Raw genomic sequence first — 72,089 nt, 5'->3', positions numbered from 1 at the left:
ACGGACGGACGGACGGACGGACGGACGGACGGACGGACGGACGGACGGACGGACGGACGCACGGACGGACGGACGGTGTCGTAGTATCTTATTCGGATACTACGACACCGTTCTGTAACAATATCCAATCCAGAGAATGATCATCGTTATTGGAAACGTACAACAGCGTTATCCTGCCTGAAACAAGTATTTCTTCTGTGTCCAACCAGTTTCCGCTACTGTAAACTCAGTGAGAGATAAAACGCTCATGCCTTTTCCTGTACAATGTCACATTTTCGCAGTAAGAGGCGCCGTAGTCTTATAAGGTATCAGCGAAGTGTCCTTTTTTAGTTATCTAATTCATAAATTTATATTTAGGATCTACAATTAACGTTAACGCAGCTCGGCTCTCGTGATTACGTAAAATGAAAACGGCGATGCCAGGCACTTGCTCGTTGGCCGCTCAATAATAGGGTCTGCATATGGACGCCATGTTCCTTTCCGCACATATTCACGCCTTGCAATAGATGTAGTACACAACATAGAAAATTACCTTCTTAGAGTTTAGACAGACTGCATCACCAGCAGGTTCTACGGTGTTTCCGAGCTTCTCACCTTTGTTTACTTTGTAGAAATTTTACTGCTTATGAACCTTCGAAAAATGAGACAAATAGGGATAACCATAGCCTGGTATAAGTAGTAGTTTTTTTGGAATTATTGCGCCTTCTGCTAGCTATTCTCCTAAAAGTTGCCTCCGCACGGAAAAACGATGCGATGAGGCAACCATTTTTTAATTGTGGAAGGAGTGGAGAAATATTATATACGAAAAAATTATTTCAACCACTTAAAACGCCGTTACTGCCCTCTTGCAACTCTGTTGCATACGATGGACCGGAGGTTATTATAATAACGGCGTATCTCTCTCGGATAATTAATAAAAGCAAAAAGCTTCAGCTCTGATGCGTTCACTGGTCGTTCTTAAGCAGCATTTGGAAGCATGTAGTATGTAATGAGGGACTCGAACGTTTAATACTAAGATCGAAAAGTTTTTCTGCAATAAAAAAACAGTAGCCTGGCGCGGCAGCGACCGAGTATGCAGCGCGGTACACCCCTCATAAAAATGGAGACACAACGACTGACAAGTATAGGCAGGAACCGGAAAGTGTATCCGGTCTATTGCAGAACGGAGTGATAACTACAGTAAGGGTGTCATCGGACGGTGTGTAGACAGTGGATTCTACGAATTTATAGAAGGAAAGATAAAAAAATGACGTTATTTCATTACTGTAGAGAGCGACTGGAGACCCGAAGACTATATTGAATTAACAAAAAAATCACAAAAGGTAAGTGGTGTGAGAGCTTTTTTACCTTTGGTATAGATTCCGAAATATGCCAGCCGTAAATGGACTTATGGCTCGAACGTGCAAATAATTAAGTTGGAAGATAATGCATCATTTCAGATTTTGCAACACGACAGGTGCGAAATGGTGTGATTTGGCAGAGGACTACACGTTTATCTCGTTACATATCATGCTCCGTTATACGCCTACAAAGACTACAGCGACATCCCAGTGCATTGCGTGCTTCTTGCGAATATTACACGATAGCGTAAGTAGCTCGTTCTGCTAAAAACGCAGTCTCGTCGTCGCTCAAAATAAAGCCAGAAATGGCGAGTGATTCCTCAAATGTGGGTTAGAATATAGAGGCATTCCATTCCAAGAAAGCTAACCGGAATTGGGGTTCGAATCCTTTCCCTCTGCGCGTCACGCGGGCGCGCAACGCATAGGGCACGAAAGGTAGTTGGAACTAGCTGATTAGAGGCCCACCTAGTGAACGCGCTGTGGTAGGTGCGACTTGGTAACGTGTGTTTGGCGTGTCTACTGATGTTACAGTAGTAATAAAATCATAAAACCAAACAGAACCTTGCTAATCAGGCGTCATGAATTGCGCGGAATGAGAAGGAGTTGTTATTGTACATCATTCGATAGAATATGTTACTCGCCTCATGCGATCCTAAAAGTTGACACAGAACGACTGACAATCATAGCAACGAAACAAAAATTGCATCTAGAATGCTGTAAAACGGCGCTTTAAATACAATGAAGTTCCCACTGGACGCCTCTTACATAATCTCTTCTGCGAATTCGCTCAGAAAAGGTAAAAAATAAAATGAATTTCACTAACGGCGTACGACGCTCGTAGACTCATAGAGCGCATGGAATGACGGAAAAAAATTAAAAGGTGCGTGCTAATGAGAGCTTGGTGTAAGGCGAACGAAAATACACTGTAGAAAGTTTGATTATTTCCCCATGGCAGTAGATAGTCTTGAGGTGAGAAAAGGACTTCTAACTCATGTGTGCAAAAGGTGGAAGATAACGGAACTCTATTGATTCTGGAACCCGCCAAATATTAAAGACTATAACTTTTTTAGTGGACTACACGTTTCTCTCGTTCCATAGCATGGTCCGTTATCTGTCTACACAGATTGCGACGCAATCCCGATTAATTTCGTGCACTTCCATTTATTGGATCCTCATTTGATGAGAGCGAACATAAACTAGGACATGAAATTTACAACAGATAACAGGCCATTAGAATGCTGCACTACCGGTTACCAAACAAGCTGATGAAAATTTTCTTAACGTGCAGTGCATGCTGATGGAATCTCAGCTTTGTCGATATTCCATACTATCATCGAGCGGCTGCGAAAAACCGGACGGGACAATTTATAGGACAAAACAACGTGTCAAAAACAACCCTCCTCAAGGTAAAAGGTCTTGAATAGGTCAAGAATAAAAAATGGATTGTTCTCTACAGCGTAGTGTCATGCCCTTCTTTTTCTCCACAATTAGCGAGAATATGCAGGTTCCTACGCTTTCAGCAGAGGGCGCCGACGCATTTTAAGAACTCTAGCTGCACTTGGAACACGTTTTACTTGCCTCTATTCCACCTATTTTCTGTGTACACGAAAGAAAAAAAAAACTAGGGATTTGCTGTAATAAAGCACAGGCTCGTCCAACCTGTGCGTCACATAACAATACAGCTACTCTGCTCTTATTAGCGGTTACTTGCTCCTTTAGATAGGGTAGCGCGGCCCTTCATGGCTAAATACAGCTTCCAGCCCATTGCCTCAATCATTCGAAGGGTAAATATCTGTACACACCCACACGCACTTCCTGAAGTTACCAAAGGTTGGCGCATATTTCGAAATCTGTTCAATAGCTAATGGCGTCCGCTCCTTCATGAGGCTGATGGCCAGCGCACCTTAAGCGTGCTATAGAGTTCAGTAAAGCAGTGATAAAGCTTGTTGAACGGTGCAGAAAAACCTTTTCCCCTGGATATTTTCTGTCTCGCGGACGAGAACAGTGGTAAAAGTTCAGTCCCTCTCCAGGCTGTCCACTCACCCGTAGCAGTGGAGCGAAAGAGCCCCATCACTCGACGGGTACGAGACAGGGTGCAGCAGTCGGCAGGCGTCCCGGTAGCTGTTTCAGCTGCTGAACATGTTGGAGGTCGGCATGCATCCGTCATCGCCCGAAGAAACGCCGGAAGTGGCTGTGCCTTCTTGCGTTCCGCTTTGGAAAGAGTGCATCGACAGCGAGCAGCAGACGGGACACTGACCGCGAAGGTAGTTCCGCTCATCCTCCAGCTGAAAGGAAGAAGGGAAGGCAGAAGCTTAGTAAACCGCTGGGAGGCTTTTGTCTTATCAGCCTCCACGGCAAGTTGTTTCTGCACGGAAGGGTGCATAGCGAATGCTAGGCACGAAGCCATCCGATCATTTTGAGATATGAGTTTTCGCGCCGTCTATAATAATGAAGCAAGAAGGAACCGGACAAGAGAATATCGCTCAACGTCACGCACTGCTTAGAGCAGCAGTGCATTTTGATCTGCGCGCCAAAGAGCACTGTCCGTCTCTGGGCGAAGAAAGGAAATACACAAGAATCCTCGTCCTCCTAAGGGACACAAATCGTCACCTGCTTAGAGTAGCTGACTTCGCTTTTCCCGCTGTGTTAAGGGCTAAATTTGACTCGCACTCGTAGCTAAGGAAGGGAGTCGATCTTAACTCCGGTGGATGGAGGTTATTTTTCGAGAACACGCTTAGCCGCACCGCCTGTGGAGTGCTACCAAGAGAAGAGGAGCACTTCGAAGGCCCTGCAACTGAAAAATGGGGCTCACCTTAGAGCGGGCTCCTCGTAGTATAAGGGAAAAGGAACAGGGCAGCAACGCAGGACTCGCAGTGCCAAGAACGTGGCTCTGGGCCCGGGAATGCACGCGCTGCGTCGCGCGTGGAAGTTTTCTTCTTCCGAAAAATTTGATTGGCTTCGCAAGAATGAAACACCAGAATGAAATATAAATGAGTGTTTGCTGCCGACTATAGCACCCATGCAAACAAAATAAAAATGGGCGCGATTAAGTGTGTAAAAAGCAAACGAGAAACAAAATAGCCAGCACTTATCAGAAAGCCTGCACGCTGCATGAAGTGGGATGACGAACGGTGAAGAGGACAAGGAAGCGTGAAAGGAGAGGAAAAAAAAAGTAGAAGACACGACACTCCTTAACTGAATGTGCTCTTTGACAGTGAAATGCAGAATATCCAGAATGACAATGCATAGCAAAAAACAGCGGGAAACTAGGATGGCTAGAGTATGTCTTAAAACGCTTAATTCTCACTGGTTAAGTTCTTAGTAAAACTGCGTCTTCAAATTTCTTATCAAAAATATGTGTATTTTAGCAACAGCCAACTATAAACACTTTAATTACAATAAAGCACGCAAAAAAATATTTAAAATTTACTTCTAGATTACGTCGAACATCCTTAGCAAAAATTTCAACATTGCAAAAGTTAAGGTTTTGGTATAGAAATACTGAAGGTCCATTCTTCCGAAACGTAGCAACACCTTTTTTTTATAATGTCTCCATCGCTCGCATCGAGCAGTTAACACTGGCATAGAAAAATAAAGGGGAACGCTTTTGAGGCGAGCAAAAACGTTCATAGCAGAAGAATGCAAGCCTACACGGGAGAAACCTGCGGATATATTGATTTTTATAGTGATATGTTGTAACACAGGAAAAAAAACTGCAATCATATATTCTTCACCGTTCAAAAATGTCTTCGATCACAATTGCCGGGTGTGTTTCAGTTAGCTGGGTTATGAGTCAACTTGTTTGGCCTGTTTTATAACCTGTGGCACCACTGAAGCTACTAATTTGCCAAAGCAATCTTGATATCTTAAGAAAATATTAATGTAACATAATAGTGAAACTGTTCGCTAAAACACCCGATTTTTGCAACTTAAAAATAAGATTAACATAAAAAAAAATTGGCAGATACAGCGAAATTTTTCTTCTTTGTTCTCCTCCAAATATTACGTCACCTTGGGGAAACGATTTTCGGAGAAGTCACCTAAGTAATGTTTCTGAATAACATCTGATACCGACCGCCAAAGGCAAGCACAATTGTCTCTGATCGAAGGTCTGGCTGCACCGATTCAGCGACTTAGTTTAACGCTGAATTTTGTGCTTAGCGCGAGGTTTGTCTGCATCGATAATGCAACTGTCGTAAATGGAATGGTGCTCCGTGGGGATGGCTCTGTGATTAGGGCGCTGCACTGCTCTGGCCGCGAAGGCCGCATTTCGATGGAAGCGAAACACAAGGCGCCCGTGTAGTGTGTGATGTCTCTGCCAATTAAGAACCCCAGGGGATCGAATTTAATGCTGAGCCCTCCAATACGCTGTCCCCCATAGCTCAGAGCTCATACGTTAAACCCTATATACAGTAGCGTAAATGAAAGAGCGATGCAAATACCCGCGAGTTGTTGTTCTTGGCACTGAAGGAAGATTGTTTTTCTTCCGAACTGTAATTAGGCGTCATCTTGCTATTTGTTACAGGAGATACGGCCGATCAAAAGCTTGGAATTATTGTGGTCTGGCTGGCCAGCAGACAGCATCACCCGCATTGTAGGATGTGAACTGACTTTCTCCGAAGTGTTATTGGCATTTAAATTCACGGAGGTATTGCTCCAATAACAGCGCATGCCCATATGTATTCTCCGCTTCAGTGGAATCGCAGGCATCGAACCTTTCGCCACTTGGATGGAACGTGCGACTACAGTTGCTTTCGCAGTTAACATAATGAAGGCTATTTGAAAAGAAACGAGGGGAACGTCAGGCACAAAACAAGCGTTCTGTTTTCGGGATTTATTATGTGGAAGAATTTGTAGTATCGGACCGCTGAATAACCGCAAAAACACATATTCATGATAGTCGACAGCTCCGACCATGAATGGAAGTTTTCCAATATCCCTAAAGAGAACAGGATATAACACCTGTACCTTACCGGTTCTCGCCTACGGGGAAGAAACGTGGTGGCTAACGTAAAAGGTTCAGCTTAAGCTAAGGACAACGCAGCGAGCTTTTATGCGTAGCATATTGCAATCACTCATTTCAGCCCTTGGGCGCGGCCGGGCAGCCACCAAACCACGTAAAAGAAAGGAAAAAAGAAAAAAAAAGAAAAGAAAAGAAAAAGAAAAAGAAAAGAGAAAAAAAAGTTGGCTGAGCATGTTGCCACCGCCCCGTTTCAAAGGGGGCGCTCCTATCCATCCATCCATCCATCCATCCATACCTCACGGAGGAAAAGCTGCTGAGAAAATCGAGTGCCGCCAAGCAGTACCTCGCGCAAAAAGACTGCGCAATATGCAACGCATTCTTGGCTTAACCAAGCTAAGCCTGGGCCTTTTTTGAAAGAAGAGTGATCGATGTAACCTTAAGAGACCGCAAGAGGGCAGAGTAGGTGAGGGGGCAAACGCGGATTAATGTTACCCTGGTCGTAATAAAGAGGCAGAAATGGGCTTTGGCAGGGTACGCAATGTGAAGGCAAGATAACCGCTGGTCCCCAATGTGCACCGTTGTGACCTAACTGGACATCGAAGGCGTGACATCCTAGCGATTTCCGAATGCATTCCGTCGTCCTGCACCAGCCTCGGCACTAATATTCGCACAGTTTGAGGTTATATGGCTCGTCATACATAACAGAATAAATGTAGTCAAATGCTATAGCGCCTGGCTCCACGCCATGAAGTTTTAATAATGAAGTGAATGACGCTCTAACCGTTATCCAGGCACGTTTTCCTTCGTCACCAGCGTTTCTGGCAGGCGATTTTCCCTTCCAAACGTAACCTTAATCACCCAACCAATGTCTATTTCGATCTTCTAAGCGCAAGATAGTGCATATTAAGATTCTCCTCAGCCTTCCCTCTGCCGTAGTAAGTGACTACACCGACGAGAGTACCATGTAACCATGGCAACGTTCCCAACTCAACTTTAACGATTCGCGTCGACAGGATTGAGACTGGAGCGTGTGATTTTAAGCATGAAATGCTTTTAGCTCCCGTTGTCGGCAGTGTGGTGACGTCACGCCGAGACCGAGAGCCAACATCCGGGCAGTGTATTCCACTCATCCGGGCACTGAAACGAGAGCATCCGGGCATCGTACGAGATTTAACGAGACTTGCCCTCCTACAGGACCGGCATACAAGCGCCGGTAGCTCACGCCGAACGGGCGGTGGCGTTCCTCCCTTCCTGTACGGTGCGGTTCGGGTGTTCACCGAGATGACAGAGAATTATTGCGCCATTTCCTTTCCTCAAAAAGCGTTGCGTTCAAAGGGCAAGTCATCGCGCCGAACGGTTGGTGCCTCCCTTCCTTTACGTTGTGGTTCTGGTGTCCACCGAGATGACAGAGAATTACTGCGCCATTTCCTTTCCTCAAAAAGCCTTGCGTTCAAAGGCCAAGGCATCGCGCCGAACGGGTGATGGCGTTCCTCCTTTCCTTGTACGGTGCGGTTCGGGTGTCCACCGAGATGACAGAGAATTACTGCTTAATTTCTTTTCCTCAAAACGGTCGCGTTCAAAAGGCAAGGCGTCGCGCCCAACGGGTGGTGGCGTTCCGTGGACTGCCTGGCAGCGCTACAACACACTGTCGCGTTCCACTCATAAGGGCGAAGGTTAAGCGTCATTAATTAGCAGTTAATTAGTATTTAGTAATTGATCAGCAATTAGTCACTAATTAGTAATTTGTCATTACTTCATCACGAATTATGTGTGACGTAATCCAGTGGTGACGTCACCAGTGTCACATAGGCAAAGTGGTGCGGAAAACGCTTTCGCCTCTACGCACTTTAGATAGTTTCGAACGCGCTGCATATACATTCTTGTCAGGCCTGCGTGTCGTGTCCGCGTACGCTTCGTGTTATGCCCGTAAACATTTCATGCTTACTCTATTCTCGGTTACAGGAGATCGAGTGTAAAACGTGGTCAACGCCAACACCAATGAGCACAACGAACGCCGACGGCCTATGGCTCCAGCGCCGCGTTTCGGGCACAACGTGGGATGCCCAGGTCATCAGGGCATCCCACGGAACGAGAGCGCACATGCCTCAGCCCCAGCGTTTCTACCCCGGGCACCCAGTACGGATGCCGTGGAACCTCCTACCCGACTACTAACTTACACCGACATACTTCAGCACTTAAGATTATCCCGTCGGGTCTATCCTGGGCCGGCTAAGACACTAAATAAAGGGGAGGAACACCACTTCCAAAACCTACAGACCAACACTTACAACAACCCACGAAGACTACACGCAATAGACCCGAAGTCATTTCACTCATGATACAAATTCTGCGGGGAGAAGGCGGACCTGTACCATATGATATGGTATGGGCCTGCCAACGAAATCAGGCGATCGCTGTATGATAACCAGCCAACGCAGGGGGGTGGTAGTGGTGAAAACTTTTTTTTAAAACCCCGTCCCTGACACCATCCAAATAGTAAAAAATTATACGCGATGAAACAATACAAACTTTGAAGGCCACAAACAGCTAATTAACACTTTTTCTTCATGCAGTATTGCCAGGTTTTAAAAGCCATCTCACAGGATCCTTACCTTAACGGCTCGTTAGAAAAAGTCGGTGGCAATGGGACGTTATTCCACAGCATGGCAAGAGTGTGTCAGAAATACCACATATGAAAACACGAAGCTATCAAAGATAAAGCTGGCGATAAGGTTTGAAAGCCAATCGAGGAATTCAAGCTAGCACAACAAGAAAGAAAGCAAACAAACAAGGAAATCTGGTTGGGTGCGCAGTAAGTTCGCTGTGCTTAAGCACATCCTCTTATATTTTCCATGCCTGGCCGTTGCCGCCAAGGAGTGGTCCGACATACGCACTTTTCATCAAGGTTGCGAGCGCCGCTTCTCGGCGATCGGAAAAAGTAGACGTGCGGCGATAAATGAGGCGCTCGCCACGACTAGGCGCTCGCATCGCGCAATATCTATAAACCCTTCTTCATTGCCTGCATGGAGGAAAGATCGCCTTGTTCATCGCAGCGCGCCTAGTTTCGCCACTGGCCGTGACGAGGCGCTCGCACCGCAGACAACCTTAAAGCCGCTCAATGAAGAAAGATTACTGAGGGCTTGGAGGAAGGAAAACTCTAAATGTTCCTTCCTCCATGACTGAGGTGCTTTAAGACAACTTCACCTAAGACAACCCGCTCGCGAAAGAGATTGAAGTGCGCGCAAACCTGCAGAATGCCCCTATTGGCGCGTAGTAAAATCCTCTCCTGACCTCCTCAAACGACGCCCGCAAGGAGCGCTGGTAGCCTCGATTTTGCTTGAGCGGCCGCTTTTGAGCCGATGCCCAGACGTGGAAAATCAGGAGGCTGCGGTTTAAGAGTACGACCGTGCGGTGGCGGTTATGATTTTAAACAAGTTTTGTGCTCAGTACGGTACGGAAGCGAGGAATATATGTGCAACCGGGGATGGGCGCAATCCACCCACGCTCATCCGCGCCTGGTTTCGCGTGGATGCGGAAAGACATGCGCATAAATGAAACACGATCGGTGATTACGGCACACGTTTGCCGCTGTGTGCTGCATTTTTAGACTCTACTAACGGCTACAAGGTCGCAAGAGAACCTTTACTATCGCCGGAGTCCCACGCGCGCGCGTCATGAACCGTGTGACAACGAGCCAGGCGCGTCATGAACTGTTTTTATATGGGCCGATCACGTGTTTGAAATACTGCGAAGTAGGAGCCACACACGGATCCGGCGTTGCTCAAGTGTGTGCGTATGTCAGCAATGCAATTCAAAATGTGAATGAAATAAGAAAAGTAGAAAAGGAAGGAGATTATTAACCTGCTGCTGCTCATAGTTGCGCGAAAGAACAGAGTTCCCCTTTCACTCTGCTGGCGATCACGCAACAGCACGTTACCATTGTTTTAAGAGGGCCACAATGAATTTTAGGAATCAAATCAAATCAGTTTACTTAAACATCCTACGATCCTTAGGGGCACGTACAAAAAGCCCTAAATAAGCTTGACGAGGTCCATGCCCCCTATAAGGCATACAGTGGAGCGCATCTGATACATCAGAACAGAAATACACCAGCAGAAACGCAGCTGCTCATGAACAGAAAACTATGTAAAAAAACAAAAGCGTGATGCAAATAACAATGACAAATTTTAGGTTATGAAACATGACAGATATGATGAACGAAAAATGCAAAGCTACTGGGAAACAAACCTGTATGAGTACATATAACATAGACAAAGAAACTAACAATATTACTGTATGTAGTTGTGCAAAAATATATTACGCAAATCCCTGAAAGATTTGTCAGTAACGTCTATTCCATCTTCTCCGGAAAATTTGTTAAGGAGAGATGGCAAGCAAAACTTCAGCATCTGTTTTCCGTAATTGGTGCGGCAAACGTCAACTTTCCATCTCTCCGGTTTTCGCGTACAATGCACAGGAACATTCACTGAGAGCCTGGCTAGTTCAGCTAATGAATTATTGTGTTTGATTTTTTCTGATTTGTAATAGCGGATCAGTCTATAGGGGTATAGGCACTGTATGCGTGTGGTGTTAAACGTATTGAACAATTCGGCTGTGTGTGAGTAAGGAGGCACTTTTCCAATTATGCGGATTGCACTTTTATGTATATGTGAAAGTTTATTAATATTTCCGTGTGTAGTAGTTGCCCATACAAGCGCGCCATAATTCATGACTGAGGAAAACAGGGAATTGTAAAGCAATATATTAATGGAAGTTGGAAACAGTGAACAGTGGCGGCGTAAATAGCCAGTCGTGCACGATAGTTTGTTTACAAGGTAGGTGACGTGGTCGTCCCATGACATATTCTCAGAGAAAATTACTCCCAAAGTTTTAAATTGCGAAACTATTTCGATTTGGCTGTTATTGATCATAAGGGATGGAGGATGAAAAAACTTACGACGTGGATGGAAGATAACTGCTTTGGTCTTATCAACGTTAATTTTTAATTGGTTTGCAGCTGCCCATGTGTTTATGAGCGCCAATGTCCTGTTTGCTCTTTCGGCTAAAGTGAGGCTTGATTGTCCGGAGAGAAACACACTTGTGTCGTCGGCGTATATAATATAGTCAGCAGACGTATCAATGTTAACAATATCATTGACGTAAATTAAAAATAGCAATGGCCCTAAAATGCTCACCTGAGGAACACCTGAAATTACTGATTTCACGGCTGAGCAATGCCTGTTTATATCAACGAACTGTGTACGGTGTTGTAAATATGAAGATAACAAAGAGAGGGCTTTGCCGCGAAAGCCATAGGGGTCCAATTTTTGAAGGAGGGTTCGGTGGTTGATAAGATCAAAGGCTTTCGTGAAGTCTAAAAAAATTGGAGGCTTATCAAGGTTAAGCCCAGTGGATGCGAAGCATGTCCTTAGCGTTTGGAGGCATCTTGACCGCATACACGCCCGGCGCAAAGACGCTGGCGCGGTTGCGGGCACAGAGACTGACGCGACGGCGGGCGCGCACCGCCTCATCCCTGGCGTGACGTCACATATCACGTGATGCAGCGATGGTGGCGCCGCCGCCGCGTCGCGTGCGACGGCGCGAACCGAAGCGTGGAGGCCTCCGCCGGGCGACGTCCGACGGCGCGATATGAGGCCCCATCTGCAGCCGGTGTGACGTCATCACGTGACGTCACATCATGTGATCTCACTTCAAGGTCAATGGTGGCCACCGCCGGGAGGCGACCGACGGCTCGATATGAGGCCCCATCTGCAGCCGGCGTGACGTCATCACGTGACGTCATGTCACGTGACCTACTTGAAGGTCACTTGAAGGTCAATGGTGGCCACCGCCGGGCGTCGCGCGAAGGCCCGAAACCTACGTTAATATGCTTCGCATAAAAAATGCGCCGCCGCGGTGGCTCAGTGGCTATGGTGCTCGGCTGCTGGCCCGAAAGACGTGGGTTCGATCCCGGCCGCGGCGGTTGAATTTCTTTGGAGGAGAAATTCGAGGCCCGTGTACTGAGCGATGTGAGTGCACGTTAAAGAACCCCAGGTGGTCGAAATTTCCGGAGCCCTCCACTACGGCGTCTCTCATAGCCCCAGTCGCTTTGGGACGTTAAACCCCATAAACCAAACCAAACCAAACCATAAAAAATGCCAAACACCACGTTTTTATTTTGAAAATTTTGTAATATCAGCTCCTTTTGAGCAAGCAGAGCTAACTCGGTTGACTTGTTCTTTTGAAAACCATACTGTGACGGAGTTATGATGTTATGCTTATCGGAGAAAGCTTTTAAGCGTTGAAGAATGATTTTTTCGAAACCTTTGGAAAAGACGGGACGAATAAAAATGAGACCATAATTTGATAAATTATCTCTGTAGCCTTTTTTAGGGATTACGATACTGAAAAGTCATATTGTAACGTAACGTTACAAAGAAGTCTCCTGCGCCGAGGAACACCGGCAACCAGTCAGGTCAGCACGAGACGGAGCAGAGTCACTTCGTCTTTTCCCCAATGGCCCGTTGCGTTCTTCCTCATCTTCTAAGGAAGGCATGTAAAGAACCCCACTTCGTAAAGTGTATGACTGCAAGCCACGACGAAAAACAGGCGGTACCCAACCACCGCGGCCTTCTAGGTACTCGATGAGCGGCGCCAGCTCCTGGTCCTTGCGTTGAAGGTCAGCCATATGGGATTGAGTAATGGCCCCAATGAAGGGAAAATCGTCGGCGTTTTCCACTGCAGCGGAGTCTAAGGGCGCGCGTGATAAGCAATCTGCGTCTTGGTGTTTAAGTCCCGACTTATAAACAACGGTAACGTCATACTCTTGAAGACGAAGGCTCCATCGAGCCAAGCGTCCAGACGGGTCTTTGAGGCTGGCCAGCCAGCACAGCGAATGATGGTCGCTGACAATACGGAAGGGTCGTCCATACAGGTATGGGCGAAACTTGCTTATGGCCCAGATTACCGCAAGACACTCGTTCTCCGTCGTTGAATAGTTCGCCTCCGATCGGGATAGTGTTTGACTCGCGTAAGCTATAACTCGTTCTACGCCATCTTGCCACTGGATAAGTACAGCCCCAAGGCCAACGTTGCTGGCATCAGTGTGGACGTCAGTCGCTGCGTTTTCATCGAAATGGGCGAGTATGGGGGGCCTGTGGAGGCGGCTTCGGAGCTCCTGGAAAGCTTGTTCTTGATCGCCTCCCCACAGGAAGGGTATGTCTTCTCTGGTTAGGGCTGTCAATGGTTCAGCTATCTTGGAGAAATCTTGGACGAAGCGGCGGTAGTAAGAGCAAAGGCCCAGAAATCGCCGAAGTGCCTTTTTATCGCTTGGACGTTTAAAACTTGACACTGCGGTAGTCTTGTCGGGATCAGGGAGAACGCCCTGTGCACTGACAACATGGCCGAGAAAGCGAAGTTCTTTGAAAGCGAAATGGCATTTCTCCGGCTTGATCGTTAATTGTGCGCCTTTGAGTGCTTGAAGCACAATGCGCAACCGGTCCAGCTGTTGCTCGAAAGTAGGCGAGAAAACGACGACATCATCTAAGTACACTAAGCACGACTGCCACTTCAGACCTGATAAAACCGTGTCCATCATACGTTGGAACGTGGCCGGCGCAGAGCAAAGACCAAACGGAAGCACCTTAAACTCGTATAGGCCGTCGGGCGTCACAAATGCAGTCTTTTCTCGGTCTCTCTGCTCCACCTCGATTTGCCAGTATCCGCTTTTGAGGTCTAATGAGGAGAAGTACCTGGCATCGCGTAGACGGTCGAGGGCACCATCAATCCTGGGGAGCGGATAGACGTCCTTTTTGGTCACGTTGTTTAGTTTCCGGTAATCGACACAGAATCTCAGGGTGCCATCTTTCTTCTTGACGAGGACTACTGGCGACGCCCATGGGCTCGTCGAAGGCTGGATTACGTCGTCCGCAAGCATCTCATCCACTTGCGTTTGAATGGCTTCACGTTCCTTAGGAGACACCCGGTACGGGCGTTGGCATACCGGTAACGTGGCCTCATCGGTTATGATGCGGTGCTTGGCGACAGGAGTACGACCGACCTTGGAGCCAGTGGCGAAGCAGTCTGCGAAATCAGTCAGAAGAGCCGAAAGAAGATTCCTTTGATCGGGCGTCAAGTCCGGGCTAATTTTAACGGTTTGAAGGAGACGGCAAGATGTAGCCTCCTCTTGAGGGTTGGCCCCGGCGGTGCATAAACGAGGCGAGGCAGTTACGTCGTGAAGAAAGGCAACAGCCGTTTCCTTGGCGAGGTGCCGCATCTCCTTAGCAAAATTCGTCAGGAGGATAGTAGCACAACCGCTATGGAGTTGAACGAGTCCTCGAGCAACGGCTATCTCCTTCTCGAGAAGTAGCGGGAGGTGCCCATCCGCGATGCCCTCGTAGTCGTGAAACAAGTCATGACGCACAAGAACAAGCACACTAGACCGTGCTGGAACCCTCACGTTATCGTCGACAATACGCAGAACGTTGAGTTCCGGATCCTCGATTTCAATGCGCTCCACGGCCCGTTTCGTCGAGAACGTCACACGCGCTTCTTTCAGGTCAATAACAGCGCCGTTAGTCTGCAGGAAGTCTAGGCCAAGGATCAAGTCTTTCGAACACTCGCGAAGTACGACGAATTCTCCGACATACACAAAACCCCGGATGCCGACACGCGCTGTGCACTTGCCTACAGGGGTAATCAAGTGACTCCCCGGCGTGTGAATTTTCGGGCCGGACCAGTGCGTCAAAACTTTCTTCAATTCGCGGGCGAGGCCGTGGCTCATTACCGAGTAATCAGCACCGGTGTCTAGTAACGCCGTTACATCGGCTCCATCAATCTTTACGCGCAAATCGGAGGTAGTGTGTCGGATGCTGTCACCACCTGTCCCAAGCGGAATGTCGTCGTATCGGTCGAAGGTAGCCCGTCGGATGCTGTTGCTACCTGACCCCAGCGAAATCTCGTCGAGTCGGCGTGACGAGGACGGAGGATCTTCCCATTTCGCGACATCAGCGACCCTGCCTCCGAAGGCCGCTGACATTAGTTTTCCCGGCAAGGGCTGGAAGAGCGTCGGCGTCGGGGATAGCTCGGACTTGAAGAACGGTAGCTTGTCGGGGACGTAGACCGACGCTCTTGGTAGCCGGACGTAACAGGATGCTGTTGCGCAGCAAGGTGGCTTGCGATTTCAGTAGGCCGCTCGCCATTTTGAGGGCAGGGGTCGTCCGGTGCGAAACCCCACAGGTCGACGCGGCGGTACGGGCACGCCCGGTAGAGGTGACCTGTTTCACCGCAATGGAAGAAGAGGGGCCGACGGTCGCGGGCCCGCCATGCTTGACTCTTACGGGGTCGCTGATAGGTTGGCGGAGGGGTGTAGCGAGGAGGACCCTGCGGCTCCATTGCTGGAGCAGCGGTGTTGATACTGTGGTCCTGCGTAGGAGCCCTACGTAGCACGGACGCGTAGGTGGGTCTCGCGTCGAGCTGGTAGGAAACGTCAGGAACTCGCTCAGCTGCCATACGCACTTCGTCCCGGACGACTTCAGCTAGTGATGGAAAGGACGGTGTGTTGCAAGGCATCCGGAGTGCTTGCAGTTCTTCTCGCACGACAGAACGGACGAGGTTGCGTAGTGCATCCATATCGCTACCGCCCGGCATAGGTAGTGCGTCGGACCCAATGATGTTCACGTCGCGATTGTATTGACGAGCCCGGTGTTGCAGCGTCGTCTCCATGGTGGTAGCCTCACTGAGGAACTCCGCAACAGTGCGCGGTGGGCTGCGCACTAGTCCTGCGAAAAGTTCTTGCTTCACGCCCCGCATCAGGTGGCGCAGCTTCTTGTCTGTGGCATCTGTGTCTGGCATCTGTGGGTCTGCGCGCTTGAAAAGACGCGTCATGTCCTCATAAAACATGCGCACGCTCTCGTTTTGGCGCTGGTTGCGCGAGTGCAGCGCAGCTTCTGCTCGCTCCCGGCGGTCGGCGCTTGGAAAAGTGCCCTTCAAGTCACGACAGAAGGCTTCCCAGGATGGAAAGGAAGCCTCATGGTTTTCAAACCATGTCCGCGCCGACTCTTCAAGAGCAAAGTAGACGTTGTGGAGCTTACGCTCATCGGTCCACCCGTTATAACGTGCCACACGCTCGAAGGCCTCAAGCCAGTCCTCGGCGTACTCGAACACGTCTCCATGAAAAGACGGTGGTGTTCGCGGCTGATGGCAGAGGATGTTTGCGGGAAGCCTACCCTCAGATGTCATTGCCGCAGGTGTTACAGGGGCCCGAGGCTGCGTCGTCCTGGTAGCGGCCGGAAGGGGTCCAAATTCCGGGGGCTCTCCACGTAGGCGGCGGCCGAGGCGCTGATGTACCGGAGTAAGCTCCGTAGTGAGAGGTAGATTATACGCTGGAAGCGTACCCAGCACCTCCACCAGATTTGTAACGTAACGTTACAAAGAAGTCTCCTGCGCCGAGGAACACCGGCCGCCAGTCAGGTCAGCACGAGACGGAGCAGAGTCACTTCGTCTTTTCCCCAATCGCCCGTTGCGTTCATCCTCATCTTCTGAGGAACGCATGTGTCATTATAGCTCTTTGATAATGCCAATTGTCAAAAATATTTGCGCTGGGATTTTAGTCACTTCTGCGTAGCGTATCAGCTTTAGGGACCATTATTTCCACTAATTTTCTTCGTGGTTTGCAAACGCACTCTCGTTGGTGTGAACAGTTTCTTCAGTTCTTGCGAACAGCACGCCGTGCATGCGACATTTTTGTTACAATCCCTCGGGACCTGCTTCGGCTAACCAAGGAGTCTGAAGAACATTATTGTGATGTTCGGAGTACGCGCGGAGGCATCGTCGTGTACCTCCGTCGTCCTGTCCATTGTCGCAATCCGCGCAGCTTGCCAAAAACATGAAGTATGTGCCAGTGAACACAATCAGACTTGTCCTTTCAAAAAAAAACATTGAGGACGTTACCGCTTTCACTGAAGATGCGTCGCCACCATTCTTTGGCCGACATCACGTGGACTTGGACTGAGCATGCAACGCGGCGAACAGGGAAGCACTGTTCTGACAGGGTAACAGAGTGAGTTCAAAGCGAATGAAAATGTGGCCGGAGGCGGCCACAAGTCACGTGTAAAGGTGACACAAGTAAGTGCGCTGGGATAACCTGGCGCAGGATGGAGAGAGCTAGAGAACTCAGTGGACGTCATCCGACTGTCGATTAATAATAATTCAACGGCTCTCAATGACGTCTCTCTCGAATGAAGCGGTGGATCTTAAGAGCCTCCGAAAAAAATTTCAGAGGAGCCTTCGTGCACGCCGCTTCCAGGCACTTCCAGGCTCCCTCCAGGACACGCTGCAGTAAACTCTGTTTTGACTGAGTGTCGTATCGTTACCAGGTTGCGAATAGCGTAATCCACGATGGTGACGATGCTTCCGACGGAAGCAGACCGATCGCGATAAGCGGCAAATGCAAAATTAATGAGTGAGCAGCATCTTGCAGAAACTATCTTCATGAAATTTACCACTTTCACATATGAAAGTAATTGTCATGCTCTTTCCGGCTGTGAAAATTCATTACGCCCCCTTAGAAACACAAATAAAAATTCTTGAACATTTTCTGTTTAGTAAAAAATCAACTGATAACAGTTACCTAAAAGCTCCGGCTACTTAGTTTGATATGCTTTAACTATTAAAAAGAGGGTTGTGAAAGCCACATGTTAATAAGATGGACGCATACATCGCTATTCATTTTGTATATTTTATAGTGGCATTGAAGGCGAAGAGTGCAACTGGGCGGTGAAAATTACCTCAGACAAACATCCTCATTTTATTAAATTCGGTGCAACTGAAAAGAAAAAACAGTTCTTAAGGGACATGGTGATGATGATGATACGACATGGTGAAAAACGTGATACCATGTTTCTTAACGCCGCCTACTTTCAAATGGGTAATAAAATATTTGATCTTGAGCTGCAACAATCCCAAAAATATGAATTGCAACCCAACTTAAAACTGACAAGATAGGTCTTCCCTAAGAACCCCAGGTGGTCGAAATTTCCGGAGCCCTTCACTACGGCGTCTCTCATAGCCTGAGTCGCTTTGGGACGTTAAACCCCACAAAAACCAAACCAAACCAACCTGAGAAAAAAATCTTCGGAGTGAGTCTTCGTAAACCAGTAAGCAGGCGCTTATTTTGGCGCTATGAAGCACAACCGAAAAAGCGCCCTAGATAAATGCAATCCTTTCACTATTGTGATTATCATTGTCTGAACTTATGAAAAGTTTAACGTAATTTGCTCATCGTGTTCTTACTGGAAAATTATTTTCGTAGCAGACTACATGTGGGGCAAAACGCGACATCTTGGCGTTCTCTACGGTATGAAGTAAAAATAATGGTTGGTTGGTTTATGGGGTTTAACGTCCCAAAGGAGACTAAGGCTATGAGAGACGCCGTAGTGAAGGGCTCCGGAAATTTCGACCACCTGGGGTTCTTTAACGTGCACTGACATTGCACAGTACACGGGCCTCTAGAATTTCTCCCCCAAAGAAATTCAACCGCCGCGGCCGGGATCGAACCCGCGTCTTTCGGGTCAGCAGCCGAGCACCATAACCACGAAACCACCGCGACGGCAAGTAAAAATAATCAATGTACTGCTTGCTCCAAAGCTCTTCCTTTCTTTTCTAGCTGCTCAGGATCGTCCGAGCGTGTAAGATGAGAACACCTCTTGGTGGTAGGCTCCAAGAAGGCCCGGAGAAAACCCCGGAGATCATCAAGTAGCCCCTCGTTCGTAGATTGCTGGAAGCATTTTTTTATGAAAAGAATGGACCCTTCTTTAATCAGTGACATCTCGGTATCTCTTTTTAATAGTGAAAGGAGTTTGATTAGTTATATTAGATATGGGTTTTACCCAAAGCAAAGATAAGGTGCTTGCTGGCCACGTAAAAGTTTTGAGTTTTTTTTTTTTTTTTCATAATTCAACTTTTGGCGCATGTGAAGAAAGTTGTCTTCATTGCTTGTTTCAAAGAAATAAAACAAGTTGCAACAGCGTCTGTCCTATTTATTGTCTATCTGTGTGCACGTCTTCCTGTAGCGCTGTGAAACTTTTCATTTATTAAGAAAAGTAACGAGCTGCTAAAAATAACAAGCCCTTTTCCAAACTACACCACCAGCGGCTACCGACCGCCTATGCGCGGCAATATGCGCGAGTGTTCTCGGAATTGCCGATACCCTGACTTCGATTAGTTCAGTCTCGGCTTATAAAGAAGTCATTGAGAAATGGGTCACATGCGACTGCGCCCTTCTCGCTTCACTTAATAACGCTACAAGAGCCAGAAACGGCGATTATGCCCAGCTTCGAAGACTTACCGCACGAATGCTCGTGCCTCTTCGGTGCACAAGTCACGGGTTGTTAGCTACGTAGATGAAGATTTCTGCAATGCGCTCATAAGTGGGGCATAATCACCTGCAACAAGGGGGTGAGGGGGGAGAGAGGTCTAAAGCGCCGAGAAATTTTGCTTTACCTTCCGTCTCCTATTTTGTTCTTTTTGCCTTTTTCCGTTCCAAATAACCAAAGTTTCTTGCAGTTGCTTCCCACCGCTTTCTCCCTCTTCGCTGGTCCAGGTTTTTTTCGCCGGAGCTAGAACTATGATCCTGAAAAGCGTTGTGCAGGCTCGCGTTTTCAACCCCTTATATGTGCCGTTTCAGGATATGAGCGTAGTCTTGTTCTCGCACGCCGTATTTTCGCAAACAAAAGGAACAAAAGTTCGTTCCGTATTTACAAAACCACTGGGTGCTGCAGACATTATTAGGTCGGTAATGAACTTTTACGAATGAGATGGGATCATCCAGAAGGCTTAAGCGAATGCTTAAAAGCCGAGATGCACCAATGGCGCGCGCGAGCACCCGAAGCTTGTATACAGTATTAGGCTTCCAGTACGCCATTCCTCATTTCGAAGTGACGCTTGGCGTTAGCGTTGAAATGAAGCCAACTGGACTATCGCGCTAACTGGACCATCGTGGCTAACTGGACCATCGCGCCATTGTCTCGTCTCCTCGGCATTGCGAGCTCGCATGCGAGTATCCTATCGCCGTTGATGGCTTTCGCTCCGCTTAATGAGCACTCAACCCCGGATCTTCAGGCAGGTGTCACTTTCGCTAGCGTTCACGACGACGTTTGCGAAGTTTTCAGTACTACTCCGGGCGACCCGTGTTCTCTGCCACGATAACGATCGACTGAGAGACGGCAAGGACGCAAGGTAGATCAAATGGTAGAGAAAGTCCCATAAGGCTCCAGCGGGACGACAGAGCGAGGCGCGAATTTCGTGGCGCCACCTGGGGGAGGTGCTGCTTTCGAGCAACTAAGAAAAATAAAACGTGACGGCATAATGAGGTTTCTGGGGTGTGGATTTTGAATATCTTTTTTTTTTAGATAACAAAGGACAATACCTACGACGACAAATATAGAACGGTGCTAGGACAAGTCAGCAGATAGCTGACGCTGTAACTCTTCAGCCGATTCAGTTGACAAGAATTTTGACTGAAAATTTATCAAGTCAACTCATAAGTGACGACGTTCAATTAGGTTAATTCTTCGCCGACTCGTCCTAGCATCTTTCTGACTCCATCCTCGTTGGCCTTGTCTTTTGTCGCGCGTCATATAAACGTATGCTGAGGCTTGTTTCTGGACGCAACTTCTTAAATAAATAGGGGCTTAAAATGGATGCTACAGCTCTGTAAAAATGATTAACATTGCTTGAGTGATTTCACTAAAAACACAAATGAGTAATACGTATAGAAGTTGTGATGCATAGACTACCGAGTTTTCATTATCTCACGATTACACACTTGGATGCTTTGTGACATAAAAGGAAATGAAATCTTGAACAGTAGGTAGGTGACGAGCCTCAATACTGCGGCCGTGAAATCTTCAAACATAGACCCTGGCGGCAGTAAAACATTCTGACCGTAGCGTCAGCAAACATAACAGGTTCAGACCATAAAAGGTCACTCTCACGGGCAAACAATGTGCTCACCATACTTAGACGAGTACGATAACTGAAACGCGAGTGACAAAACAAGTATTAGCTCCTGAATAGGGGTTCAAACCGGGTGCGTTACCTCTTAAAAAGAGGCTTTATCGCGGCTTAGAGGTGAAATTCAACTCAACCACGGTTTAGTTTACTTCAACTAAGAACTCGTTGCTTAAGAACTTGCTTTTCGCTCGTTTAATTTGACGCTGACAGAAGCCAGTAAAAGCGTAAACGCAAAAAGTTTAACGGGCACTGATAATTTGGTCTTGCCCAAGAGCGAAAGTCTACATTTCTCAAATAACACTCAGGTTCATCACGTCCTTTTGCATATGCGTGTTTCATTCCACCACTGATTGCAGCGACGGTGACACCAAGCACTAAAACATGTCGGACAGACTGCAATATATACCTCAGTCGGTATTAAGCCCTTTTAAAACGACCACAATAAACTCTATAAATTTAGAGCGACTTCATCGTTTAATATATCCAAAGAAAGCTACGTTCCACATGCTTCTCCGCCAGTGCCGACTGCTTCAGCAATTCAGGTAACGATGGTGAGGTAATTCAACGCAGAAATCGAAACGCGTAGCAGAGAGAGCGGACAGAAGGCAAGGTATGCCGCGCGTCCAGAGAGCAATAAAACCTCCCCTTCAGGGAGGGTACGCCAAAGCGCTGGCTCACCATCGTCGATCCGTCCGAAAAGGCGCGTTTAACATGCGTTCATCTTCCTGTCATTGTGAGCTTTGCCACGATCAATACAACGAAATGCGAAAATGTTCCCCACATATGTCCTATGTTGTATGCAGACACTAACGAAAATTACGGAAGGCACTTTATACTAATACGTACTTTGAAGGCGAAAACATTATTTTTTTTTATTTATAATTTTTTCACCTTTCTAACGAGGCACCTATTCATTGGCATACGACGCACACACTAGTCTCACATTTATTCGCCAAGCAGCGCCGCGGTTCTGTGGCCGGTTGCTCTGTCTATTTGATATGTTTTTCGTGGTTTTCCCCGAAAGCTCTTCTAAATAGTTCGTGCAAATAGAGCATAATTTCAGTATAGTAAATACCATGTTTAGAAAAAAAATAGCGGTTGCGTGGCATACTGGTTGCTTGCGCCCCTCGGAATATGAAGGACCTTTGTTTAACTCCACGTCACTCCTGAAGAATTTTTTTTCTTTGCTGATGACGTCATTGGGAGTTTTTTGGACCACATTTCCTGGATGCCGACAACGACGCCGTGTATCGTTGCTAATGGGCCATATAAGCTTTCGCCTTAAAAAGCAACAAGACACCAAAGCGGTAAAGCTAAACCACCGGCGCTGCTTTCCTGCGAGTAAAAAAGGTCTTCGCATGGGCCTTGTTTTATGCGCTAAGTGGGCTGGCGGGTCTACAGGACTGAGGGCACTAGAAAGAAGATGCAATATTGTTACCACAATCAAATTTCACGCGCCCTTTTAACCAAAAAAAAATTTAAATGAAACTTATTTATGCGCGAGTTCATAGTACAGTCGCGAGCAAAAAATATTAGCACAGATCACTGGCGATCAGAATTTGTATATCTCACCACGCGGCGCTTCGGTTCGCAGACCTGCCTATCGGGCCGTTTCCATGCTTGCAGCCTAGGGGGGGGGGGGGGGGGGGGACGGCAGGAAGTAAGCTTTATCAGGCGTGCACCGCCCGAGCGTTGAAGTGCCGACCCTACGTGACTTTGCATGCGGGATTTATTTTGTCTTTTATCTTGAGCAAAGATGACTTCTTTCTATTACTGTTTTTTTTTATGTCCGCGATGGTTTGTCAAACGAAACTCGCGGGAACAATAGATGATAGCGCTGCATTTAGCCAGTAATTCTGCTGGTCCGTGACAGTCCGCTGAACACCCCTAATACTGTAGAATGGGAACGGCCCGGCACTCTCGTTATCAGCCTCTTAATCACCCGCAGCGCCACGCGTTGTCATTGCGGCGCTCCGATGTTCCGTCATGTGTGCTAATCTTTTTTACTCGCGACTGTACTTTGCTTCCGTGTTTTAAACTATAAGCAGTTTTCAGTTGCAGCACCAATTCAGCGTCCATCTAATTGTACCATTTACACTGATGTCGCCGCGTAATAGGTTCTGGCACGTGTTTGGTCCCTTCTAGCACGACCAGTTGATGGACCTTGGAGATGGCACGCTCGCGATCGCTATGACTCGGCACCTGTGACCTTCTGATGGCACAGCTAACCGGACGCTGAAAGACTCGAAACCAGCCTTTACCCACTCTCTTCCTCCATGACCCACACCTTTTAGTCCTGACAGCGGACTGGCGTTCACGCCGACGTTCTCCTGTTTCTTTTCGCGAGCGGAACAACTACGGGGGACCCATCTCTTCGGATGCTCCTGTGACAAAGGAACCGCGGCGAGAATGTTTTAAAACGCAATACAACATAACGACTCCATAGAGAGTGCCATCTTAGTAGGCCATACGACCCTCGTCCTTTGCTCTCCCCAGCGTTTGCGTCGCGGTCCTAAGGCGCCTAAGCGACAGCAGCGCCGCCTGTCTAGAAGTGCGATAGGAGAGCGCACCTTTATGGCACATTGGATTGCAAATCGTTTATTTTGCCAGAAAAGGCAAAGTGTAAATGATCCGCGCTAGGTGTCTATCAGTCCACGGCGGACAGTGACTTGAGTAGCCCATTCAATGACCCGGGTTTGAACGCTCAGGTCTGAGCTAACCAACATGGCTTCCCATTGCTCAGGAGATAGGAATTTGTATTAAAGATTGCAGTGGCTGCTCCTCTTCACAGTTCCGCAATATGAGATCGTAAGTGGCTATTTGGCCACATAGTGTACATTGCGGGTCGTTACCACCGTGATAGAATTTGATAGTAAGTAAGGAGTCATGAAGGGCCGCGCCTGTAGTCGCCTCAAGGTGGTCTCCTGCTCCTTATCTAAGGTTTCTTTTTTTTCTAGAGGGTGGACATCCTTCTTTCTAGTTTAAAATGATTAGTAATGTCGTGATATGATGCCAGGCTGCTCTTCGAGAGAAACTCTCAGTAACTACTCTCAGTAACTACTCTCAGTAACTACTCTCAGTAACTCGAGCTTTGATATGTGCCGCTTTGTTACCAGGGTTCCCCCCATGAGCTGGGACCCATCTCAACTCAATAGTTCTAAGTTTTTGGTTTGACCCCAATCTGTTCATTGCTGCCTGAGAAATTCTTCCCCTCGCATAACTGCGTATGGGGAATTTAGAGTCGCTTAGCATAGGATCAGCGTTGATGTTAATGTGACAAGGTTGATAGCCCCCTCTTCTGCCGTTTCTAAGGGTATCATTTTAGTAGTGCCGGAGACTATCAGACTTCCATGCGTGTCCACCGCCGCTAGTGCGAACGCTTGCTTATGTGGGTATTCTGCGGCACCTATATACATCGCTTGTTCATGTTTGCTGTACATTCTGTGTACAGCTTTTGCCCTGGCTTTCCTTCTCCCCTCGTGGTGAGCAGAATGCATATTCCTAATCAGTGGCGGGACTACTATTGCCTGAGCGGTGCGTTTATGTATTTGTGTCTTGGTGCCTAGTGGTGGCAGCTCGATGCCTACTCCTAGGAGATAAAGTATGGCCCTTCCTACTTTGGTGCGGGAAAGCCGGCCTCGTTGCATTGTTAAGTTTGCTTCCTTTAACTCGTCTAGGGTGTTGTGTACTCTTATGTCCAGGAGTCCTTCGGTGGAGGTGCAGTTCGGTAGCCCTAATGCAACCATGCACGTGTAAATGATTATAGCCTCTGCTTTGGTTCTTTTTTTTTTCTGTCCTGTCCAATTTTAGGTATGAAAGTGCGTCGACAAGCCTGCTTAGTAGAAATGCTTGTACTGTTCTGCAGAGTTCTTTCTCCTTCACTCCCGTCCTTTCGTTGGCAATTCGTATGATTAGCCTTGCTGTCATGTTGACGGTTGTCTTGAGACTTTCTAATGTCTCCTTGTTCTTCCTGCTTGATTGAAGGATCAGTCACTAGATTATTATACTTTGAACGTCCTTTAGAGGGAGCCCTTCCAATCAAATGTTAAGTGGAAACGGAAATTTATAATTTTTGGCTCAACGGCCTCATAGTGCGCCTCTGATTGCGAATAATTCTGACATAGACGGCGAGCACCTTAGCCCTACCCTGGTCAACGCTACCGGGGCTTTGAAACTGCCTCCGTTAAGGCGCCGAGAATGCAGTGATGAAGCGGTTAAGTTACACGTTCACAGCGAGAGATGACACCGCTGCTCCAGGCATTGTAAAAGCTTTGTAAGTCGTGCAGCCCTGTGACATCTCCTTATACCAGGCGCCGAACGTCGCAAATTGTATTGTATGTGGTACGTGGGGCTTAACGTAACCGAAGCGATACATGGGCAATGAGAGACGCTGCTGTACCAGTACGAGAGTCGGGATTAATTTAGATCTCCTGGGGCTCTTTACAGTGCGCTGACATCGTAGAGCATACGGGCGTTTTTGCATTTCACATAAATTAAAATCTGGCCTCCGCGGCCGGGATTAGGATCTGTGGCCTTGGACCCAGCTTCCGAAGGTCGAAACCACTGAGCCATCGCGGTTGGTGGACTCACAAAATCATCCTGGAGCATAAAAACAGTTGTATAAAATGATCTCATTTTATACTGTCATAGCTAATAGAAAGACGGATCAACTGAAGGACTACAACATGGGCATGTTTGTAGTTGCGCGCATGAAAAACAGCGCAAGCAAGAAAACACTTTGGTCTTGCTTTCGTCTTTTTAGTGCTTTTTCAAGTATTAAAAAGTGAGTTTACAGAGGGCTAGTAATTTTGTGTCCAAAGATTTCTGAGTTCCTGAGAAAAAATGGCTTGGCTTTAAACGTGGCTTGAACCTAGTTATACGAGTGAAATCTCTGTTAAGTATGGTCTCCACTGTCTGAAATCAAATCTCAAGGTCAAATGACAAGGTCAGGTACCGGATGGTCACAGACATATGATCACGTTGTCATAGTACCATAGCTTGGGCCATACCACTACGAACTCAAATTTGGGTTGACCTTGTGAGGCATTGAAGGTCGTTGTCTCATGCACATCTAAATCGGAAGTTGTACCCCGAGGAGCAGAGCTCTCGCGCTAAAAGTCTAGAAAGGCGGAGAAACATGCACCGACCGTCTATGGCATGATGTTCGCTCCGCAGTTATTTCAGACCTGTCCTCTACGAAAAACCGCGCCCTTCGTATGACACCAGTAGCGAAAACTTCAGCAGTGGGAAGTGACAACATGGGGAGCATCTTAAATGTAGTGCGAAAGCACTTCTAGCAGCACTGCCCGGGTTTCAGCGATGTGTCTCTGTGTATGTGTGTGAAGCCTCTGAGCAGCAAGTGTAACTGGTTCAGTGGGTCAGTGGACACCTCAATCGCGCTTTAGGCAGGCGGTGGTGTCTACCTACAAAGTGAAGCAGTTATGCGCCTTTCCTTTTCTCAGAACCAGCGGAAGGTTCATACTCCGTACACCTGCAAAAAAATTGTACTTTCCCACAATATTTTGTGCTTAGAAATGCTAAACCGCCAGCCATTTTTTTCTTAAGTGATATGACTATCACAGTTATTAGCCTATATTTCACAAATCAAACCTAACCTGTCTAGTTTACTTTTTAAATGCAGTGAGAGTAGCAGAATTCACCAACGTGTGATACTGCGGCGGCATGTTCAGACGAATGTTCAGATCAGACAAAAACATCGCTTAAAGTTTACTTTTGAGGGTGATACTTAACTCACCTAATATTGGTTTGAGGGTAATAAATTACAAAACAGCTTGTCTAACTGCGGGGATCAATTCGAGCCCCATCTGAGTCATCGCTTTTGAGAAATGTAAATCTTCTTCGGCGCCGTCTGTCTCGATTATAGATCAAAAAAGCACACAAAGCGGGAACCATGTTCTGAGAAGCGATCCGCCTATGCTTGCGCTTCATTTACGAGGTGACCCAAAATGAACTCTCTCAGGACTGAAATCGATTCCCAAACAAGCAGCCGACGGCGCTTAGCGAGCCGTGACGACGTAAGCGGCGTACGATTGGCCGAATCGTGTTGGGAGGACCTGGTCGAATGCTGCTCGAAAGATACACGAGTCGGGAGCTCTCATTTACGAGCATCACTGTCTGCTGTCGAGTTCACTGCTGCTGTCCAAATCGGCTTTGAGGAGATGGTGAACCTAGGGGACACGTTCCCAAACTTCACCGTCGAGACGACGATGGGCACTTTGGACCTACACGAATTCTTTAAGAACAGGTGAGACTCACGAGAGTGTTGGAAAAATATGGCCGAATAACTTTGTAGGACGATGTAACATGTATTATACGCGCTTTCAGCATTATCATTAAACTCAAGGGAAAGGGAAGGCGTCACAGGGGTTTGCTCGACACTGCTTGCGGAATTTTTGTCTGGTTTACGCTGGCTGGAGTCACGAAGTGGCGTCTGACTGCAACAATCTAAGCTTTAGGCACTAGCTATCGTCTTAGTGTGTCCGTCTTTCACTGTACATGTAACGGTTGAGCGCGCTTCATACTCGGAAATTCTTTTTTCTTCTATTTCCTATTTTGACTCTTGTCTTTTAGTACATTTGATTACCGTACAGCAGCTATTAAGAAGGCACGTTGCGTGTGCGCTGTCCAGATTTTTCCGGCTGTGCCCCCTTGTGTGCTTATGCGCTTGTAGGCTGCTGCTAACAAGGAAAGTCCAGCAAAGAAAAGAATAAGCACCTTATATGAGCTTGAAATTCCAGATTTCTGAGTTATACAACACGGCGAAAACAGACGGTACGGTGATAGTGAAAACCATTTCGCATAAGATCGGCCTCAATGGCTCTCTCGCTGGAAGAAAGGAACAAATTTAAGTGGTTATTCCTTTGTTCCAGCGAACAAAGCGGACCTCTCATGAGCAGTCCATCAAAATTCCAACCGCAAATAGCGTTCCAGCCAAAAAAAAAGGAAACATTGACTACATCTGTTAGACAATTGATAAGAGAAAAAAATCGTCTCCTCCAGGGCAGCGTTACATAAGGACACATGCGGTAGTATTGACAGACTTGCCCTGTTTTATCGACCTAATCGTTGGCGAATACTATCTGGTGTACTTCGATACAGTGTGGATTCCGTTTCGACGTGTTGAACTGAAATCAGAGGCAATAACGTGCATCAGACGTTGATCCAAAAATTTTCTCAGGATAGTGTCCAGGGAATTTCACGTCCGTTGCAAAAATGCAGAAGCGGCAGAATGCTGTGTTTTTCGCTACGTTTCTTCCTGTCGCAGTTGCTTAGCGGCTCTATAGAGAGGCGCCGCGATCGGCGCGAGGTCGAGGGACGCAATCTCGGCCACCCTGGCAAAGTTAGACCGAGCCGAAATTCAAAAACTTTGGAGTCTGTCTGATCCCGAGTAGGTGTAAGCACGAAATGGACTGAAAGGAAGGCGAAGCGCATTCTAGGACTACTTATAGGTGGTAGCCTCTCTCTTGAAGCAGGTATCGGTCATTTCAATAGCTGCTCTATGTGCCGCCGCCTTCACCGCCTTCTGTTCTTTGGACTGTGCAGAGCTCTTGGTCTCCCTTGGCTGCCTTCGCAGCTTGAGTAGCCGTTCTTCTAGGTGGTCGGCGTGCGGGGCACCCCTCGTTGCTTTTAGTTCTTTATGTGCCGCCGCGTTCAGCAGCTTCATTTTTCGTGCTGGGCAGCGTGCCCAGCGCCCTCCGCATCACTTCGCTGCTTGATGAGCTGTAGCGGCTGCTCGCTCTTCTTGGACTTAGCGACGCGTTCTCATGTTCCTGTGCGACTGTATAAAGCTGTCGTTGGCGCCTTGATGTAATTTTATGGGCGCAATTTTCTGCACGCCATGCATTTATTAGCAAAGCCTCAGACTTGCCTTTCGATATGCCATGCGCGGGTTGCAGGTGCACTTCTTTGTCTATCGCACGCCTTTTCATTCATTCCTTCACGCCCGCCTGAGGTTGTCTACCTCAGCGGCAGGAGGTTACTCCGCTTTCCTTTCTTCCTTACCTCCCATATTGAGCGCTGTTTTGCCGAGCGCAAGAAAAATTTCCTTGCAAGAGATATTTGGATACTTCTTGCAGAGGAAGAAACAAAATGAAAGAACGGTTCACACCACGCTTCATCCCCACTTTGACACGATGTACGACGCTGTACTGACCCTACCCTATTCGGAACCTGGGCTACCACGTCTTACACGACAACCGGCAAACTGTCCATTCTCTACCGTGAAACATATTGTTGCGCTGTCTACGCGAGGACAGTTGAAATACGATAGCAAACGCGTTCGTCTGTTGATGCGACTTAATGCAGTGCCGGCCTCTGTTGCACCCATGTCCAACAATTTCGAAAAAAATTTTTGAAAATTGGAAATTGTAAGATAATTTTACTGAAATATTGGATTTAACGGTCCACTCTACTGATATGCTGCAAAATCCTTCTTTTAAAGTGTTTCCATCGATCGCATCGAACAGTTAAGACTCTCATAGAAAACCAATGGGGAACGGTTTTAACGATGACAGAAACGTTAATAGAAAGAAAAATTAAACAATGACGTCAGGTGATCTGCGGATATATTGATTGTTATTTTGGAATCTTACATTATATGAAAAAAATTACATTCATAAATGGTTTTCCACTCAAAATGCTTTTGTCCAGAATTGTTGGGTATGCTCCGTCCTTTTCCTTCCTTCCTTCCTTCCTTCCTTCCTTCCTTCCTTCCTTCCTTCCTTCCTTCCTTCCTTCCTTTCTTCCTTTCTTCCTTTCTTCCTTTCTTCCTTTCTTCCTTCCTTCCTTCCTTCCTTTCTTCCTTTCTTCCTTTCTTCCTTTCTTCCTTTCTTCCTTTCTTCCTTTCTTCCTTCCTTTCTTCCTTTCTTCCTTTCTTCCTTTCTTCCTTTCTTCCTTCCTTTCTTCCTTTCTTCCTTTCTTCCTTCCTTTCTTCCTTTCTTCCTTTCTTCCTTTCTTCCTTTCTTCCTTCCTTCCTTTCTTCCTTTCTTCCTTTCTTCCTTTCTTCCTTTCTTCCTTCCTTCCTTCCTTCCTTCCTTTCTTCCTTTCTTCCTTTCTTCCTTTCTTCCTTTCTTCCTTCCTTCCTTCCTTCCTTCCTTCCTTCCTTTCTTCCTTTCTTCCTTTCTTCCTTTCTTCCTTCCTTCCTTCCTTCCTTCCTTCCTTTCTTCCTTTCTTCCTTTCTTCCTTTCTTCCTTTCTTCCTTTCTTCCTTCCTTCCTTCCTTCCTTTCTTCCTTTCTTCCTTCCTTCCTTCCTTCCTTCCTTCCTTTCTTCCTTTCTTCCTTCCTTCCGTCCTTCCTTCCTTTCTTCCTTTCTTCCTTCCTTCCGTCCTTCCTTCCTTCCTTCCTTTCTTCCTTTCTTCCTTCCTTCCTTCCTTCCTTCCTTCCTTTCTTCCTTTCTTCCTTCCTTCCTTCCTTCCTTTCTTCCTTTCTTCCTTCCTTCCTTCCTTCCTTTCTTCCTTCCTTCCTTCCTTCCTTCCTTTCTTCCTTCCTTTCTTCCTTCCTTTCTTCCTTCCTTCCTTCCTTTCTTCCTTCCTTCCTTCCTTCCTTTCTTCCTTCCTTCCTTCCTTCCTTCCTTTCTTCCTTCCTTCCTTTCTTCCTTCCTTCCTTTCTTCCTTCCTTCCTTCCTTCCTTCCTTCCTTTCTTCCTTTCTTCCTTCCTTCCTTTCTTCCTTCCTTCCTTTCTTCCTTCCTTTCTTCCTTCCTTTCTTCCTTCCTTCCTTTCTTCCTTCCTTCCTTTCTTCCTTCCTTTCTTCCTTCCTTTCTTCCTTCCTTCCTTCCTTTCTTCCTTCCTTTCTTCCTTCCTTCCTTTCTTCCTTCCTTCCTTCCTTCCTTCCTTCCTTCCTTTCTTCCTTCCTTTCTTCCTTCCTTCCTTCCTTTCTTTCTTCCTTCCTTTCTTTCTTCCTTTCTTTCTTCCTTCCTTTCTTCCTTCCTTTCTTCCTTCCTTCCTTCCTTCCTTCCTTCCTTTCTTCCTTCCTTCCTTTCTTCCTTTCTTCCTTTCTTCCTTCCTTCCTTTCTTCCTTTCTTCCTTTCTTCCTTTCTTCCTTTCTTCCTTTCTTCCTTTCTTCCTTTCTTCCTTTCTTCCTTCCTTCCTTTCTTTCTTCCTTCCTTTCTTTCTTCCTTCCTTTCTTTCTTCCTTCCTTTCTTCCTTTCTTCCTTTCTTCCTTTCTTCCTTTCTTCCTTTCTTCCTTTCTTCCTTTCTTCCTTCCTTCCTTTCTTCCTTCCTTCCTTTCTTCCTTCCTTCCTTTCTTCCTTCCTTCCTTTCTTCCTTCCTTCCTTCCTTTCTTCCTTCCTTTCTTCCTTCCTTTCTTCCTTCCTTTCTTCCTTCCTTTCTTCCTTCCTTTCTTCCTTTCTTCCTTTCTTCCTTTCTTCCTTTCTTCCTTTCTTCCTTTCTTCCTTCCTTCCTTCCTTCCTTCCTTTCTTCCTTTCTTCCTTTCTTCCTTTCTTCCTTTCTTTCTTCCTTTCTTTCTTTCTTTCTTTCTTTCTTTCTTCCTTTCTTTCTTTCTTTCTTTCTTTCTTTCTTCCTTCCTTTCTTCCTTTCTTCCTTTCTTCCTTTCTTCCTTTCTTTCTTTCTTTCTTTCTTTCTTTCTTTCTTTCTTTCTTCCTTCCTTTCTTCCTTTCTTCCTTTCTTCCTTTCTTCCTTCCTTCCTTCCTTCCTTCCTTTCTTCCTTTCTTCCTTCCTTCCTTCCTTCCTTCCTTCCTTCCTTTCTTCCTTCCTTTCTTCCTTCCTTCCTTCCTTCCTTCCTTTCTTCCTTTCTTTCTTCCCTTCTTTCTTTCTTTCTTTCCAACTTCCTTCCTTCCTTCCTTCCTTTCTTTCTTTCTTTCTTTCCTTCCTTCTTTCTTTGTTTCCTTGTTTCTTTCTTTCTTGCTTGCTTTCTTGCTTTCTTTCTTTCTTTCTTTCTTCCTTCCTTCCTTTCTTGCTTCCTTCCTTTCTTTCCTTCCTTCTTTTTTTCTTTCTTTCTTTCTTTCCTTCCTTCTTTTTTTCTTTCTTTCTTTCTTTCTTATAAACCTTTGTTGTGCAATTTCAGACGTCTTACCAATGCAAAGCAAGAATGCAAGCTCTCTCAACACCTGGATCACTTCGTTGAGACACGTAACGCTGCGTGCTCGTTCCATCACAGATCCTGTGTCTTAGAGGCGTTAGCGGTCGAGGAAGGAAAGAACGTTGTTCGAGCTCGTGATCTTCATTGATGCTCTCTGCTGGGGCAGGTGTTTTTCTGTCACGATTTCCGCTGTGCCAACGGCGCAAAAGGAAACGAATAGACACTTTTAGTTGCTGCGTACGTAGCGACATTGCGTACGCAACGCTCAGTACGTTCCGTACGCTGTAAAGGACACCCCCGTCACACTTATAGTTGGCCGTACCGCCGCAGAGCAGTCGCGTAGCGCGTTGTGTTGTGTCGCCATCTAGTGACGAACACTGAAAGCGCTGTAGCGCTCGGCTGAACATTTTTTAGTTTCTGACAATATGAACAGTATATTACTGTTTTTAATGAAAGAAAAAATGTATAATGTTTAATGAAGTGCAAAAGTAGGAACATGACTAAAAAAAATTATTCGACATGTGCGGTTGCTATGACGATAAACGTACACAACCTTAGTTAGGCTTAAAAGGTCAAACATCGCCTCATTATCTGAAAAACAAGGGGCATTTGTCCCTAATATTTTGGCGTGTGGGTGAGAGTAGACAAAATAAAAGCTAACAGCACAGTTTAGAGCGAGCCATCGCATTGAAGAAAGCAGCGGCGAAGTGAAATCGGTCCGAAGCGGGCGAGATGGTCGCCGCCATGTTCTCTACGCAGCACGTAGCGTCCCGCGTTGCGTACGCTACGTTATGCTTTACAGCGGGCGGGCGTACGCAACGCGCGGCTAGATACGTTGCGTTCTGCGCATGCGCATTCGTTACCCGCGGTGTCGTTGCGTACGCAAGCTCACTGCGTACGTCCAACTAAAAGTGTCTAATGTTTCCGCTCGTTGCGCACGAGCTTTTTATTCTGCCTTTCTGTCGTCTTAGAGTCACTGGCGGCAGCACACTCTCCATTACCCGCGTCGTAGCCGTGTTTAGGGGTTTTTGAAAAGGAGAAAAAAAATTGCTCAATGATGAATGAGAGAGCTTTTACTTAGAAAGGGAGGCTCAAGGCCGTTTGCTGAGCCTCCCTTTTTAAATAAACAGCTCATTCATTCACTAAGTGTTTTTTCTTCTTTTCAAACACCACTAAACGCGTCTGCAACGCCCCTGGTAGGAAGTGCGCTCAATAAAAACTTTGTTTTGATCCAATGTTCTAAAACTGTTGAGCAATAAAAAGTGCGCTTTGAAAAGAGGCATTGCATGTCGTTTAAAGACGAATCCTTCTGCCTCTCCGCAGAAGCTGCGCTGTCAAGCCGTGAAGGAAATCAGAAGCTTTGACACGAATTGACAAAATATTTTCTCTCCGACTCTATTATGTGGTTCTGTTTGCGCTGTTGTTTTTCGCTCAACGCTGACCGCCTCTAAACGTATCCCATCATCAGAGGTACAAAAGCACTTTCAAGCTCTCGGCACAGGCAGTCACGTTCCGACGTAATTGGAATGTCCAGAGGCATTTGATGTTGAACATTCTTGGACAAAAATTTTTAATATTGGAAAACTGTAAGTTGCTGGTAGAGAAATATTGAAGGCAACGGTCCATTCTTCCGATATCTGGTTCATTCTGGTCCATGGTCCATTCGGGCAGTTAAGATTACCATAGAAAATTAAACTGGTACCTTAAGAGGAGAGCTAAAGCGTTATCAGCAAAAGATTGCAAGCCTGCCGACGGCAGATCTGCGGATATATTGACTGTTATAGTGAATATTACAGTATATGAAACAATTGCGCTCATAAGCTCTTTTCCGTTCAAAAATGCTTTTGTCCAGAATTTTTGGGTATATTAAGCTTTACAGCTCATTGTGTCGCCTTCTGTTTTCGTATACTTTGGTCACATGGAACCGCACCTGGCTCTCCAACTAAGGTAGCATAGAACGGTTGCAGTATAAATTTCGCGCCATTAAAGAATACTATTATTTCAGGCGGAAAGATAAAAAACCTCCCTCTCACATTTTCAGCCCAGATGTAACTGAATCATTAAACTCTGGACGCACACAAAGCTTCATAACCTTTCTCTTAAGACTTCTTTACGCGGTCGTTGACTGCCGAGTTCTGCTGAGCAGCATCATATTTTGGATAACACACGAGCTTGGCAGATATCTAGGCATTTCCATGTTATTTATTGAGGCGTTACCAAGAACGCAATAGTATGCACCAAGAAAGCTTCAAATAAACTTTACGAACGCCTTTGATATATCAGAAAAAAATTATCGGCCTTTTTCTTTATCTAACTTTTGTTCATAATCTAAGCCTCTCTTTGGTACTCACTGCGACGCTGTTATAGAGTCTGTCTGATCTTTCGCCTCGTTGTAGTTCTCACGTAAAGACTGCGTGGAAGTCGTCCAAAAGGCGACCGCGGCCGGGTTTATATTGGATTGGTTTGGTTTATGGGGTTTAACGTCCCATAGCGACTCAGGCTATGAGAGACGCGGTAGTGGAGGGCTCCGGAAATTTCGACCACCTGGGATTCTTTAACGTGCACTGACATCGCACAGTACACGGGCCTCAAGAATTTCTCCTCCAAAGAAATTCTAGCCGCCGCGGCCGGGATCGAACCCGCGTCTTCTGGGTCAGCAGCCGAGCACCATAACCACTGAGCCACCGCGGCGGCGGTTTATATTGGAGGGCTGCCCTTAGAAGGGATAGCGGCGAAGCGGCGGCGGCAGCGTCCGACCGAGGCCAAGGTTGTTGTTGTTGTTATCCCTTGAAAATATGGCACATACCCACACTGGGGCATCGGCCAAGAATCGGGGGGCAGAGGTTGGCTATTCACCTGTACATACTAAAGGGAAAATAAAAGCACACGGGAGAGCACATAAACGGCGGCTTTGTACGAGCACTTCACCTCACGCAGTGTGTAGATTACAGTACAGCAACACGTAGATAATTGGTGTCACTAATTCGTGGTACCAATTAATTCCACTCTCAAACGCTATCGCGTAACACGCTTATGAGGTACTAAAGTGTACCCCGAAGTTTTCACTTCCGTCTAAATGCGGCCGGCGCGGCCGGTATTGAAGCCGTGTCTTCCGGCTGAGTAGCCGAGTGCACTAACCACTAAGCCATCGCAGCGGATGGAAGCGCCGCTGAGTGGCATGAAACAAAATGACAGGACCCACCGCCGCGCCCCAGTAGGTCTATCGTTTTGATGCTCAGCCTATGTTCACAGGGTGGAATTCCAGCAGGAGCCACCACATTTCTATCCCCTCATATTCCCTTCCCCCACCCCCTTCACTCTCAATGTGAAATGAAATTGCCATGCAGTTTCATTAATGTATCCAGCACCTGGTGTAATAGGCATATTCTAATCCTAACCTCGCCCTGCGTTCCCAACTTCAACCGAGCTTAGTAGAACGGGGCTAATGAGAGGAAGACTGCATATCAAACACTAGCAAAAGAAAATTCTTTAAAAGGCTGAGGCTGAGGCCTTAACGTGTTGATAGTAATGTTGACGACTCAGAAGGAAAATGGCGGTGTGCAACAACGAAAAATAATTGAACAAATTCTGCATCGCAGAGGATATTCTTTCACCAATTTATCAATATTTCTATAAAGATTCGTCCGGCTGCTGTGCTTCTTATTTTAATTCATGAATGCAGATGCTGGCGTAACTGGAACACGCGGACTGTACCTTGTAACTCCTCGCGTTCTAACAAGCAGTATAGAAACAGTTCTAGGTGAAGGAAATGATAAGATAACAGACATGATTGGTCTCGCTCTGCACAAGCAGTCAGTGGTCCTAGAGATTGTCATCGGTTACCACTGCCTATGGAGAGTAGCAGGAGCGTAAGGAGCAAGTGTAGTAACTATGTGCATTCCGTACCTTCCACAACGAATGCTCACTACAACAAAGTGTGTTCCCACTGGTCGCACGTGTGAAAAATATGCGCTGCGACGGCAGTGCTCCCAAGACAGTGCTAAAAATGTGAAAAATGGTCGCGTTTTTGCCCATAGCCTTTGGAAGCATTCGCCGACATCGTTGTTTTCGCGACAAACTCCAGTATACCAGCTTTGCTAGCGGCCAAGCTGCTCTACTGAATGCAGTAGCGATTGATTTCAAGCCGTGTCTTCGAACCAGTTCAGCAACTGACTTTCTTTGGCATAATATGAAAGCAGTTTACTCTTGAATGCTGCCATCGACAACGAAGCAAAAAGGAAGGTCACCAACTTTCCATTTAAAGGCCGCTGTTGCCATGACATAACCGCATAACATATCTTCAAATCACGTTTAAACACCGACTTCTAATTTAGTGCAAACATTTCACCGTGACTGAATATTTCGCTACTTGTGATGTGACCACAGCTAGCGGCCCGTAGTTCACAACAAAGCTTAGACTTGAAATAATTAGAAAAGCCTGCTTCTTTCGCTACTCTTGTGGTATTTATTTAGACCTTATTTGCGCACCTCAGACAGTCGAGAGGAGTTAGAACTAACCATGTTAAAAAAAGAGAGGGGTGAAGCGTTCGCCGCATCTGCAACTCAGTTGCCTCGTGCACACACACTTTGGTTCTCTCTGGGCTATGTAAAATAACTATCACTGCTTGTTTCTCTACATACGTTGCTGTAAAACCTCTACCAACTATTAATGGCACAATGTGTTCAAGCTGGAACGGCGCTCGTTACCCGAGGCTTCATACTTGCGGTTTCAAGCATTTCTTGAAGCTCCGTGCTGTACTAACTAGGCTCCATGCAAATAATTTCATACATATGTGAAGACGTCTAGCGTATGTGCTGTCAGCGTCAAATGAAGCGCGAGCAACGCAGTGATGACGGGAACAACAAAAGGAGATTTTAGGCGAGGCAGACTAAGTACTTGCATCCTTGATTTTCACAACCGTGGCAGGAAGACTGCCGCGTGGAAGTTTTCGTCCTCTTGTGTTTGCTCGCGTTTCATTGGACGCTGTCTTCACACATTCACGTACACAATCGTGCTGCTCTGATGGCGACGCCGCAGCTGGGCGATCGTACTTTTCGTATATTGCAAGTTACTCGACTGGGCTTTGGCAGGTCATTTTTGCTTTCCTTCTCGCAGTTGGGGCATCCTGTTCTCGCACCCGTCCGACTTCACTCCGGTGTGCACCACTGAGCTGGGCGCTATGGCCAAGATCTACCCCGACTTCGAGAAACACAACATCCGCGTCATTGCCCTATCCTGCAATTCGCTCGAGTCCCACAAGCTGTGGGTCAAGGTGTGGATCCTTCACTGTATGCAGCATTTCTTTCCATATATCGCTCCATAGTCTACTACCCCGACTTGCGTCCCATGCCACTACTACGTGTTTTAGTGTTGTTAAAAGGACAAATTATGCTACTGGAGTTGGAACCGAAGCGAGAGCAAAGCCATTCGCCTGCGAAGGGGATGAGAGGGGTTCAGCGTGGAGCAACAGTTTCTATGTAACATGCGCGTGTGTAGGTCGACACTAAATGACCAATCTACGTTGACAACAAATTATCTACTGATTTAAAGGTTTTCTGATGTGGATAATGCCGGTATGCGGTGATTGCTGGATGCCAATAAGATAACATTCGAATATGTTTAGTGAAGTGAGCATTCCAGATTTAGCAAGTATTAAGAGAAAATATTGTTAAAAGCAGGGAGCTCGTGGATTATTTTCGTGGATTTCTGGAAACCTGGTTACTTATTTTGTTTTGCAAGGTCACTACTGTATAGTAAAGGCGCCTTCCTGTGTATTTTCATGCGAGAATTAGGTATATATTATCGAACAAGAGAGTGGTATATTTCTGCACGCATGAAATGATGGGAACGATTAGAACCCTGTACTAATACGCAGTCAAAATTTTCATTTTTAACAGCTCATGACTTCATACAAATACACAAAATAACTTTTTTTTTGCTGCTTGCTTGCTATTTAAGTTACGGAAGCGATTGCTCTAATTACCAACTAATATTATCAATTCCGTTCACTTCGACGACGACCTTATCGAAATGCGCATATGTTCTTTGCTGGGGCTTCTGCGTGGCTTTGCTTGTCTCATAAGCAATTGTGTTAGCGCGTTTGTATTTCCTTCTCATCGAATGAAACAACATGGGAATTGATGGCCACGCAGTGTTTGAAAGAGTCGCCGCCATTCTTGTTTAATGGTTAAGAAAGAAACCGCGCGTCTTGTGTTCGTTTTCACTGTCTGTTGAGCGTCTCTGTCGCGCGTGGCTCAGGCGAGAAGTTCGTCATGTCAGACTGCTGTACTGGCCAATTCATGGCATAGACTATACGATTTCGCCGAAGTGTGCTCATATTTTGCCTTCCGTAATATTTGTCGACAGAAATGCTAAATTGTGTTATTCAACAAAAATGCCACCGCCGCACTATCTGTCTGCTTTGGCCTTTGTGCGGTCGTCGGTGTATTCAAGCAAAATCGGCGTTTTCGACTCGGCGCTATGATGCTAGTTCATTGCCCCCAGTGGTGCGATTTCTGTTTTTGGTTTGAAGCATCTCTGTCGCCTGCGCTATGTACACATTTTCCTCGCTCGGAACGCTCCTATGTCGCCAGCTGTCTGCCGGACGGGTACCCTGGCGTCACAAGCCAAATCGTTCCGCACACATGAGTACTGCGTGCCTACGTATGCATTTCCTTTGCACTCTACTGCGCCTTGGCTGGTGTGAAGGACAGGTGCGGCGTGTACTTATACCTCTACACTGTCACAGTGTGCAGATCTTTACCCGTGACGCAAAGACAATGACGGGAGTGGAATGTGAGTGGAGGCAACTGATGTTCGCTCATCTTCGATATGGCAAGGCTGGGGTTTCGTGTCGCAAGGTGGACTTCGTCAAAGATCGGAGCACACCAAATGACGTCAACGCAGAGCGGGCTACATTTCTTTCAGTGCGTAACGCGCGTCTTTCCTTTCACTGTATAACTGAAGACAGCCGAGTCAGGCGTTTGCTTTTCCCACCAAATAGCGCACTCTTGGTGACTACGCAAAACAAATGTTTATTTGGCGCTCTCTTTAAGAACGAGGCCAGGTGCTTTGGGATTGGTTTTTTTATCTGGAGGCCAAGAACAAGTGCATCAGGAATTAGTCTGTCCACTCCCATCATTTCGCCGTAGACATGCCGAACATTCCGCTGTAACACGATCAGCCCGGTTCGGTACCAAAGAAATAAGTGCACCGAAGGGCTACGGAGGTGCTCTCTTTCTGAATAGCCTCACATTTCGATACAGTATCCGGCGAAAAGAATCTTAAACCACCTGCGTGGAGGTGCAAGATATTTAAACGCGAACCTTCTCAAAGCCCTTGAATAGAGAGGCCTCTCTTGTCGTTCACTTCATTTATTAGGAGCAGATCTCCAATTCAGCAAAAACAATTACATAACTTTCAACGCGTGACATTTGGGTCCATCCTGAAGATTTAAACGCCTAATTAATGCTTCTAAAGTCCCGAAGCACTTGCTACAAAACACTCAAATCACAAAAATGCACTTACATTGGCTGGTCCATTATCGACGCCGGTGTTGCAATTGCCCTTGCAGCCCGTACACGTTGCATATGCAATTTATAATAGGTAGGAGTACGGATGTAAAGAGTTTTTAGAACAAAGCTGGGCTTATTGCTAATTGAATATCGATGCATAATTACCAGTGCAAAGGAAAGGATACCAAGGAACAAAAATGCCAAGACATCCGCTAGACGTCAACTAATCTTCTTATTGCTGTGAAACATAAAGAAATTCTCTGCGCGAAAGACAAGCAAACACAATCTCCAAGCTTAGGTCGTGTGCCCACCGTATGCCGTTCAGACAACTTTTTAGTACCTTGGTGTTCACAGGAACCCGGAGAATGTTTTGTCCAACATACATCAGGCCGAGCAGTCCGGATCAGAATTTCGGTGTACCTAATGAATATTCCTGTCTTCTTATTTTTCGTTTGTTTTCAGATAACATCAGTGTTATAACAAATGTGCGCAAGGGAAAATTTCAAGGATAGTTTGAATAAAGTTAGAAGGAAACTTACCCAGACAGCACGAGCATAAACACGAAAAACGGCTGTTGCTTGAACAATGTCTACGAGATAGCGAACGTGAGGAAATTGCGGCCGGCGTGGAATGTTTTCCAGTTCGCCAATGCATAACACCACCTGTGGGTGTCGCATCTGCCTTGCTACGCAACTCGTCGCAACAGATGGTTGCGGCGATTGGTTTTTCACCAGGAAAAGAATAATGCGCTACAACACGACGAGACAAAGAAGAGACCAGGACACAGTCGGTCGAGGTTCGTGATGTTTGCGTTGCTCCTTCACAGTGTAGCGCTTTATTCTATTCACAATACTACGTAATGATTTGCGTACCAAGACAGCACAAGAGGATGCGAAACACTTCATAGCAGCACGAACCAAGCGAAACACAACAAAGTGCACCACGAGGCGGAACGTGAATATTTAAAAGCAGTGAAATGTTTGTCTACATTTACTTTAATTTATCCAAGGCTAGAATTGTGTTTTTCCTTTCGGTGTCCTTGGAAGACATTGTAAGCCCCAGACAAAGTTACCGCTGCTTGCATTCCGAAACTGCAAGAATGCATTTCCGAGTTCTCCTGACTCACCCCCTTACAGAGGCACTGAGAGAGAGAGAGAGAGAGAGAGAGAGAGAACAGAAAACAAAAGATGGGCCGTTTTCAACTGTGCCACATCACGTACACGGCCTTGAAGAAGGTAAAACAAAAGCACACCGCACCGTTCCGGCACGTTTAAGCAGCCTTCGCCGCGCTCCTGTTACCGTTTTTGCCTTCGTAACTTCCGCGACAACAGTGGATGGGGGTCCTCGGAGAAGGTGGACAGCGCCATTGCGGCGCCAAGCAGCGCAGCGTGCAAGCGGGGGAGACGCGAACGGCGAACTGCGCAACAAGACGATGGTGTGAGTCAGGCGACCTCGCATCCGCGGCAAGGACGAGTTGATTACGTCTGCGTGGACCCTCCGCTTTGACGCGCTCACCTGCGGAATGCGGCCGTAGCCCACTCAAGGACACCTCTTCCTTTGGCGTGGAGTAGTCATTTTGCTTGCATATGCTTCTGCCTTTTGGGCGAACATATCACTTTCCTAGCGCAGCAGCTTTCCCACTATGCTGTGCAAGTATCAGGAATAGATAGAACGCTGCACTGGCTAGCGGCGATAGTGGCTCGATCAAAAGAGTTTTACTTCCACCGGAGCTAGCACGTACTCGCTGCTGATCGAAGAACTTGGGAACACCCACCAAAGCCATCGTGTCTATAGCGAAATACTATTGATGAACCGCAGCCCGACGAGGTTAGGATATATCTTGTTGTTCGTGAGTTGACTTGCTCTCATGAGAATCAGGAACACAACAGCAGTTTATCTTCGCAAAGGGTTTTTATGCTCTTGCGATCGTAAATGTGTCAAGCTTAAGTTCAGCATCAGGCTTATTGTTATGCAAAATACGACACAACTGCTGGTCCTGCAGTCAAAGACTGTACTTTAAGCTTCACGCATTTGCTAAAGAAATGAGTTGCTCTTTTCGTAGTGGTGACCTATTTCTCGTCATAAAGCTGCCCTTAGAGCTGTGAGGAATGCCGTATAGCGTTGCAATTTCGTAGTAAAGTCGGTCGCCATGGCCAGGTTTAAACCTGCCACCTTTCCTTAGCAATAAAATTATAAAGCTATGCCGTTTTATTGCCAAGGAAAAAAAATTGGATAACTTGCACCAGAGCTGTGGCATATTATCCAGTTACGCACGCACGCACGCACGCACGCACACACACACACACACACACACACGCACGCACGCACGCGCACACACACACACGCGCACGCGCACAAGCACACTCACAGCGACAGACGCACGCACACACGCGCAAGCACACACACCCACACTGAAAGATTACGTGCGGATCAATAACCCGATGGAATCTGAACCTCGCAATGTTTAACCCTAGAACCTTATCCAGTTCGGCTAGCCTAGCAGTGCTGTTCGAGGAACTATCTGGTATGAAATGGGACGTCATAGGGCTTACTTAAGTTAGAAGAACTGGCCGCCGCGGTGGCTCAGTGGTTATGGCGCTCGGCTGTTGACCCGAAAGACGCGGGCTCGATCCCAGCCGCGGTGGCCGAATTTCGATGGAGGCGAAATTCTAGAGGCTCGTGTACTGTGAGATGTCAGTGGACGTTAAAAAACCCGTGGTGGTACAAATTTCCAGAGCCCTTCACTACAGCGTCGGTCATAGCCTGAGTCGCTTTGGGACGTTAAACCGCTATAAACCAAGTTAGGAGAACCGATGAGGCTCATACACTACTAAGGGCCGAGCATGTAGTGTGCTAGCGTGGATTAGTGGGCCGACGAGAACTAAGTCTGGTATTCCTCATCAATCAGGATATAGCTGGCAATAAGAGGTGTTCTATAGTATTAACGAGAGGGCGGCAGCTATAGTAATTAGGCTTATTAAGTTGTACAAGCCCAAGGTGGTACAGGCCTACGCCGCTACATCCAGCCATGATGACCAGATCGTTGAAAGCTTGAATGAAGATGTTGAATCTGCAATGAACAAAGTAAAATCACAGTACACTGTGCTAATAGGCGACTTAATGCGAAAGTAGGCAAGAAGCGCGCCGGAGACTAGGCGGTAGGTGACTATCGCATAGGCTTCAGGAATAGCAGGGGGAGTTATTTGTAGAGTTCGCAGACAGAAGTAATTTACGGTTCATGAATGCCTCCTTAAGAAAACGAGCAAACAGGAAGTGGATGTAGAGGAGCCCCGATGGTGAGACTAAAAATGAAATAGGCTGCATAGTGTGCGCTCACCTTGACATTGTGCAAAATGTGTAGGTCCTCAGAAAGGTGCTTTGTAGCGACCACAGCATGGTGAGGTCTCGAATTAGCTTAGGCTTGAAGAGGGAATAGAAGAAACTAGTGAAGCGGAAGCCCAATAACGAGTTAGCGGTAAGACGGAAAGTAGAGGATGTCAGGATAACGCCGCAGAACAGATATTCAGCTTTAACTGAGGAAGATGATCTCAATGTCCAAACAATGAACGATAACCTCACAACTATCATTACTGAGTGCGCAGTAGAAGTAGGTGTATGGATGGTTCGAAAGGATATCGGCAAGCTATCTCAGGAGACGAAAAATCTCGTCTAGAAATGCGAAAGCACGAAACCGCCTAACCCTACAAACCCCCTCTGTGTCGTTTTTTGTTAGCGCCTGGATTTTTTACAAAGAAACAGAATAAAACTGGCAGAGCTATAAAAATTGACAAGCGCCAGGTAGGTGACATAAGGAAGTTTAATATGGAGACAATCGACCGTACCCCAAAGAACGGAGTGTGGGCGCGTGTATATCGGCCAAACTGGATGCTGCTTCAATGAACGCGCAGGGGAGCATGCTCTTTCTGTACAAAAAAAAAAAAAGAGACGGGGCGAACTTGCCTGCTCATTGCATTTCATGCTCTGGTTGTGAGCCGATGCTCAAATACATCAATTTTCTGGGCAAGAGTAAAAACAAAAAAGCCCGCGAACTTGTAGAAGCATTCCAAATCAAAGAAGAAGGCGACAAATGTGTTAGCGATACCTCGGTCACCTTATATGATAGGTAAAGGAATTTTATCCGTGGCTTTTGCTGACCTATGTACGCTTGACTTGCTATGTTCTCCCCCCCCTTCCCCCTTTTCTTCCTTTCTCTTTTTTTTCTCCCTCTCTCCCCATTCTGTTTTGCACATGTGAATACTGCATATATATTCTGTTGTGAAAGCAATAAATTCAGTTGCTAGTTTGCGCTCTTTCTGTCATCTTCTGCTCTTTCCTGTGTTCGTTTTTTTCGTGTGTGCAACGCCATCCCAAGAAAGCTATGCACCCTCTCGCCCAGCAACATGTTCTTCTACAGAACGCAGTTAGCCTAAAATTGGTGAAGCGGAATCTAGGCATAGGTAAAAATCATATGCATGCGTTAAGAGACAAAGAGTTCAATGTCATAAGCAACATGAATAAAATAGTTAAAGTAGCTGAAGAGTTCTAAAATATCTGCACAGCAGCCAATGTAATCAGAACGGTAATGAGAGAGGCAGTAGCGCAGAGCAATGGGCAATCCCGCGGGTAACGAAACAGGAAGTAAAGAAAGCCGTACCAGGAAAGCAAAAGGGGAAAGCAGCTGGTGAGTATCAGGTAACAGAAGATCGGTTGAAGGAGGGAGGGAAGACTGTGCTAGAAAAAGTGGCCACCGTGTATACGCAATGCCATATGACCTCGAGCGTACCATAATCTTGGAAGAACGCTAACATTATCCTAATTCATAAGAAAGGAGATGTCAAGGACTTCAAAATTTACAGACCGGCCAGCTCACTGTCCGTTGCTTCAAAGTATATACCAAGGCAATCGCTAATGGAATGATGACTGCCTTAGACTTCAATCAACCAAATCATCAGGATGACTTTCGCAAAAGATTCACACTATCGAATAGGTCACAGAGAAATGCGCACAATGTAACTAGCCCCTATATATAGCCTTCATTGATTACGAGAAAGCATTTGACTCAGTGTAAACCTCCGCAGTCATGCAGGCATTGCGGAATCATGGTTTACGAGAGTGTTATGCGAAAATACCAGAAGACATGTATAACGACTGCACAGCTACCATAGTCATCCATAAATTCAGCACTAAAAAATTCAGGGGGGCACTGCGTTGACCTAAAGTGCAGTGAGGCGAAAGCCTTTAGCGCGGTTGTGCTGCTTGTGTCACTGATGTGTGGTTAAGATGTTAATTAAGTACACAATTTTTTGTGAATCTTAGATGCTGGAAACACTGGAGGTTGTTTGGGAGGCATTTGTCTGATTCGACGCCTTTCTGCAAACACTCTCCAGCGTCCTAGGAAAGAACTACACACGCGTTGGCAGGAAGTAGCGTAGCCATTAGCACGCTCGGCTGCGGAACGAAAGAATGGTGGTTCGAATCCCATCGTGCACAAAGATTTCTTTTCTGGTCTAACTAGAGAGAGCGGGACACCTCTGCTAACAACCTTTTGCTGACAACCTTCTGTCGACAGCGATAGGTGTAATGTTGAGAAACCGGAAGCGGCCAGAATGCGCTAGGGAACAAACTCAGGTTAATGACATCGTAGTCGAAATCATGAGGAAGAAATGGGCTTGAGCAGGGCATGTAATGCGAAGGCAAGATAAACGCTGGTCCTTAAGGGCAACGGAGTGGATTCCAAGAGAAGGCAAGCGTAGTAGGGGGCGGCAGAAAGCTAGATGGGCGGATGAGATTAAGAAGTTTGCGGGGATACGGTGGCCGCAGCTGGCAAAGGACAGGGTTAATTGGAGAGACGTGGGAGTAGCATTTGCCCCGCATTTGGCGTATTGAGGCTGATGATGAATTCCCGTCCACAAGAGAGGAGATTGCGAGCTCCTCGAGAGCCTGCACTCAGCGACTCCCATTGACATTATATACAGGTAACGCGGTAAACTGACTAGAATTGGCAGATATAAAAAAAAACTGAAGATTCATCGATAATTATCCAGAATATCACTGCGTTCTTCTTTTATAACAAAGGGCATCAAAGTTCCAGCACTTCAAATAGAGTTGATGTAGGTGAACTTGCTTCCCAAAAGACATTTAGCAAAGCGGCTTGGGAAGTAAAGCGTGATGCATTACATAAAGGGCAGTTCCTTCGGCAAAGTGGTCAGCACAAGAACACGGGTACAAGCCGCAAGTGATTTTTGTGGCAGTTCTGGGAAGACGAATTCTCACGATTCATGTAGCCTCTCTTTTAGAGCTGTCAGAATGCGATTCACGCGTAAGACTACGTAAGTATACGTCAATGTTGCGCGAATAACCACGCAAGTCGACGAGGCCACTCACTACCTATGAGCGTATATGCCAGCTGCATGAAGTGAGACGCTTGTGGCGCAGGCTAAATGCGCTCAAAGGGCTTCCCACAGATACTCAGGAATATTCGATGCGCTGCGCAAGGGATAGTTCTCATTTAGATTTTATTTAGTATTCCTCCATGAAACGTGTTCCGTGCACGCCGGTTAAACAGCGGGGCAGAAAGGCGCGGGTGTCCATACAACGTCTGCTCAACAAAGTGATTCTGAGCACATCCTCACTGTTTATGTTCATGAGAGATCTTCATTCGAAACCCGCGGCATTTATTTTCGGTACTGTCTATACAAAAAGAAGGGCTATCGCACGTGGTGTGCAGGGACGGAAAAAAACACCTCATCGGCTTGGAAGAGCAACGGAAACGCTTCAAAACTGGGGAAGCCAGGCGCACGCTACAGTTTGCGCGCGGTGTGCTAATCGTTGTAGGGCGTTATTTGAGGGTAACCCACATAATCGTTGTACGGGACGCTTTTCGAGAGTATGAGGAGAGTGTATCTAGACGTGCATTTTCCGAGAGATTTGCTGTCAAGCGACGGTGCCAAGCAAGAAACCGTGGTCGAGTTTTCCATCGCGCGTCTGATTGCGCCAGTCGTTCAGGGAGCTCGCCACAGCTGCCTACTGCTACTGAAATAGGCAGCTCACCCGCATCGGTGTAACAATACATTGCACATGTTGCAAGGACGTACCGTGCGCTGAATTTGTGTCAAAAAGTCCTGGAATCGGCACCGATATACAGTATTGTGCATCTTTATCGTGAAGACTTTTCAAAATTTTCTCGCCTCAACAGCTGGCTCGTTTACGCTGAAACTGCGTACAGAACTTGGGTATTGCGGTAACTTATGTCATGTAGTAAGTCTGTCAACAGTACTTACATGGTTAGCCGCCGCGGTGGCTCAGTGGTTATGGTGCTCGGCTGCTGACCCGTAAGACGCGGGTTCGATCCCGGCCGCGGCGGGTGAATTTCTTTGGAGGAGAAATTCTAGAGGCCCGTGTACTGCGCGATGTCAGTGCACGTTAAAGAACCCCAGGTGGTCGAAATTTCCGGAGCCGTCCACTACGGCATCTCGCATAGCCTCAGTCGCTTTGGGACGTTAAACCCCATAAAACCAAACCTGTACTTACATGGTTCAGCCGCGCATGAAGCAAGCCCGTAATCGTCTGCTTTCAAATTGTCGAACCGAAAGCCCCCAACTCTGGTGTTTCGCCAAAGGTCGTTAGTGGCACCACCTGTTGTTTGCATAAGAAAGTTCCGCGATGCGAAGGGCGCCGTAGTTAGCATTACCAGCTGCGCAGGTCCTTTGATGGCGCCACTGCCGTCTACGCGGCAATCCGGCGCTTATGGCTTTCAGTTCGTCGATTTTGGCCCAGACGATTACAGAGTTGTAGCACTCGCGGCTGAATCAAGTAAGTATCGTTCCAAAACTTGCTACTAGACAAAAGTTACTACAATGCGCAAGCTGTGTGGCCAGTTTTATCGCAAACGAGCTAGCGGTTGAGGCAGGAAGTTTTTTTGAAATCTTCACGGTAAAGATGCACAATGCTGTACACTCGGCCGGGATGCAGTTCCGGGAAGCATGCTTGTGAGCGCGCTTTTATAACCGGTTCTTAAGAACGGACGGTAGTACCGTACTCCGCGACCGAAGTCGGATCTTCAGCAGGTAATTCGAAAAATAGGCTAGAAGCTGCGTCCTACAGGCTTGGTGGGACACGCTCTAGCAGGAATCACTGCTCAGTTTGATCGACCCAAATCACTGTTGTCCCACAGTTATGCTGCGATTTAGATGTCTCGACGCACCGCTTTACCCTTTCCTGTTCTGTAAGGGTGTCTCCGCCAAGATGGTTGCGTGTCTTTTGTTGCGATCAAATAGAATGCTTAAAGCGTTTACAATTTTGCGCGACTTCGTGTAACAGTAGACCATTATCGCTTGCAATAGTATTACTCTTGTGCACAGGTATCGCTAACTGATGCAAGAGATCGGGAGTGAACGAGGAACTTCTCAAACGTTGTAGGGGTTCTAGGAAATTATTCGCCTGTCCGTCTACTTTGTTATGACATTCATATTAACCGTACAAGGGTTTTCTATAACATACTTATAAACTATAGTACCTTAACGTTTGCCTGAATTGTTTTGTATTTTTTGCGTCACAGAGGCTCTGCAGACGTTATATATATGCTGTTGCGCTAACTGCTTTGAAACCATAGAATATTTTGTTTGTGCCTTCTGTTCGGCATTGTGATTTGCTGCATTGGTTCAAGAACGACAGCGCGTTTTGGTTTTCTTACTAGGTGTCCATCGCACATCTTGTACTTGGTGATCGCGCACATGAAGCGCCGAATAGACCAGAGGGGCCGTGCACTTATCGAAAGCATAAGCCTACAGCACATGCTCTTAGAAGTTATAGCCAGCGCAGGCGATTCATTCAATGAGGCCGTCGCGTGCACTTCTGTTTTCTGATTAAAATGCAGAGTGTAATTTATGCAGATTCAGGAGTTTTCCTCTCATCATTTACTTCTTTTCCGGCTGTGCGTGGTCGCTGCGCTGCAGGACATCATCGCGTTCAACGACCTGCGCGTGACGGATCTGCCGTTCCCCATCATTTCGGACGAGAAGCGTGAGCTGGCAGTGCAGCTGGGCATGCTGGACCCCATTGACAAGGACAGCGAAGGCATACCGCTCACCTGCAGGGCGGTGCGTGGAGGCAATTATGCAACTTTTATTATTGCGGTAGCAATAGAAGCCTCATCGGAATGAAAACCCGCTCTCTGTTGCTTAATTTTCATTGGCTGAGAGAAGCGTGACGTCACGCACCACGTTATCAGCGGAAGCACGGGGCGGGCGAGGCGGCAGTCGGCAGCTGCGCTTGGCGACTTGCGGATGAGCCAAGCTCTCTATTGGCGCGCCGTCTGCGGACTCTCCGCAGACGGCGAGGGAGCACATATTTGCGCATTGCTAGTATGTATCGTGTGATACGCGGGCAGTACAGTAACACTCGCACGGAGACGCTGTGCTCTAGCATTGTCACAGGTAATGATATTTATGTGTCCCCTTGATTTTTTTTTTCTCCAGAATCTTTCTCAACAGCGAAAGACACTACCCTACCATCTTCAACTGCATTTGTACCGAAACTGAAAGTGATGTTAACGCTTATAGTGGTTGATTCTGGTCTACGTTGCTGCCAGACATACCATGAGCAAGTGAACAGCAGCACAGCTGTCGCTTGCCGTTCAAGGTATGCCTGCTCAGCTGCGTCAATCAGATTGTACGCACCATGGCTACGTATAAACGGCAGAGTGGGTGCTCTTCGTGAGAAGTGTTATACATGAAGCTGAAGAAAAAAACACGCGAATAAGACAAAGGACATGCTGCACATATGCACTACGTGATGCCTGCATTGTTTTATTCCCGTTCGAAAGACATTATAGAATAACAGCGGAGCAAGTCTACGAAGTCGTTCCTCTTCTGGCTCAGAGCATGCTTTTGCTGGTGCCTCTCAGTTCGCTGTCAATTTCATACGCTATAAGTATATGTATGTGCAGTAAGTTCCCACGCTATAATTCGTTAACAAGAATTCGGGACAGTACCCAGCCACTGCATCTAAGCCTAGAGTGTTATCACGTTCTCTCCTGCAGCCACTACGTAATTTTCTTACATCACAGATGATGTCAGCGAGCTATTTTTGAATGTTTGAAGCCATGAGCCACGTGGTGGCTGCCAAGGTAACTAAAAGCGCTTGTCCAGAACTCCTGGCAATGTATATCAACGCCGGGTGTATGCTATACTGAAGTAAGGTAGTAAACTGGGAAGTTTTGCTGGTCTTCTGGTCTATAATACTCACACTTTATCCCAGTGTTCCTTCTCGCGATTACTAAACAGGATAGAGCTACAGCTAGAATGTCCGGAGAGCCCGCTAATGCAATACAAGCTCCGTCAGTGTGAGCTTTTCGTGACACCCAGATTTCCTTTTTCCATGCATGAAAAAGTTCGTTCTGCACTGAAACTGAATGGAATTAGCACACGTTTAAATGAAACTGGAAGCGCGTGATCAGCTCAAAGGCCATAAAGTTATGTTGGTGACAGTTCTCTGCGGCGTTTCACTCCATTTCGTGAGTATTTACGGCTACCTTTGCAGAATGCCTCAAAATCACGGCGTAATAAATCAATATTCAGCGCTTTGATTCAGTGAAAATCATTCTTTATTCATGAGACGAATGATGATAACTATGTTTTTCTCTTGGCTCCAACAGGTCTTTATTATTGGGCCCGACAAAAAATTGAAGCTCTCTATGCTATACCCAGCAACAAGCGGACGAAACTTTCCGTAAGTCCTCTAATTTTTAACCATAATTTTGGAGCAAGAAATATAAAAAGAATAGAAACTTTTTCCCATGGCATCCCATTCCCTTCATCACCAACAGCCGGTTATGCACACGGTAACTACACTCAAAAGGCAGTGACTCCAGAATGATAGTAAAGGTTGTTGGACTGGGCCTATGTTTATTAAATTATGTAAATTCTGCTGCCTTTTTCATTCTCATCATGAGAGAAGTTAACTCTGGCTAAGTAAGCAGTGCAGGTAACATAGCTTTTTTTCTTTTCAGAAAATTATTAGCTCGACACAAAGGAATATACCTGAGAGGACAGAAACTCTGGTGTCCTCTGCCACAACTTTCGCGTCACGCTGATAAGTTTTACTTCGTGTGTCTCATGCGCGTAAAAAACTCGACACTACAATAGCACGTGTTCCTTCTTTCAGGAACAAGTCTCTTCTTTAGTGTTCTTTGCGTTTTGTTATTGATTGAAACGTCTTTAAAGCTAATTAGCAAACGAAGGAAGAAATCGATTTCGTATTATCATTTCATAAACAGATGATCGCCGTGTTCAGCTTAAACAACTGCTGCTTCCTTCACAGGGAGCTGTTTCGAGCTGTTGCGTCACTCAAGTTGACTGAAGAGAAGAAGGTGGCCACTCCGGCCAATTGGATGGTGAGATTCCTCAAGATTATTACGAAAATGGTGATGTATCTTTTCGGGCTATCAGTGGCGGTGGATGCTTCCTTTTATTGTAGCGAGCCTCATGATATCACTCTGGTGCAAAATTTCTCCGCAGATGAGAAGGTGATAAGCCTAGCGCTTATGTTGCGCTTATGGAAGTCTTGTGAAGCTGGCAAAAGAGAGCTTCGTTTTAGAACGCAGAACATTCACAGTAGTCTCGAGTTTCGAGGATGGGACAAGACAGTGTTAGGCAATGAAGGCGAGACGATAGAGGGCGGCTGCAGCTGACGCAATGCAGCAGCAACACTCATGGGATTATTTGCCTGCGTCTCAGCGTACTGCTGTGAAAAAAAAATAACTTGGGACAATTTTCGATAGTGTTTTCACTGGCTACGCGCCTGAGGAACGCAAGTTTGAATGCGCTATCGTCCTCTTCAGATTTATGTCCTTCACTCCTTTGCTCTACCACTCACAAATGAGACGCGCTCAGTCCCAATGCTTTACCTTTTCACAGTGTCCTCCTCACGTACAAACCAGAAATGCGGTTCTCGAAGTTGCTTCTTGATTTTTGTGCTTTAAGTTCATTCGTGACTGACAGCCGGTTTAGCTATCTTGACTAGGCAGCTATCAGCATGAGCGCCAGCCGCCACAGAACGCCCTCAGCTGTCCTCTAGTTAAATGCCATGGCTGGCCAACGCGCGGCCCCCAGCTGATCGCAATGCGAGCTTATGTATTTCCTGTTAGAAGTAAATGGATGGCGCGACAGCGTGGCAAACCGTGCCACAGCGCTTTTTAACGACGGCTCGCTTAACTGATTAACTCAGTCGCCAGGAAGTGGTGCGCGCTATCGGCAGACCCTTATCTCGTGCGTCCGGCGATCACTTTCGCCGGCTCGGACGAGTGCTTGTTGCTTTTAAATTGAAACCCGAAATATTTGTTTGGCGCCATCAGCGATGAGTTTGAAGAGCTGTTCGCGCCGTTTGAAGCGGGTCAGCAGCTGGCGCGTGCGGCCTCCGGCAAAGAGCACACGCCACGACGGCCAGCCTTGATCGTTTAGTTCAGTCAAGATGCTGCCGTGTAAGCGGCGTGTCTCGGGGCGCTGTTTCATTTCTCGTGCTCAAGTCGAAATGCTTCGTTTTGGCTTCTCGGATAGAAGCCGCGCTGAGAACAGAATCCTTCATTCGATGGTGACCGAAGGAACGCGAGAACGCCCTATGAGCTTTTTAAATGCTTAATGCGCAGGCCGTTTTGTTTTAGATCCTTTTTGTTAATTATGCGCATGCCGTTTGTTTATGGGGCTAGCTCGCTAATTTAGGAGCCTCACAGAAGCGACCATATTACTGCCGGTGGTAGAAAAATAATTTGTTTCAAATGGAGGGCAGAGGGTAAAATAGTGCATCTATGAACAACCACTGCAACAATGAACGACACTGAATAGTCTTCCATTTCTGTGCTCTGAAATTCAAGATTTATGAGGTCTAAGGGGCATTAAGATTGCAAAATGGCAACAATAACAGGGCCTTACATTCTATCAAAAATAATTTCTTCCTGATTAGGTATTTTGAAAAAAGAAATATCATAAAGAAAACGGAGTGTACATTATACTAGACTTACCACACTCATAGCACGTTCTCACGCTTCTTCTGTCACCATCGAATTAAGGATTTCGTTCCTGAGTGCGGCTTCCGCATGAGCAGAAGCCGAAACGAAGGCTTTCGATTTGAGCACAAGAAATAAAAAATTGGACGGGACACTTAAGCTCCGCTTTAAGGACATTACACGCTAGCGTATTGAGTCACCATATATGCAGAAGGACATTCCCTACTTTATATACATAAATTCGTGGGAGTCCCCATATCCCTCCTGGTGCAGTGCTGCAGCGGTTAAGCGATGCGCAATTGCCTTACGATGGCAGGTGCTCCCAGCGGTGGACCTGTTTTATCGCTATCGGGTTAAAACAGCGCCCCGCGACAAGCCGCTCATGGCAGGATCATGACTAAATTAAACATTCAAGGTAGGTCGTCGTAGCGTGTGCTCATTGCCTGAGGACGCGCGCCAAATGCCGACCCGCTTCGAACGCCACGAACCGTACTGCAAACACATCGCAACTAGCGCCAAATAAATTCTTGGTGTTGCAACTTAAAATCAAAAAGCACCCGCTCAAGCCTCCGCGAGTCATCGCCGGACGCACAAGGGTCTGAATAACACGCGCCGCTTCCTGGCGACCGAGCTAATCACTTATACGACGCGAAGTTGGAAAGCGCTCCGACACGGTTTGCCACGTCGTTGCGCCTTCCATTTACTTCGAACAGCACCTGTACAAGCGTTCTGGCGTTTTGGGCTGAAGCACCAGCTTTAAAAAAGTTGGTCTTCTTGCATGAGCTACATTAAAGCACATGTCAGCGCACGGCAATATGAATGATCTTTCGTCATCTCTCAACATTCGAAAGGGTCATTTGCTGCTTTTAATCATTTTGCTTACGTCCTGCGTACTTAGATGTGTGGTTTTTCCGGTACTTTCCGCAGCTTTTCTGAAGAACATTGAAATAAATAGCACGTAATAAGCATTGCAGCGGTTCCTTTATAGCCGAGCCTGTATGGATACCAATGTTCACGATTCAAACTCAGTTTTTTCATTTTTTGTCAATGAACTCGCAGCCGGGTGAACCGTGCATGGTGGTTCCATCGGTGAAGGATGAAGAAATCCCGCTGCTATTCCCCAAGGGTGTCACTTGGTACAACGTGCCGTCGGGCCGAAAGTACCTCCGGGTCACACCCCAGCCAGACCACTGAAGCCGCTCTGACAGGGCTCCGACATTTCACTGCGCAAGGTGTCTGTAGTGAATCACCCCAAACCTCCGATATAGGCTTGGATATGGTTTATCACGAATAGTTACACGTAAGCTGTATTTTCTTTCGTTTCTCGTGTATCGCACCCATGGAAGCTAACGACATGCAATCCAAAATGGCAGAGAAAAGTTTCTCGGTATGTCTAATCCTTACTAAACATCGAAACGCGCACCTTTGCATGACCACGAGAGATTGCGACCTGGCACGCTGTTCTAATACCGGCTGGCGCTGCAGCCATGAGCGTCCCAAACTCGCTTGTTTCGCAAAATAAAACATTCAACAAACGCTAAACACTCATTTTTTTTTATTCAACTGTGTTCTCAAATGCGCAGCTTTGCCTCAGATAAGCACAAGTTATTGTCCGCGACCCAGCTTGTTTGGTTTATGGGGGCTTAACGTCCCAAATCGACTCAGGCTATGAGGGACGGCCTAGTGAAGGGCTCCCGAAATTTCGACCACCTGGGGTTCTTTAACATGCACTGACATCGCACAGTACTCGGGGCTCTAGAATTTCGCCTCCATCAAAATTCAGTCGCCGTGGCCGGGGTCGAACCCGCTTCCTGTCGTGTCAGCAGCCGAGCTCCATAACCACCGCTTAGCTTGTATCGCATTATCCCCTCACGGTCCTTACGCAGCTAACTGTGTCAACCCCCGTGGAGAAAAATCAGTTATGGCTGTGTGATTTCACAGTCATAATACTTCAGTCTTAAAAAACTATTTCCGATCACGACTTGGTGACATGAATTGTGCTGAGCACAACAAATTTTAAAAGCAACTGAACTTCCAGTGTATGGTGCCCCATTTTGTGAATACCGTGGTTTAGCGGTCACGTTGAGCGATACCACACACTACGTCTCAAAACGCCACGTGCACGCGTGAGTAGGATTGAGAGACGCTATGTAGATATCATGGCTAACATGCGCGGAAAATGTAGAATGAAAGATTCATGTGCCCTAACAATGACAGTGCAAAACAAAGGCTCTAATACCGGATGTTTCAGCGAAACATACTCCTGAAAAACTTGGAGCATTGTGGTATTCGTGGACTGGCTCAAATGATCCTGAAATCATATCTTTCGCATAGAAAACAGGCTGTAAGCATAGACAATGTGACATCTGAACTAAAACTTGTTACTTCTGGCGTTCCCCAGGGTAGTATATTGGGACCATTACTTTTTAATATGTACCTGAATGATATCTCCAATATTAACTCCGCCGCTAAATTTATTATCTACGCTGACGACACTAGCATCTTTTTTACTGGAAATGATCTTGATCTCCTTGTTCGGGAATGCAATGACACCTTGAGTGAATTACAAAAGTGGTCCGAATCCAGATACAAGCGTATAAATGAGAAGAAAACAAAAGCTGTCATATTTCGTCCTAAAAACAAAGTACTTCCTTCCCCCATCGAGATTAAACTAAACTCACGACGTATAGACATAGTTGAACAATTTAAATGCCTTGGAGTAGTTTTTTCTTCCAGCATGTCTTGGGAACACCACACGGACCATATTGTCACGAAACTGGCTCAAATAACCGGAGTCATAAGTCGGCTCAGATACGTCATTCCAAGAAAAGTAAAGTTACTCCTCTATAATTCACTTTTCTACTCCTATTTAAACTACTACCATATAGTGTGGGGCACAGCTACGGTTAGCTGTCTTCAGCGTACCTACATTTTTCAGAAAAAGTTTCTTCGTCATGTTTACAATGTCCCCTGGGACTCGCCAAGCAAAGATCTCTTTCTACAAAGTGGTGTGCTAAAAATACACAACTTGTATAAATATCGCTTGAGTGTCCGGTTTAAACTCGAAACACGTAGAAATGTAAACCACATACGTAAACTTGCCGAACTACATACCCGTGATGCAAGCTACACAACAATGTATGCGGAGACGTGGATAGTCCCGACCCCACGGTTAAACTCAGGTAGAGAACGCCTGAAGTTCACTCTTCCGTCCCTGCTAAACAGATATATATATAATAATTTTGACCTTTTCAGTTCGTCAAACAGGTCTTTGCGTGCTTTGTATGCTAGCATGTAGGATTTTTGTTTTGTGCTTTTCTTTTTTCTTCTTTCTCTTTTTTTCTTTGCTGCCATTACCTGTGTCTACCCAATGTGAATATTGTGTCAATATTGTATAATGTTCTTTCGTTTTCTCTTGTACCTGCTCATTATTGTATACTTGTTATCACGCTTTGCAACTGCCTTTTGTATTAAAAGCCTTGCTGTCAAGCTGCTGTCAAGCGAAAGGGGGCTGCGGCTTAGTGAAGCTGTCTCTCACAGCTTTTTCTGCGCCTCCGCTGTCTGTATCTTTACAAGGCAGAAATAAAGAATTTGAATTTGAAAATTTGAAACACTTTCAAAAATTTTAAAACTAGGCTTTTTGGGGTAAAAATACATGTTTTGAAGCATAGTATTACCAGCGTTGGCGGACACCAAAAAAACAGTGAATTGTTTTAAGTGGTAAGCTGGTCAACTAATTTTTAATAATTAACTTTTCAACTAGCAGAATTAGGCGCCTAGTTGCAATAAGAGATTTGTCGCCGGTCTTTAGTAATAGCAAAATCAGTTTTTATAATTCCAAAAACGCGATTACTCTTGGCGCTGTGGCTCGACAAACTTTGGCTTTTTAGACTAGTTACGTGCACTGGAGGGGTTGCTTTTGGTGCATGCTTTCGAAAGAACATGCATTTTCGTATATTTTTCCTTATGTCATTAGCTGTGAGATTTTATTTTCTCTTTTTGTTGGCTCTCCCCAGATTGGTTTTATTGACTAACCAGAGCTGGGACATTTATGTTTAATTATTTTCGTCAGCACCATCATATCATTTATAGAGTAAACAGGCGCATGTACAATCTCTACAGAGACTAGGCAGTCGAGAAAAGGTTGTACGTAATGCCACATCCACATGTAATGTTAGCTCTAATAACCTGGCGGTGTAGGCCGAAGAAGCCCGAAGGCACCAGAGTCCACTACTGAATGTGACCCCAAGCCAATAAATTCCGAGCAGGCCACACCTGGCGTCCTTGGCTTTATCAGGAGACCTGAGGCTCACAAAAAGCCCGCACGTGTGTCTCATTTCCTCGTTTCGCTTGAGCAAAATCAGCGCTCTAAAAGCCCAGACCGAGCGGCATTGGCGGTTGGTTACTTGAGGATGTGAAAGAAACTTTGAGTGTAACATTTCCTTGCGAGTACGTTTTTGCAGGCTAGTTGGTGCCTAAGCATTCTGGGTTTTTTTGCGCAAAAGACACGACACAAAAGAAACGAGGTAGACAGGACAAGCGCTAACTAACAACTCAGGTGTTTATTGACGGAACATTTGCTTAAATACAGCAGCTGCTCTTATCAAACATGAAGAGGGAAAGAAGATACTTCGCATATCGCATACATATATATATCAGATCAGCACAGATCCCATCATCGCACGAGTGAATGCATGTTTTGAGCTCTAATTTTGCGCAAGATAACTGATTTCCTTTTTTGAGAGCAAAATTGAAGGATTGCTGACACACGAGTTACCCGATTTTCCTATCTCATTAGCCTCAATTATCTCTCTTCCAAGTTGTGTCTTGCACCGGCGCAGTACTTACGTTTTTTCGGGCGCGGGAGTGCAGTTGCGGCAATTACGAATATGGTCAATCATTTTGCTACCTGACTTGTTCTTGACATCTCTTGCGTGCTCCCTCAGCCTTTCATTAAGGCACCTGCCAGTTTGGCCAATGTACTGCTTACCACAGGCAAGTGGTATCGAGTACACAACGCTCTTTTTACAGGCCACGAATCGCTGCTGGTGCCGCTTCGAACAAGCGACGGCCGCATCCTCCGCATTCACTCTCTTGCATATCCTGGAGAGTTTTCCAGGAGCGTTAAAAACCACTCTAACACCAGCCCTAGCACCGATCTTCTTAATATTATGCGAGATTCCGTGAATGTACGGAATAACCGCCACTTTCTTCCGGTCAATTTGATCGGGTATGCTGGCTGGTTTCTTCAGCAGGTTCTCGGCAGTTGATGCCAGCAAGGCCGGCTGGCAGCCTGCGCTCGAAAGGCGCTGCAACTGGATGTCAAAGCTGCGTCCTACCAATACCAATAGTACACTCTGTAGAGAAAGCTGAGAAGTTATCCTTAAACATGTTCTTCAGTGGCAAGACACACAAGGATGCATGCCCTTTAGGAGTGATTGTTTCCGAAAAGGGGTCCTGGCAGCAAGCCGTAGCCCAGGTTCTTGCAGGAGAAGTTGAGTGTTTTAGAAATTAACGATCCCTTTAGGGTAAAAAATTCGGACGAAATAATTGAGTTTTTAAAATCAAATAACAGCAAACGCATGTCAGCCCTGTCAGTAGATATAAAGGACTTGTATTATTCCATACCTCACGATTGTCTCTTAAAAAATGTCCACGATTGTATTGACAGCCATGGTGCAACAGCCTTCAAAATAATGCAGGTTTATCTGTTGACAACTTCATCGAACTATTAACAATGTACCTGACTTCCACGTATGCGCAGTGGAAAGATATGACATTCATTCAGAAACAAGGAGTATGCATTGGATCGTGCCTAGCACCATGTCTTAGTGATATCTTTTTAGCGACACGTGACAAGATGCTGCATGACTGCCTTCGCGACACTAACGTTTTAAAGGTTTTTAGATTTGTTGATGATTTCATTGTGTTCGTGGATTGTGACAGAGAATCTTTTTCGGCTAGTGTACATAAGCATCTAACTACGTTTTCAGAGTGCCTAGCACCATCAGAATTGACGCACGAGTTACCGGAAGATAATTTCATCAGGTTTTTAGATATAGGGCTTCATTTTTCAAGTGAACACGTATGTTGGGCCTTTGAGCCCAGAGGCAACAAGCCCCTGCTTCCCTTCAGCTCGGCACACTCCAAAGCCGTAAAACGAGGCATTGTGAAATCGTGCCTTTCCAACGCTCTGAGCAAGTCCTGCCTGCATTTGGTAGGACGAAGCTTTGACATCCAGTTGCAGCGCCTTTCGAGCGCAGGCTGCCAGCCGGCCTTGCTGGCATCAACTGCCGAGAACCTGCTGAAGAAACCAGCCAGCATACCCGATCAAATTGACCGGAAGAAAGTGGCGGTTATTCCGTACATTCACGGAACCTCGCATAATATTAAGAAGATCGGTGCTAGGGCTGGTGTTAGAGTGGTTTTTAACGCTCCTGAAAAACTCTCCAGGATATGCAAGAGAGTGAATGCGGAGGATGCGGCCGTCGCTTGTTCGAAGCGGCACCAGCAGCGATTCGTGGCCTGCAAAAAGAGCGTTGTGTACTCGATACCACTTGCCTGTGGTAAGCAGTACATTGGCCAAACTGGCAGGTGCCTTAATGAAAGGCTGAGGGAGCACGCAAGAGATGTCAAGAACAAGTCAGGTAGCAAAATGATTGACCATATTCGTAATTGCCGCAACTGCACTCCCGCGCTCGAAAAAACGTCAGTACTGCGCCGGTGCAAGACACAACTTGGAAGAGAGATAATTGAGGCAAACGAGATAGGAAAATCGGGTAACTCGTGTGTCAACAATCCTTCAATTTTGCTCTCAAAAAAGGAAATCAATTATCTTGCGCAAAATTAGAGCTCAAAACATGCATTCACTGGTGCGATGATGGGATCTGTGCTGATCTGATATATATGTATGCGATATGCGAAGTCTCTTCTTTCCCTCTTCATGTTTGATAAGAGCAGCTGCTGTATTTAAGCAAATGTTCCGTCAATAAACACATGAGTTGTTAGTAAGCGCTTGTCCTGTCTACCTAGTTTCTTTTGTGTCGTGTCTTTTGCGCAAAAAAACCCAGAAAGTAACATTTCCCCTTGACTAAGATCTAAGAAAGGCGGCGCATGTAAAAAAGAAACTGACCTGCTTGGGCGGTTAAAGCAAATCAGCCTTTCGCCCTGCAATGCGCCAAGTCGATTTGAGACGCTTTCGTCACTTTAACTTACGTCATGTGTCAAAGAAGAATTGCTTTCTTGTCTGTCTTCGCAGAGGGAGAGTGAGGAAAGAGCAAACATCAAAACGTAACTGCACATTTAATGTTTTGTACCCATATATATTGCCTAACAAGAGCATATTTAACGTACCTTTCAAGGAATTGTGAATAGAAGTTTTATGCAGAATATGCATATACCGAAATCGAAACCGAACCTTGCAGGGGAGCAAATTGACAGTGTGCAAAAAAGTATGCCAAGGTGCCTACCTTAACGGTCCGAAAGGCGTGTGATATTGGAGAAACGCGTGAGTTGTCGTAAGAATTGTTTAAGCAAGCGCTGCTTTTCGGGAATTTTACAACGTACTTACACGCACGGGGTGTGCATTTGTAGTAATGTGAAGGGGCTTTGAGTCGGATTGAGATCTTGGAGAGGAGCTGAGCTTGCTTCTATAAATGACGATGTGAGAAGTCCTCCATCAGTGCGAAGAGTGTACGAGTGACATTGGGCTTTGGATTCCCGCCATCGGACCTAAGGCAAAATTGCTAACGCTCGCTGTGAAACTCATGGTGGAGGCGACGCATCAAGAGTTCTATGAAGTTTGACTCAATGTGTTCTCGGTTCTGCGGTACTGTTGTGTGTCACGCTGAAACTGCACTGGTTTCTTAGCAATTTTAAATCCTTTTTTTTACGTTAGTGGGTATCAAGTAAACAGCTAGGCGGACCACTATATCAGCAGTTTTAGCTCCGTCTCTTTTTCATTAAAAAGAGTGTCTGCATTTCTTTAGAATGTATGTTCGGGTGTTTTTGCGAAGTGAAAGAACTTCAGATTTTTATGGGGTTCTGGGGAAAACTTCCAGAGCAGAACTCCAAAGGAGAAAAGGGGGGCGAGAGCCGCCGAAGAAGTAATAATGAAAGCTGTAGTTGTCAAGTGCAGCTGTTGTTGTTTGAGGCAATAACAACAGCTGCACATGTCTCTTACCCTCCTCGTTCACAGAGAGAGCCCTCCGCCCAGCTTGCATCAAGGATCCAGCCCACTTGCATGAAATGTCACAAAGTGGCGTCATTTTGAGAGCGCCCGCCCTCGGCCAATATGACCCAGGTCCAGCTGCGTAACATTATCACCAGCCAGGAGGTCAGCGCGACAGTATTCGGTTACAGCTGGCACAACGTCAACACCTTTGCCTCGAAGCAAGCGCCTCATACATTTTTCGCTGAATACGAATCGTTACTTCAGTAGAGTTAGTTGCTAGTCTAGTTGGTACTCTCGAATTAAGTTCATAGTATTCAGCACAAAGACACAAGGCCACAGGAAGGAAGGGAGGAGAAGGACGGGAAGAAAGACGAACACAGCGCTGACTGACAACTGTTTATTCATAGACACCCACACATCTTAAATACCCTCAGACCAACGCAGGCGCACACCGTACAGGGGAAAGCAAGGAAAAGGAAAGAAAAAAAACTGTTACTCGTTTATCTCAGAAACCTTCAAAGAAACATCTTTTCTGCGTCATGCAATACAACTAAATTGTCACTAACACATTTCGAACCAGCTTTCTTGATATAATACGCCTGTATCGCTTCACGTGTGGTCTGCAGTTGTCAGTCAGAGCTGTGTTCGTCTTCCTTCCCGTCCTTCTCCATTCCTTTCTTTCGCCTTGTGCCTTCGCGCTGAATACTAAGAACTTAATTCAAGAATCGTTACGTGTAAGCGGCCCTCTAACACACCTTATTTTTTTTATTCAGACATGGTTACATGGTTAGGAACATGGTTAGGCCGAAGCAGGAAGGGCGCTTTACATAGTAATGAAAAACTGAACTTAAATTATACAAAATATAGAGCAATTCACATGGCAATTCGCAATATAAATGCCACTTACAACATAGAGAATATGTAAGTAATAAAACCTTAAGACGTATGAGGAGCTGAGCTGTTACCCAAAAGATACACAAAATTTGCAAGGAACCAGTCAGGATATAAGGTACTTGAAACAATCGAGGAGCCTGCAGCTAAAAAAAGCGACTCATAAGCAGCTACAAGGCGTAGCACAGTTCAGCAATATATAGGTGGAAATAGATCTGGGAAAACAGTTCCAGTCAGTGATGGGGCGAGGGAAAAAAGAAAACTTATACAAGTCTGTTCGGGCAAAATATGGCGATAATAAACTAACATGGTAGCGTCGAGTGTTTCTAGCAGGCTGTGGAATTAAATACCGGGACGGATCAAGTCCAAGTGTTTTGTTTAATAACAAAGAGAGGAATACTAAACGAAAGTTTTTTCGCCGCAATTCTGGGCGTGGTAAATCGTGAGTTTCCATTAATTCTGACAGAGAATCGGATTTCAAAAATTTGGAGAATACAAACCTGATAGCTTTCCTTTAAACTTTTTCAAGCTTCTTTATATTCGATGTAGTGTGCGGGTCCCAGACTAAACACGCGTATTCTAGCTTTGGACTGATTAATAAAAGGTAGCTATGAAGTTTTACATTGAATGAAGAATTACGGACCTTATGCCTCCGGAAAAGCGGTTTTCTAAATCCTGCTGTACAGATACTGTCAATATGTGTATTCCAAGGTAGATCACTTGTAATTGTCACATCTAAGTATTTGACAGCAGTGACTTCCTTTAGCGCGGAAGAACCGAGGTTATAATTATATTTCGTAGGACTCATTTTACGTGTAATGCAGATTGAAAGAGTTTTCTCCGGATTAAGAGCCATGCCCCAACGGCTGCATCAGATTACAATGTTGGCAAGGGTCGCATTGAGGTCACTTTGATGTCGATTATTTCTAATTTCACGAAATATATGCAATCATCGGCATACAATCGGATCTGAACACCAGGATAAGCTTCATCTACAATGTCATTAATATATAACAGAATGTATAACTCCAGACGTGACTGGAAGGGAGCCGGATTGCTGCTCGCGGAAGCGACGTATTGCTACCGGTTACTTAATCACTTATCCAAGAAATAAAGATCTGTGGGAGACCAATTCGTGGTAATTTTGTTACTAGCCTACTACAAGGAACTACATCAAAAGCTTTGCTAAAGTATAAAAAAGGGTGCGTCAATCTGGCCATTATTGTAGAGGACTGAGCCGGAGGACTGAACTACAGATACAAGCTGCGTCACTGTCGAATATCCTTTCCGGAACCCGTGTTGGCAGTTTGATAGAATTTAATTCTGCTCTTAGAACTCGTAAATACGAGTGGCGAAAACATGTTCCATAAGTTTACAGCAAGATGACAGCAATGATATGAGGCGATAATTTTTTTTAATACCAAGCGATCGCCTTGCTTAAAAATGGGCAGGACTAATGCTGTCTTCCTTTCACCTGTTACTTTCCCTGTCAGCAAAGACGTACGAAAGATAATGACGATGAACTTGATAACTGATTAAGCATACCTAAGAAGAAACATGTTTGGAATATCGTCGGATTCGGATGAAGTTTTCGTTTTCAGGTTCAAAAGCGTGGAAAACACACCTTTATAAGTTATGAAATTCACTTTAGACGGATCAGCTCAAGTGACGCTCAGTGTGGTTGGCTGTAAGACACAGAAAACACTGTGGAAGTAGTTTTTGAGGTGGTGAACGATGTTACTTCGATCACTGATTATTTTATCAGCGACTACTACTTGAGATATGGGCTGCTTTGTGTCGCTAATAGATATAATATAACCCACCTAAGGACATTTATTATTATTATTATCATCATCATCATCACCACTGCCATCACCATCTGTCCGGCTATGTCCAGTGAAGGACATAGGCATATCCCACTGATGTACATTAACTTCTGTCCCGCCTCAGCAGCGTTCGGCCTGTCCCTCTAATATTTCGAGGAGGAAGAGTAGGGGCTAGTGAATCGTTCACTGGAGAGGAAAATCGCTCCAGAATGGTTGCAAAAAAATAAAAATGAAGGCGGGCACAAAAGAATGACTAGGCAGACCAAGCACGTTCTTCTCTCTTATCGTTTCTTTGTGTCTGCCTTCGTTTTTTTTTTTGTTGGTAGTCTGGCGCTGTTTTTCTTTTCGAATCTGATCGGCGCACCTTTAAGGGGCGACTGTGTCGCCCCTTAAAGGCGAAGTGAAGAGGAATCCGAACTCGTCTTTGTGCCGCGGGAACTCGATCTACACGTTCCGAACATTCTTAGAAACAGCAACTTATTGCCCTGTGTGGCCGATTTCTCTAATTAAATCGAATTAACGTCCGGCCTCCGGCTTCTTTTTTTTTAATTCTCCCCGTACGGTGGGCGAGTCAACCGACGCGTGGAGTGCCTTTCAGCCAGCTTCGTGGAGGCTTTGCTTTCGCTTTATTTTGTTTTTTAGGTTTCCGTGAATAAATAGTTTCATTCGCAGATAATATAGCCGCAAAATAAGCCCGAAAAAATAAAAATACGGGTGGACTATTTGCTACTACGGATTACTACGTATTACTCCGCCGATGGCAGAGCGGCAAGCCGCCACGGGACTGGGTGAGAGGCACTCCACGCGTTGGTCGACTCCGCCCACCGTACGGTGAGAATTCAAAAAATAAAGGCGTGAGCAGGACGTTAATTCGATTTAATTAGGGAAATCGGCCACACAGTGCAATAAATCGACGTTTCTAAGAATGCTCGAAACAAGTAAATTGAGTTCCCGCGGCAAAAAGACGAGTTCAGATTCCTCTTCACTGCACCTTTAAGGGCTACACGCCACCGCAGTTCATCAACGCACAGGTATCCTGTCGGCTTCAGCATGGACCTCTGAGTTGTAATTAAAGACGGGAAAACACGTACGAAGCGGAACTGATGCAGCAAAGCTTTGAGCACTGATCTGGATAGTTGTCTCGAGATTTCAGGCAGCTGGTGCTTCAAATGGCTGAGGAAGCGATGCTAACTAGACAAGTGAGCCGACCTCATTTCACGGAAACAGACTCTAGAAATTCACCGCGACACGGATAACAACAGTGCGTACAATGCAGGTCCTCGGCGCTAGTTGCTTTATTCCAGCACAATTCACCATATGCCGAAACGGACGCGGCTAAAGAAGCACGTACCACATGTATTTCGGTGGTTAATTCATTTCGTAAATTTGTTAATTAGTTCAGTCACTGAATTATTTGAAGCATTCATCGCTAATTTAATAGAATTTATGAATTACCTAATTCCTGAATTAGCTTAGTAATCTGCTTAATTAATTAATTAATTAATTATGAGTATTTTAGTGCGCTTACTAAGGCGATATCAACCGGACCCACGTTTTCGGATGTCGTAGAACCGAAGTTTGAACTGAAACACGACTTAGAAACGGCTAAGGAATAAAGAAACGACCATGCAGCAACATAATTCGGCGCAGTAAGAGAAACACTTTCACATTACTGCACCTGAGCAGACTTAAGTGCACCCCTGGAATTTTTTACGGCAGTCCTCGAAATAGTATATTTCCTTCTGCATAGAGATCAGTGACTTGACACTTTGCCTCTCAGCGACAGGTATCGTTCTCCTTTTCGCGTTTTCTCAGAATAAATCTTTGCATTTAGTTTATTATTATTTCGCCCCGCCCCCTCTCAGTCCCCTGCTGCAGTAACCACCGAGCTGTCAGTATCGTTCATTTCACTATTCGTGCCGTGTATGTTCCCTTCTCTGTCTGCATTCATTTACGCGCAGCTTGAACTTCACGCACTAACGCGTAGCCATTCACGACCACACACATTTCGCTACAGAACGACTGCGGACAAAAGTGTAGGAGGCGACCATACTTTCACTACCTCCACTTGCCTCAGCTGCCCCCCCCCCCCCCCCCCTGCCGAATGCAACAATTGCAGAACAGTCGAGGCGGCTGCTTGTTCCCTTTTACATGCTATTTTCATGCTTCGTCAAAGCTTCATCAATAGTTAAAATTTACGAGTGGTTCAACCTCGGCTTCGTTTTTCCCTCCGACTGAAAACGCACAGCGGTACCCCACCTTGTTTTGCATAAACTCCCCCTTCTGTATAGTGGTGTAACGAGCGGGGTGCTGAGGGTGCGGTCCGGACCGGGTGCAGCGCTCAGGGGGGTGCAGCTGGGGACTGAGAGGGGCGCGGCTAAATAATAATAATAAACTCAATGCAAATATTTATTCTGAGAAAACGCGAAAAGGCGTAGGATACCTGTCGCTGAGAAGCAAAGTATCAAGTCACTGATCTCTATGTAGAACAAATTATACTGTTGTGAGGACTGCTGTAAAAAATTCCAGGGGTGCACTTAAATGGAGACTGGAGCACTTTTTCTGAAAATCAGGCTGGCAGCGGCGTCCTATAGTTTTTCATGCCGTATACTGGAATATCGCATCCAAATAAGGAAAAAAACAAGCGCGAATTGCCTTTTTTAGCAGAAATATGCGACCTGTGCCGCGGGGCTCACCGTGCGGCGCGGCGCCGCCCGTGATTGGTCAAGAGGTCGTGACGACACTTTGAGGACTGGAGAAGCTGCCGATGCTGATCCGGCTCTGCGTTGAGTGCAGATCGCAGCTTTCCGTGGTGTTGCAAAAGCGAATATGGCGACTATTTTTTCACTGACCTCCAAAGAAAAGGATACTACAGTTTGTTCATTCCATGTATCAGCTGAAACCAAAAACGACAAGCAAAACATTCTACGCCTGGCACAAGCATACGCCAGCGTGAAAGACGCGTATGCAAGCCTATGCGTAAAAAGTGCCAGCGAAACCTCGGCTCGTATTCTCGGAAAGGAAGGGGTGCGAACCACCACCGGACGTATCCACCACAATTACCACCACCGGACGTATCCTGGCTCGCCCGAAAGAGCGTCTTCCAAAAGAAAAGGCCCAAAGCGTTGTGCACAAAAAATTCGGTTCTCAGTACCCGGCGTTGTGGATTGGGGCAAGAAAGTATTTCAACGAAGCGATGAAGGCGCACAAAGTTGATGTCAAAATGAGCGAAGCGCAGTGGCCTAGCACTGCGAGGCATGTGACCACAGGATAGTGACGCAATCATTGTGCGCTGGAAACCAAGCCAAATACGCGCACAAGGCTGCTGATTCACTCGTGGCGCGTTCAACAGATGCCAGAAAATATTAATCGCTGCCTCGGAAACGTTCGCCCTTCCTTGATCTGCAGTTTAGGTTCAGTGACCTTGTGGTCAACCATTATGTGTGTTTTAAAGCCAAGCTGCAACTCGCCCGCTGCCACAACTTGATGAAGAAACCGGGTAAGTTTGCGAAACATCGTGTTTTTAAGCAAGAACTTGGTTGGCGTTCATTTATCTCTTAAATTTGCATCCGAAATCAGACATCTGTCGAACGCTTTCATTTTAGTCGCTTAGCTACGATTAAACGAGATGCCGCATATAAAGTTCTCCGATGCTTGCTTGCTTTGCTTTGTTGTGCTTTGCTTTGCTTGCTTGCTTGCTTGGACACGTCGAACCGAATATAAAATCACTAACCGAGCCTTGCTGAGCACGCCTCAGGTGGTCTGGCTTCGCCTAAGCTGAGGAGAGCGACACATGCTTGAGCCTCTATAAGGTTTCTGCAGGGGCTAAGTGAGCATGTTTCTGCATTTAGAAGAGGCGCTTCTTGGCAATGGTGACACGCATCTCATACGCGAGAAAATCGAAGGAACAGTGTAACGGTTCAGCCGTGCCTTTTTGACAGAAATCTCTAGAGATCATATAAGGACAAGCTCTGCATGCAGCCGCTCTAACGAAAGTGCTACGAGCAGAGTACGCTTGATTTGGTCCTCTTTAATTCTTCCTCCTCACAGCAGTGAGCGCCCGCGCTGTGAGCTTATGATCTTGTGGAAAACAGTGGACGACGACACAGTCGTGGCCGTAGTTGCTCGTGGAGACGAACTCAGAGCAGTACCTCGTGTTGAACCTGACGCTCAAGGTCAGCTAACACGCTTTGTACGCCACAACGCACGCGATGCGAGGAACAACGCACGCAGCACGAGACACAACGCTGGCTGAAAGCTCGCTCGGGTGCGTCGAAGTATCCCCGGCTCCTCAACGTGATGTCACGTTGGCCGACATGGACGCGGTTCCCCCCCCCCCCCCCCCCCCCCGCTGTTCCCCTCTCTAGCGCTCGCGCGGGCCGCGGGAGATTTAAACATCGCGCTTTCAGTTGGTGACTGCGCCACTCTTTTAGACAAAATCGAAAAACTAACTTCACAGACGTTATAAGCAATGACACTACTTCGAAACCCCAGAAGGTTAGCTGTTTAGAAAACCGCCTCAGTATCCATTTAAGGCGGCTCAGGCGCAGTGATGAGAAAGCATTTCTCTTAGTGCTGCCTATTATGTTGCTGGATGTTCGTTTCTTCATTCCTTAGCCGTTTCTAAGTCGTGTTTCAGTTCAAACTTCGGTTCTACCACATCCGAAAACGTGGGTCCGGTTGATAGAGCGCTTAGTAAGCATACTAAACTACTAATAATTTAATTAATTAGATTAATCAACTAATTCAGTAATTAGGTACTTCATAAATTCTATTAAATTACCGATAAAATGGGAAGTAATTAAGTAACTGAACTTATTGATCAATTTACGAAATGAATTCATTATAAAACTAAATATTATTTTGAAGGAAACAATTGAATCTAATATCATTAAAACGTTCATTGAATTAATTCACTAATTAGTGATTTATCAATCCAATTAAATAACCGATATATTTCTGAAGTAATTAAACACGTGAACTAATTAATTAATCAGTCCACTTATATACTCATTTCATTATTCTTTGGTGGCTTATTCATTCACGTTAATCACATATTTAATCAATTTACTTATTCGATTCATTTAGCAACTCATTTAGGAATACTTCAACAATTTGGTTGAATTACCGATGCACATATGAAATAATGCGCAAATTGAACTCATTCATTGTTTGATCAATTAAAATATTTGCCCAGTTAATAAGTCGAATTGCAATTCTCTATTTAATTATTCTAGTAAGAAGCTAATTCACTAATTCAATGAAACTACCGATTAAGGGGGTATTTGACTAATTAAATTAATTGTTCGCATCATCCACATAAGTATTTTAATAAACTAATTTATTAGTAATTTTGGTGACACTTATTATTCATTCATGCTAATTACATACTTATTTAATGAACTTTTCTATTAACTGCCCATATAATTCATGATTGACAGTTCGGGCGGACACGCCCTGCCGACACGCTCTGCCAACAGGTCCTGTACACGCCATTCATGAGACAAGAAATGCTTCTGCGTTAAGACGCACGCCTTGGCTTATGAGAAAGGCTCCTACGCAATTGTCTTAACGTCGGCCATGGAATGTGTGCGTGTACCGTGCGAACGCGAGCATTAACCCGATGCTCATCGGAAGCCCATGCGCCCTAGAGTGTTAGCCACCCGTCGGCAGCCGCGCCCTCGCATCGCCTCTCTTTTGTATATGTGCAGTTCGGTCTCCTTTTCCGAGCGAGGCTCGCTTGCAGCATCGCTACTCCAGTGTTTAGTGTGTTTCTAGTTCATTTATTGCATGTACCTTTCTCAGTCCTCGCCCCTGCCACGCATCCGCCTCAGACTTTGAAAGCGCCAAAAGGCCCGGAATGCCGCAGCCTAAAGAAGAATGGAAAGTATCCGATCCCTATACGCGTTGACTACAAAAAAATGGAATTGAGTACGAGGGGTCCTTAGTAAGGTCCGGGTGCTTTAGAATGTGGAATTCAAAAGAAATATACTCAAGGAGATTTACGTACTGCATTATGTTGCTCTTACTTTTTCCTTGCTCTGAAGAAGACAAAGTTGTTGTTCAAATGAAAAATACGACTGAATTCATTAAATGTTCCGCCACTGCCTTCTGTCGGTTGCATGCTGTGTCAGATTGATGAGCATTTAGTCTGGCGCTCATTAATTGCCCGGTTTCGCCCATATATTGCTTCTGAAAAGAGGACTGTGATGTATAATAAGAACAAAATAAAAAAAACAATCCCACTATTAGCCGATCACGCGAATATCACTGAACGGTTGACGCTCAGCGTCAGTGAAGTGGCGCTTTATATAAATCCCATATGCTTCCCGCCACCCTCCGATGTATGAGACATATCTCCTCTGGCTTTCAATCGCAGTTATTCGTGCATTCTTTGGACACCATCATAATAACAAGAGAGTCCTGTAAAACCGCTGTGTGCGTCATAGTCACCAAATGATTATGAAAAGCGACCTTTTCCATCTCGATAAGGTGAGCGGAGTAGATCGGTGCTGGCAATCCATTATACGTAGTTCACAAAAGGCGGATTATCCATTATACGTAGTCCACATTACCTTACATACTATTATCAGTCGCCCTTGTCCGTTTCCGCTTCTCTCCCCTTCTCTCTGTTCTTCGATCCTCGTCCCCTGCCGTACTTACGACCTCCAGACGGGGACGTGGCGCGTAAGACAACCTGGCGACAACGTCCAGAGGGAGGGGAAGGAGGAGAGCAGGGGAGACGGAGTCTGGGTGCCGCGACGGACCGCGTGATCGTCGCCCATCCGATCTGTCGTCGCGTTACAGACTCCTGTGATGCGTGGCCGAACGGAATGCAGCCGCGACGTCGCCGGTGGGCACCCTGCGTAGTAGGGCGCCTTTGCTGCGCCCATCACGTGTCCTGTACATGTACGGACACTGGAGAACAGAAGGCGCCTCCAGCCGGACGTAGCATCCGTGGGAACCCCCTCCTAGCTGTTGTCTGGGACGTTCTCGCTCAAGGTGACAACGTCTAGCCAGGTACAGTTCAACTTTCCCACCAGACAGGACGCCATATATGGACAACGCAACGCCCGTACATAGAGGGAGTGAGAGTCCACGCGCACGTGCGTACACACAGACACACGCGCACGCACGCGGGCACGCAATCACATTTCCTCTCATGCGCGTAAAGACTACAAAAAAAAAATGACGGCCGATTTGCGCAGTTAGGCCAAATGCGAATTAGCTGCGCTAGCGCTTCGGTTTTCACTTCGGCGTTCGGATCCATTGTTCACGAATGGAAGTTGTGCGGTTAGCGACAACGAGTTAATGCTCATATATGCGAAATTGGTCATTCTCTGCATTAAGATATTCCCGAGAGTCCTCATACCACTTCCGGCGCAGTGCTGCAGCGGTTGAGCGATGTGCCACTGCCTGCGATGGCAGGTGCCCCCAGCGGTTGGGCTTGTGAGACCCAGGTTGCTCTTCCCGAGTAACCCGAGGGGGCGCGGCTCCGTCAGGCATGTTTATTGCCTTTTGTTGCGTCCCCCAAGGCATTTCTGTAACGGAATGTCTTGAATAAAGAAAGAAAGAACCTCCCGCGACCAAGCATTAATTTACCTGCCACCTGCCAAGGTGGCCAGTTTGTTCGTAACCCGATGAGCAATGGCAAGTGGGCAACCTGCCAGGGTGTTTCGCGTAAACTTTAACCAAGGCTTAAAAAAAATCAGCTCACCGCATATGGGTGATACCAACGATATTTCGCGTCGTTTGGCGCTCCTCAGAGTATTTTACAAATTCCGATTACTTAGTTATTAAGCTTCGCTTAATTCTGCATTTTTCAAATATTCACTTTAGGGTGACGTCGGTCTCATTAAGTTGTAGAGGGGATTTCGAAACAACCGATCCTGTCTTTTGTATCAACGCATCTTTCAAGTGGTCCTTTTTTCTGGCATTTAAAGAAAGCCAGCAACGCATGAAAAGAAAAAGTAACACGTATTGCGCTCTTCAGCTGCCGTATTGTAGCGCTACCAAGCGCCTCCTGAGTGAACGAAGCATGTGCGCTCATCGTCTGGAAGCGAGCGGCTGCCGCCGTGGCTAAGTGTAGTTTTGAAAGTACGTCGCACATTCTTCCTGTACGTGGAAAGCGCACGCCATGATCTCTGATAGGTTATAGGCAGGCGATCAACGGCCAGTTGAGACGAAGCTCCTATTTAACCACCGCAGAGGCAAAACCAAAAACTGAAGGGAAAGCAGTGATGTCGCGTTTCTCAAGGTAGCCTTGTTTTTTATTATTATTATTTTGCATCCCGTTGATCTCAGCGGCGGCCG

The 72,089-nt window shown here is 46.3% G+C and overlaps 1 protein-coding gene across 1 annotated transcript; it reads left to right on the top strand.

Annotated features, from left to right (window-relative positions):
- The first annotated feature begins 27,460 nt into the window (after positions 1-27,460).
- On the top strand, positions 27,461-54,080 carry LOC149354103 (peroxiredoxin-6-like). Its single transcript, XM_089575933.1, has 6 exons — positions 27,461-27,580; positions 37,488-37,644; positions 48,841-48,984; positions 50,541-50,614; positions 51,206-51,278; positions 53,946-54,080. Exons 1-6 carry the CDS (start codon positions 27,495-27,497, stop codon positions 54,078-54,080), a joined length of 669 nt encoding a protein of 222 aa, XP_089432059.1. The 5' UTR covers positions 27,461-27,494.
- The last annotated feature ends 18,009 nt before the right edge of the window (positions 54,081-72,089 follow it).

Source organism: Amblyomma mixtum, chromosome 3 (genome assembly GCF_055824585.1).
Source record: "Amblyomma mixtum isolate Tamu chromosome 3, ASM5582458v1, whole genome shotgun sequence".
NCBI lineage: Eukaryota > Metazoa > Arthropoda > Arachnida > Ixodida > Ixodidae > Amblyomma > Amblyomma mixtum.
The sequence above is the reverse complement of the archived record's forward strand: the minus strand, read 5'-3'. Positions and strand labels throughout refer to the sequence as shown.

Bases quoted from the DNA above. Each gene is read 5' to 3' on its own strand.
- LOC149354103 (XM_089575933.1), top strand. From the start codon at position 27,495: ATGGTGAACCTAGGGGACACGTTCCCAAACTTCACCGTCGAGACGACG. The intron at 37,645-48,840 runs GTGTGGATCCTT...GCTGCGCTGCAG, and splicing joins CCCACAAGCTGTGGGTCAAG to GACATCATCGCGTTCAACGA. The intron at 48,985-50,540 runs GTGCGTGGAGGC...TGGCTCCAACAG, and splicing joins TACCGCTCACCTGCAGGGCG to GTCTTTATTATTGGGCCCGA.